The 53,375-nt window shown below is 41.7% G+C and overlaps 3 protein-coding genes across 5 annotated transcripts; 2 read left to right on the top strand and 1 right to left on the bottom strand.

Moving 5' to 3' along the window:
* Nucleotides 1-11,038: 11,038 nt before the first annotated feature.
* xpo7 (exportin 7) lies at nucleotides 11,039-31,296 on the top strand (the record flags this gene model as incomplete). 3 transcript variants are annotated; one of them, XM_083898065.1, is made up of 27 exons in its annotated part: nucleotides 11,039-11,071; nucleotides 15,153-15,299; nucleotides 17,292-17,385; nucleotides 17,484-17,716; nucleotides 17,814-17,918; nucleotides 18,277-18,442; nucleotides 18,567-18,640; nucleotides 18,804-18,923; nucleotides 19,876-20,022; nucleotides 20,126-20,298; nucleotides 21,270-21,463; nucleotides 21,566-21,671; nucleotides 22,981-23,116; nucleotides 24,800-24,873; nucleotides 25,102-25,197; nucleotides 25,763-25,820; nucleotides 25,943-26,051; nucleotides 26,544-26,650; nucleotides 26,752-26,840; nucleotides 27,413-27,520; nucleotides 27,613-27,695; nucleotides 28,297-28,511; nucleotides 28,590-28,728; nucleotides 28,822-28,979; nucleotides 29,755-29,853; nucleotides 29,943-30,070; nucleotides 31,083-31,296. In XM_083898065.1, 27 exons carry the CDS (start codon nucleotides 11,039-11,041, stop codon nucleotides 31,174-31,176), a joined length of 3,285 nt encoding a protein of 1,094 aa, XP_083754191.1. In that variant the 3' UTR covers nucleotides 31,177-31,296. The 3 variants fall into 3 exon arrangements, with proteins under 3 accessions (XP_083754191.1, XP_083754192.1, XP_083754190.1); XM_083898066.1 differs by having other exon boundaries at nucleotides 11,054-11,071; nucleotides 17,484-17,650; XM_083898064.1 differs by having other exon boundaries at nucleotides 11,054-11,071; nucleotides 17,484-17,761.
* A 3,695-nt stretch (nucleotides 31,297-34,991) lies between these two features.
* On the bottom strand, nucleotides 34,992-36,713 carry pbdc1 (polysaccharide biosynthesis domain containing 1). The gene is made up of 6 exons (XM_083890884.1): nucleotides 36,665-36,713; nucleotides 36,263-36,328; nucleotides 35,975-36,034; nucleotides 35,737-35,877; nucleotides 35,451-35,562; nucleotides 34,992-35,343 (listed from the first exon to the last, which is right to left on the bottom strand). The coding sequence occupies exons 1-6, from the start codon at nucleotides 36,692-36,694 to the stop codon at nucleotides 35,252-35,254; spliced, it is 501 nt and encodes a 166-aa protein (XP_083747010.1). The 5' UTR covers nucleotides 36,695-36,713; the 3' UTR covers nucleotides 34,992-35,251.
* A 7,361-nt stretch (nucleotides 36,714-44,074) lies between these two features.
* dmtn (dematin actin binding protein) lies at nucleotides 44,075-52,295 on the top strand. The gene is made up of 15 exons (XM_083901573.1): nucleotides 44,075-44,124; nucleotides 45,104-45,184; nucleotides 45,329-45,472; nucleotides 46,341-46,385; nucleotides 47,218-47,326; nucleotides 48,336-48,380; nucleotides 48,484-48,618; nucleotides 48,715-48,809; nucleotides 50,020-50,134; nucleotides 50,230-50,285; nucleotides 50,371-50,416; nucleotides 50,591-50,598; nucleotides 50,696-50,761; nucleotides 50,867-50,947; nucleotides 52,025-52,295. Exons 1-15 carry the CDS (start codon nucleotides 44,116-44,118, stop codon nucleotides 52,136-52,138), a joined length of 1,149 nt encoding a protein of 382 aa, XP_083757699.1. The 5' UTR covers nucleotides 44,075-44,115; the 3' UTR covers nucleotides 52,139-52,295.
* The last annotated feature ends 1,080 nt before the right edge of the window (nucleotides 52,296-53,375 follow it).

Genomic DNA, 53,375 nt, shown 5'->3' with positions numbered 1-53,375 from the left:
TTGATACTGATATTTGATACTGATGCTTGGTACTGATACTTGACTGATTTGATACTGATATTTGATACTGATACTTTACTGATACTTTTTCTGATACTTGATACTTGATACTGATACTGATACTGATACTGATACTTTACTGATACTTGATACTGATACTGATACTGATACTGATACTGATACTGATGCTTGATACTGATGCTTGATACTGATACTCATACTGATACCAATACTGATGCTGATGCTGATACTTGATGCCGATACTGGTACTGATATTGATACTTTATACCAATACTTGATACTTGATACTTTACTGATACTTTACTGATACTTGATACTGATAGTTGATACCCATCCCCAGTGTGTATCGGTCACATTTTCAGGCTTTACAAAATGTGTTTTTTAGCCTTTTTATGTGTTTTTCAGTCAAAGTTACGATTAATTTTTGCATATTTAAAAAAAGAAGTACTAGTGTATAAAAGCAGCCTAAATGCTCTGTGTTCTACAAGTTAAAAGTATTAATAGTATTATAGTTTAATAGTTGTGTCTTTGACTTTGTTTGGTCCGTACTCTGATGTGAGTCCAGAAAACTCTCGTCTCGAACCTAGAGAGTTTTTTCCTTAACGACTTTGAGAAAGCTCCACACACTCGAGAATCCATGAAATCTGAATGTAGAAAGTGAAGAAAAACAGCGTTCCTTGATGTGCAGGACGAGACCGAGAGAAGAGAAGGAGTCTGAGCTGTTTCTGGTTGTTTTTAATGAGATGCTTTTCTCTCACATTTCCCTGTGTCACTTCCACACTTCCACACACGTCTGTCACTCAATAATGAGTGGATAAACTCCACTTTAACGCGGTTATAACTCAACCACAAACCGTCTCGTTGTAACCGGGGGAAAACGCACTCCTCAAAAAACCACCACGTTCTGGTTATGGCGTGGAAAACGGTGTCCTTCCTCCTCCTCCTCCTCCTCCTCCTCCTCCTCCTCCTCCTCCTCCTCTACAACAATCACAGCATCACTTCTTTCACTGACACATTTCCGCGCCTCGGCTCAGCGGTGATTAAAAGAGAAAGATGCTGATTTATCCAGAAAAGTTGGACGCGGCCTCCCACCGTACAGCGACGGTGATAATTATCTCGGCGACAAACAAAGCTCTTCCTGTGTGACACACGTCTGCGATGACCTGCGCTGGCAGAGAGAGAAAAAAAGGACGTTTTCACACGTTCACAAACTTTAAAAGACAGACTGAGTTACTGACAGAGAGTCCTGCGAGTGGGAAAAACCACTCTAACGATCGTGTGATGCACTTTTTAACAACGGGAAAGTACAAGTAATATTCTGACAGTGAGACGCATGAATAATGTGTGACGTGATATTTAACAAACAGGACGCGGCGCGTGGAAAGACATTAAAACGCTCATTTTATGTTATAGGGTTAACTCATACAGTGGCTTTTATTTTGAAAAGCCAGGTTATAAGGAAGTTAAAAGTCATGCTTTCATGTTTCATATAATAATGTTTTTTGCGCTTCCAGGCCACCGTAGATAGTTGTGATGGATGCAGTAACACACACACACACACACACACACACACTTACTTAAGACTGGGTGTGTCCAACCCGAGGCTCGTGGACCACATCTGGCCCGCGATACAATCACATCCGACCCGTAAGATAATTTTATTTATCTATTATTAATGGTTAGGGAATTAGATTTGTGTCAATATTCTAAAAAACAACACTGTTCACAAAGTAAATAACACTTTGTGATTACCAGCTAGAACCTTTTTATAAAGGTTCCACCTGGAACCCTTTTTTTAGGGTTCTCTAGATCAAAATGGCTCTTACTGGAACCATTGGTGTTACCAAGAACCCTAGGAAAAAAAGGTTTTTCAGAAACAAATGGTTCCAGATAGAACTTCAGCCCTTGTAGAAGAACCCTTTTGGAACCCTTGTTTCTAAGAGTGAACAAGGGCTGAGGTTCTACCTGGAACCATTTGCTTCTGAAAAACCCTTTCCCGAAGAAAGGGTTTTTCCTAGGGTTCTTGGTAACACTAATGGTTCTTGTAAGAACCATTTTGATCCAGAGAACCCTTTAAAAACCCCTTTCCTGAATAAAGGGTTTCTTGGTGGAACCTCCAAAAGGGTTCCCGGTGGAATCTTTATAAAAAAAAGGTTCTACCTGGAGCCAAAAAGGGTTCTCCTATGAGGACAAGCGGAAGAACCTTAAAAGGTAACCCTTATTTCTAATAGTGTATTCTGTATGTTGTGAGGACCTAAATCTGTTTACACACTCACATTATGGGGACTTGTCTTCGTTTTTGGGACAAAATGAAAAGTCCCTGTCATGTATATGACTACATTTTAAGGTGAAGACATGTTTTAAAGTTCGGATTAGGATTAGGATTAGGTCAGTGGAAATTAAGGTTAAGGTCAGAATAAATCTCCAGAAAATGAATGTAAGTCAATGGCAATGTCCTCTGAAGTCATGGGAACCAGTGTGTGTGTGTGTGTGTGTTGTGTGATTGACAGGCGTTTGGAGATGAGCAGTAAACACTTTATGGATTTTTTCATATATTTCTCACAGTGCGGTCGATGCTGAGGCAGTTAGTGAAAAAAAATAAGATAACGATCATATAACGTACAGGAAACCTCTGAGAAATGTGATTTTTAATAAAGTTGCATATTATAAAATATGTACGAATGTCATGGAATAATTTTGGAACGTAAACTGGTTTCATTGAAACAGATTCTGCAGGTGAGGAACAAACAAACAAACAAACAAATAAACAACAATAATAATAAAATAGCTGTAAATACAGAATCAGAACTGATCCTAGAGTCAAACACACTTGGAAATAATGTGACACATGAGTGAATATTGACATTTCACTCTGATCTATAGACTCTTACTGTACTGAGTAATTATGTCAAAGTGGTTCTTATTGTGCGTGTGTGTGTGTGTGTGTGTGTGTGTGTGTGTGTGTGTGTGTGTGTGTGTGTGTGTGTGTGTGTGTGTGTTCCATCAATAACTGATTGATCTCCTGTTGCTGCAGGCTCCTCTCTGATGGTTGTGCGTCTCTTTATGACTGAGTGCAGAGCGGTTCATGAACTCCATGAATGTTTTTTTTTTTTTTTTTGCTTTGTCCCTGCAGCTGAAGTCAGGGGTCAAAGGTCACCGGTCATCAACATCATTAATGTCACAGAGACAGACCGATGGAGCGCAGAGTGTTTTTTTTTGATGCACAGAGGAATTAAAATGACCACTATTTGACTATTAAAACATATATGAAGATATATGTTTTATGTGTTATAAATAACACGCTTATATTAAGTAACATTATCTCATTATCGTCTATTTCTTTTGTGCAGAAAGCTGCTGTTAAATAAAAAACACTGTGTGTTTAACACATGTCGCAAAAGTAACTGCATTTAGGACTAAAAACTAAGCGATGTAACCATTATGAACCTCATGCCTGTGATCAGCGCCACCATCAGGACGCATAAGGTAGGAGCCGTATTTTTAAATTTAACTTTTATATTTATAGATATTTAAAGGTGCATTATGTAATAAAGACTCAGGAATAATGTTCATATAACAAACTGAACTCAACAGTACAGCCAAAATATTCGCATAAAAAAAAAATATTTTGCAGACTGCAAATCATGTTTATGTTTTGAAATCATGTTTTTTGCATGTGGCGCCACCTACCGCCGTCTACCAATCATTGCGGTCAGTAGAGCCTCAGCTGCCGAGCAACCACGGGTTGCCAGTTATGTCAAAAAAAAAATACGAAACCCAAAAGACCTCGGTATTTTGAATTTGAATGTAGTAACCGTTTTTGGCCACATTCTTACATATGGCACCTTTAAATTATCTATATATATACTCAGTATATATATATATACTGTAGTATGTTGGGGGGTTTGTGGGTTCTGGGGTTTCCCAGAATGCTTTGCATGATGCTGCAGTTTAGTTATAGGTGTTTAACTTAAAGTGACACAAAATCACCAATAGCGGCAGCAAAGGACCAGCGCCCCCTGTGTCCCCTTGAAGTAAAAACGCAGATTTTTTTCAACGGACTTTGGTGTGGGAGAGTGAGTGGATGACAAAGTCTTAATAATGTTCTTCAGATACAGTAGATTATATTGGTGTTTTCCTGGTGTCCGTCAAGGGTCATCAGAGGTCAGATTGTATGGTCAAATATAATTCCTCTTCCTCTTCCTCTTCCTCACATGACCTCACGTGTGTTCACGTATCATTTTTTTAACCGTCAAGCTTTAAGCTGATTTACGTGCAGGTCTGAACTAGGTCACATCGGCGCGTGATGTTTCTCTCGCCACGAGCTGAAGGAGCTCCGTTTGTGTCTATTTTAAAGTGGAGTTTATTTATTTATTTATTTTTAAGCGCACATTTGATGTGGAACTGGAAAAAAACAAAACAAAAACATGCGAGGCCACCCCTGCAGAGTTCAGAGACATCACGTCAGCTGACAGCGAGGTAAAGGGTTTTTGCGATGCAGCAGGAGCAGCCAGGAGCCAGGAGCCAGGAGCCAGGAGCCAGGAGCCAGGAGCCAGGCCCCGGCCGGACCTCGACTGTGACAAATGCAATTTTAAACTGCTGCCGAAAATAACCCGGAGGAGCAGCGGCGCAAACACATCGGCGCGCGCACGTCGCCCCCGATTCAGCTCGTTAATGTGAATATGAATAATGTGTCCTCTTGTTCTGGTTCAGGGTTTTAATTAGCCCGCGTTAGGACGAGTCACTAGCTCCTCTAATGAAGTGAGGACGCTGCCGTGTCCTCCTGGTTCGACTCACGCGGACCTTCAGGCTGTTCACCGCCGGGAAAAACAACAGCTCATCAACCCCATGATGTACAGCAGAGGATAAATAAAAAAAAAAGGAGCATTCTGAGAAATATTGAAGGTTTGTATTCTGTTTAACCGGACGGCAAGGCAAGCAACTGCTTGGGGCCCCGAACGGATAGGGGGCCCCCCGACACTCGGAGCCTGAGGGCTCTTTTTACTGAAATGCATCAGTGACCAGCCGCCTCCCCGTCCCCCTTAAACAACAATGGGCGATTTGCAATGACATCTCAGTCGTATACCTCCCTAAAGGGGCCCCACGTCACTTTAACCTGTGTGAAGTTATCGTTCTGCAAGTTGGCTAAAAGGAAAATGAAGAGGAGTTTTCAATCAGGAAGTGAGAAGAGGAAGAAAAAAGAAAGAGGATGAAGTAAAAAGAAAGAAAGACAGTTGTCGCTGCTGGTGAAGATAATGATATAATGATAACATTAACAGTAAATGACTGCTGTGGAGACACAGACTTGAACAGCAGCTAACATTAGCATCAGAACACTAGCTGACGCTAATGCTAACTAGTAGAAGCAGTGCTTAAAAGGTTTGTTTATACGTTTATAATGTTAGTTATTTGCAGTGTAATGTATATATTTTTTTTACAAAATTTATATAAATTAAATTAAAAAATTAATTAGAAAAAATTAAAAAAATCAATTTTTTTACTAAGTTTATTTAGTTTTTTAAAAGCTTTTTACAGTATGTTGTTGTTCTTAACATATATATTCTCACATACTTTATTTATTTTCAAAATTACAAGGTTTTTCCATGTTATTATTATTATTATTATTTATAACATAATGATGATGAACACTGGTCAGAAAGGGCCCCCTGGGAATTTTTGCTTAGGGCCCCAACTGACTCCAGAACCGCCTCTGTGTTTAACGTCCATCAGAGGGCGCTAATTCATTCATATCGTCGAGGACGTGCGCGAGCGACGGGATTCACGTCTCAGAGACCTCAGCGTTACTCTTATCAAACACTTAATTGGCCATTAAAACGGCCTTTGTGTCACGCTCACTCTCCCCGCACCAAACCCCATAGAGAAAATCAACGATTTTAACGTCTCAGCACACAGCAGTTATTGATCCACCGCCGTCTCCGTCACTCACTTCAAACATGTCAGTTTTGTGACTTCGGGGTTCGAAAGCCTTTGCTCAGGTTTACCTCAGCGACGCGATCGAAGAAAACGAAGCAGAAACAGACCGACGGTTATTTGTCCCTGCGAGCTAAAAAAAACGATGATTTTCTCTATGGGGTTTGGTGAAGGAGAGCGAAAAAAAGGTTTTTACACGGAGACGCGAGGGTGAATTACTCGTTTAAAACGGCTGAACGGCTGAGATAAAGCAGGGGACGTAATCTGGAGACATGGACGTGGACAAGTGGCTCCAATTGTTTTTTGTGTGTCCAAAAAAAAAAAAAAAAAAATCAGATAACAGACATTTCTGTGTGTGTGTGTGTGTGTGTGTGTAAGGTCACCTATTGTTGTGCACTTGTCAGACTTGATCAAATTGTGACAGTGGTGGAGGGAAAAGGCAGAGAATGTTTTCAGGGCTGTAAACAGCATCAGCATCAGCAGCAGCAGCAGCATCAGCAGCAGCATCAGCATCAGCATCAGCATCAGCAGCAGCAGCAGCAGCAGCAGCAGCAGCAGCATCAGCATCAGCATCAGCATCAGCAGCTCTGAGTAATTTGTTTTGGCGAAAGCAGAGCAGCGGCGTCCGTTCGTCGTTGTGCTGCACACAGCCCACAGCACAGCACGCCGCTCTGACGCGGTTCCCCGCGCCTCGTCGCTTCCAGCGGAGAGCGGCGAGACGAGAGCAAGGGCCTGAGGAAGGAAGGAGGAGGCGAGGAGACGAGGAGACGAGGAGTAAAAATAAGGGCTGAGGTCAGAGGAAACGGGACCTCGTCGGGACGGTAGGTCTCAGTTAGGAGACAAGCTCATGAGGAGATGAGACAAGATGTCATTGAGACACCAGGTCTGAGTTAGGAAGCAAGGAGATGAGGGAATGAGGACTGAGGACAGAGGTCGGAGGAAACAGGACCTCATAAGGATGTCAGGTCTGAGTTAGGTAGCAAGGAGACAAGGAAATGAAGACAGAGGTCAGAGGACCTCATCAGATCCTCTGAGTAAGGAGACAAGTTCATGAGGAGATGAGACAATACTTCATCAGGACACCAGGTCTGAGTTAGGAAGCAAGGAGATGAGGGAATGAGGACTAAGGTCAGAGGAAACAGGACCTCATCAGGATGTCAGGTCTGAGTTAGGTAGCAAGGAGACAAGGAAAGGAAGACTGAGGTCAGAGGACCTCATCAGAACCTCTGAGTTAAGAGACAAGTTCATGAGGAGATGAGACAAGATGTCATCAGGACACCAGGTCTGAGTTAGGACACAAGGATAAAAGGAGACAAGGATATGAGGACTGAGGTCAGAGGAAACAATACCTCATAAGGATGTCAGGTCTGAGTTAGGTAGCAAGGAGACAAGGAAATCAAGACAGAGGTCAGAGGACCTCATCAGAACCTCTGAGTTAGGAGACAAGTTCATGAGGAGATGAGACAAGATGTCATCGGGACACCAGGTCTCAGTTAGGAGGCAAGGAGATGAGGGAATGAGGACTGAGGTCAGAGAAAACAGGATGTCAGGTCTGAGTTAGGAGGCAAGGAGACGAGGACAGGAAGACTGAGTTCAGAGGACTTCATCACGACGACACGTCTGAGTTAGGAGACAAGTTCATGAGGAGAAAAGACATCATCACAAGACTTGTTCTGAGTGAGGATGCAAGGAGACAAGGAGATAAAGAAATGAGGACTGAGGTCAGAGGACAAGTATGAGACAAGTTCATGAGGAGATAAGATGAGACGTCATCAGGACACGATGGGTCTGAGTGAGGAGTGAGGAGACTTAGAGAAACTATGGACGTCTGAGGAGGAAACGAGGTGTCATCAGTTAGGAGTTAGGAGACAAGACATCATCAGGACACCAGGTCTGAGAAAAAGAGATGAAGATGCAGTGATTGTCCACTGTTGGTGGACATCTCGTCCTCTGACGTCCTGCAGGTCGAACTCAACAAGAGCAGCAGTGCATTGTGGGAAGAATCCTGCTGAGTCATGTTCTGATGGACACGCGCCGCAATTTTGGGACCTTTTTATGTGTTTGACTCTCACAGGTTAAAACCATTTCACAGTGACTGATGCTGCTGCTGCTGTGGAGACAGAGACAGAGACGGAGACGCTGAGGCCTGAGGACGTGACGCTCAGGGCACGTTTGTTGTGGACTGTCAGGTTTTATATTCCAGATTATACACAGATTAGTTCTGCTTCTGTTCTTTGCCTAAAAATATAATTAATTACAGGCAGAAACGTCCTGACGTGAGCTCTTTACCCTGTACCTGACTGTACACACACACAGGGGGACAGACGGAGACATGTGGACACACAGGGGGACAGACGGAGACATGTGGACACACAGGGGGACAGACAGAGACACAGGGGACACACAGGGGGATAGACATGTGGACACACAGGGGGACAGACGGAGACATGTGGACACACAGGGGGACAGACAGGGGGAGAGGGGACAGACAGAGACACAGGGGAACAGATGGAGACATGTGGACACACAGGGGGACAGACAGAGACACATGTGGACACAAGGAGACTGACAGAGACATGTGGACACAGACACAGGTGGACACAAGGAGACTGACAGAGACACAGGGGGACAGGGAGAGACAGACATGTGGACACACACAGGGGGACAGACAGAGACACAGGGCAACAGGCAGACGGAGTCACAGGGACAAAGAGAGACAGACAGAGACACAGGGAGACAGAGAGAGACATGTGGACACAGGGAGACAGACAGACGGAGACACACGGACAGAGAGAAAGACACATGGAAACAGTGAGAGACAGAGACACATGTCCACACACAGCGAGACAGAGACACATGTCCACAGAGAAAGAGACAGACATGGACACACAGACAGAGAGAGAGACACATGGACACAGGGAGACAGACAGACATGGAGACAGAGAGAGACAAATGGTCTCCCTTGTCCACCTCTCCTGAAGGTAACATCTCTGTGGTAGCACTCACACCAGTGTGGACATGAATGTGTCTCTGACGTCTCTGACGTCCTCAATGTCATGGCGACCTGACGCAGGTGTTTCCCCAGAGACAGTTGTGAAGAATCTGAAGCCGCGTCACTCGTGATTTGTCCAGCGTCTCCTGTGACCGGTCTCCTGTTTGGACAGAAGCAGCTGTCAATCACACAGGTGTCCACTCACATGTCCCACACTTAGATCATCTACTTTGATGGAATAAAAAAAAAAAAAAACATTGTTCTAAATTGAAGATCTAGTGATTGAGACATGATGTCCTCAGAGACTGTGAGAAGAAGAAGACGCCCCCTGGTGGCTGTCCAACACATCCTAACTTCCCGATTAGCTTCACCAAGCAAACCGTAAGATTGCGTCCCCTTTTATATAGGACCTGTTGACAGACGAGGACGCAGGAGGACGTTAAAGTCGGAGGACCTGTTTGGAGCATTTCCTCTCGTTAGCGTCGTCCTCATCGATCGTCCTCGTCCCCCTGTGGACGACAATCTCCTGCTCCTGATGGAGTCCACGGGGACCAGCTGTGTCCTCCTCCCCTCCACAGAGTCATCACTCTGTCTCATGTGTCCCTCCGCACTTGTCCCTTGTGTCTCAAAGTCAAACACGATACTATCTGATTATTCGAATAAGAATCTTCCTGGTTCTTCATGTGACTCCGTGTCCTCTGTCCTCTGTCCTCTGTCCTCTGTCCTCTGTCCTCTGTCCTCTCTCTGTGTGTCTCAGTCGTCTCCTGCTGTGAGACTTCACTGTTGTCCTCTCCGTCGTCCTGAACCGGTCTGGTCGTTGTCCTCTGAACTCTGGCATTAACGAGACATTTTCACTGATAATGTAATACTGAAATACTCAGTCCAAACAACAACAACAACAACAACAACAACAACAACAACAACAACAACAACACCTCACTCAAAGTCACCTTTCCTCCTCACTCAGTTAACTGCCATGTGTTTGGTTGATGATAAAACAGAACAGGTGTACCTAATAAAGTGGCAGTTTAATAGCGTATATTTATTTATATGAATGTGATGTTTGCCTTGTGCTCTACTTACTCACTGATGCACCCGGTCATTTACTGCCCCCTTGAGGGCGGCGTGCGTCACCACACGTGTATTGTAGACACATACATGTGTGCAAAGACACTGCGCTGAAATGAAGGTAAATAAACGAATCTCTTTCATCCTCAGGGGTTTGCTGCCACCCAGTGGCCGTCACCTATTACTGTTATTTATAGAATACAACACAATAGAATGGACTAGACGAGACTCGAATAGAATAGAGTAGAATAGATGTACTTTATTAATCTCAAACTGGGAAATTAGAGTGTAGCAGCAGCTACATAGAATAAAAAATAAATATAATAGAGTTAAAATATAAAATATCACTGATGTGTTTGTATGTGTGCATTATTTCATAATTTCACTACTTAATTCCTGGATTATAATAGTGAATTTACTTCAGTAATGTACTGTTTTATTCCTGATTACTGTACTGGATTATATCAGTCATGATCATGGATTATTCTAGTTCTACCCCACAATAATACATTACTTCAGTATTGGTTGATTCCGTACTGTAATACTTTTTGTTTTGGATTATTTCAGTCATGATCATGGTGGATTATTGTAGTTCTACCCTATAAGAATACATTACTTCAGTAGTATTGGATGATTCATTACTGTAATACTTTTTGTTTTGGATTATTTCAGTCATGACGACAGGATTATACCAGTCCTGGATTACTACAATTCTAGATAACTGCTGCTCTGCATTATTTCAGTCCTGGATTACAATTCTAAAAACTTCAGTACTGTATTATTTTAAGTCCTGGATTTTAGTCACTTCACTCGTGTCCGGCAGAATTACTTCATTATGAGATTATTCAGGTCTAGATTACAGTTTTGGCTCGCTTTAATCACTACAGAACTGGATTACTTCAATAATCCCAGTCCCCTCCATGTAAACTCGCTCTGGTGTGGAATGAATGGGCCGCTGTTCGCGTGGCCTCCGCGGGGGGCGCTGTTGTCGCTGTCCATACCCATAAGCGGGGGAGTGAGAGGTGCATGAAATGGAGAAAAATGGCGGATCATGTGCAGGTAAGTGGAGGATTCATGTTTTTGTGACCGACAGTTTCTCCGGGAACGGGAGGAGGAGTGTGAGCGCGGATTCTGGCGCTGTGCAGCCGCCGCGGGGGCCGTGTGCGGCGGTTGCGTGCGGGAGGCGGCCGCGTTGCCGCTGCTGTGCGGCGTTAAAAGAAAGGATGTGGCCGCCTGTGTGTGTTGACTTGTGGCCTGCTGTCATTGCTGAGGCTGCCTGTGGATGCTGGGGGGGTTAGCTCGTGCTAGCTGCGAGCACAGGGGATGATTTGAGGCTGGGAAACGGGACGAGGAGCGGCAGACGCGGTGCCCCAGAGTCCGCGGGGTCCCCGGTGTTTGTGCCGGGTGGAGGCACGTAACCGGCGGGCTAACCGTGCGAGGGAGCGGCGTGTTTTATTGAAGTAAACAATAAAAGAGCATCGGTTGTCCGCGGACGGCTAGCTGTTGTCAGGCTAACTCTGCCTGGTTACTGGGGGGTTTGGCGCCAGTGAGCAGCGAAATGTAAACATTAATCAAATAAACCCACTTTGACTCGTCCCGTTGAAGCTTTTAAACCACAACCGTGTTTGTGCACTTGTTGTCCCGCTGGGCTAAAGCTAGCTGACCACATAGCATGCTAGGCTAACGTTAGCGTCAAGCCTCCAGACGTCAACTTCTCCCGCCCGAGCCCGTTTGAAAAACACGGTTCGGTTTATCGGGAGTGTTCGTCTCCGGATCTGGCCTCGTGTGTCCGCCGCTGCCGGGGTTATGGAGGGACGCGGGGCTGGGTTTGACACCTGGGGGCTTTTGTTTATGTGTGTAACAGTGCAGTGCAGCTGTGTTGAGTTAGCCTGGCTGGAGCTAGCCGCTCCACACCGACACATGTCTGGGGAGGAGGAGCAGGAGGAGGAGCAGGAGAAGCAGGGCAAACCTCTGGATCTGCCCGTCACTTCTCCTCCATGATGATGGAGAGGAGGATGCTCGGCTGCCGCCTCAGCCCCAGACGCCAGCAGCGTGGATGCTGGTGCTGGGGCTGAGAGGCTGTGACAGCGGTTAGTCGTGGACGTGCAGCTCCAAGAGGAGCCGCTTCCCTGGAAACAAGGGCTCAGGGGTTGCCAGATCTGCGAGACTGAAAACCACCTTTAAATATATAACCGCTCAATACGAGAAGTCAAAATATACTCACTGCCACACTATTTATAAAGACTTACAGCGAGGCTGTCACTTCCCAATTTGTAGAAAAAGTTAAAATATCATATTCTCCAGCAGAGGCTGTCACACTCTGGCTGCTGGAGACTATGGAAATATGTGTCACATGTCATAACATTGTTGAATATTGTCGTGCGATATGATTTGAATAAATAAACAAATACTTCCTGATGCAGAGTCACCGCCTTCTGCTCTGGCTTTGCATATCAGTGAAAGTTATTATTTACTCTCCAAAAACGTTGTTTTATATAAAAATAATTCATTTAATTTAAATAAATGAGATGGGGCTGCAAAGATTAATTGATTTAATCAGTTTCACTGGTTTTTTCCAGTAATCAAAACAAGTTATTAATGATTTTTTGGCCGCTTTAATGTGAATATTGTCTGCTTTCTTTGCTCCGTGTAACAAAGAAATCATTAAAAGTGAATCGTTTTGGTTTGTGGACAAAGGGAAATATTCGAGAACGTCGTCATCGACCTTTTTCAACATTTTCTGACATTTTACGGCGCTCGTTTAAGCGAGATAATATGTAAAATAATATGCATATGCGGCGCTGAAATGTAAACAATAGTTCAAAAGCAAGTGCATCTTCCTTGGCAGATACATTGTGCATGTTGATATCACTGTTGACGGCGTTACATTTACATATGTTGTGCAGCCCTTGATAACGCCATGGTAACAAGACCAACAGTAAGACAGTGATTGTGGTATTGTGATGGTAATATAACTGTTTATCTTGTGTCTCTTACGTTTACACTCCAGCGTGTAGAGTTTTTTGGGAATTTTTTGCCTTCTTTATTCACGGACACATCCTGTGAGCTCTGGCTTTGTTGTAGTTCAAGTGTGTAAACACTTTTTCCTTTTAGCTGGATTTTGTTTTTTCCGTAGCGTCTTCTCACACTTTTTTACGGGGTGAAGAAGTTGTTTCTCGTGTAGGTCACTGAGGACTGGCAGCGTCTGCATATTCATTTTTTGTTTCCTGACACAAGGGCATCATCGTGCTTCCACATCCTCTGAAGCCTTTGCCTCTCTCTCTCTCTCCAACGATGTGATGTTCAGCGTCTTTGCGTTACCAGAGACGACGATCAGGGTGTAAAGGTTGACGCAGGGGCACGTGTGGGATAATGATCCTTTAAGTTCTCATTTTACCAACGCTCTGCAGAGCTCGTCACAGGTTAACGATTGTGTAGAAACACTTTTGGTTTCACAATATCATGGAACTGCTTAAACACGCGAGGTCTACAGAGGCGCCGTTTTAAGTTCGTGTCACTTTGGGTCAAACTTAACAATGTTTTTTCAAACTCAGAAATCTAAATAAAACACGTTTGAACTGATTTTCTCTGTGGAGTTTGGCTTATGAAAGTGACGCAAACTTTAGTTTCCTGTTTTGAAATGACCGTCTAATAAAGCAGTGGACACTTTAGTCTGGCTATAATCAATCAAAGTTCTTGCTCGGTCCACAAAATGCTTAATAATGAACATTGAAATGTTGTTAACAAATGTCTTATGTCGTCCATGAACCAAAAATGATCAATTTTTAAAGATTTATTTGTCATATGGAGCAAAGAAACTGGAAAATATTCACTTTTAAGGAGCTGAAAACTCAGGAAACTTGTTTTAATTAGTAAATAAACACTGAAACCTATTGAATATTTCATCAAAAATAGTTGTCGGTTAATCAAGTCAACTGTTATTGATCGATTAATTGTTGTAGACCTGTTCTAAGTAACTTTTTTCTTCTCCTCTGTGTTTCTCAGTACATCGTACAACATCAGAAAACTTTATAAATCGTTGAATAGTTTGATTATTTTCCTTATAATTGAATCTGTAGCAGCTGCTTAAGTGTCTAACACTGTATTTACAGTATGTGGACTGTTTTTAATTTGAGTTCACTTCCCAGTGATAGTTTAATTTAAGAAATCACATAATAAAATGTGCAGTCGTCACATGACTGTCACATGACCACCTGGCTGTGTGTGTGTGTGTGTGTGCTGTGACGTCGTCTGGAGTGAAAAGTCATATCAGTGTTAATGATGAAGTGAAGTATTCACAGTCTGAGCTCTTATCTGACGCTGACACACACACACAATGAAACACGACCCCCTGTCCCCCCCCCTTCAAACCCAGACCTCCATCACCACTAACTTTGTTTTCTAACCTGGTCGCTCCACCATTTTAAATTTATTTATGAGTAACTGGCGTCTTGCTGTCACTGTGTGTGTGCGCATGACTCGGCAGTTTTTCGCCAATGGAACGAAACGTCAGGAAAATCAAGAACGTGAGCTAATTTTGTGTATTTTTTATGATTTAATTTGGGATGAAACGGATGATTATTTTCACTCCAGGTTCCTCTGGCAATTATTTCCTCGATTAATGAACATAAGAAATGAAGAGAAAATGATTGGTTCTGTGTTTCGTTTAAAAAAAAAAACTTCAAAAATGATGACAGACGAGCAGCTGCGACAACAATAGACAGTCAATCGATTGATTATTGACCAGAAAAACAAGCCATTGCCAAATTTGATGTTTGGGAAAAATCAATAACGAAACTAATCGTTTTTGCAAACTATAAAATTACACATTGAACATGCAAGTTATTTGGAGGATATTAATATTGTATGGTAAGTTTAATATTGTTAAAGCAGACATAGAAAACAAAGATATTGAATCGTCAAAATTTAAACACTTTTGTGACACTTTTACTGTCAGTTATTCTAACGATTGTTCGTTTCTCTCTCCGCTGTGGTTTGTTGAAATGAAGAGGAACACGCTGTCCTCTCTCTCTTTTACCGATGATGAAGATTCAGAGGACGGTGTGTGTCTGTGTGTGTGTGTCTGTCTGTCGCTCACTGATAAGTCCGTTGTCTTCCTCTTGTCTCTCTCTGTTATCAGGGCCTTGCCCAGCTGGAGATCCTGTGTAAGCAGCTGTACGAGACCACCGAGACCGCCGTCCGACTCCAGGCAGAGAAAGCTCTGGTGGAGTTCACCAACAGCCCCGACTGTCTCAGCAAGTGTCAGCTGCTGCTGGAGAGAGGGAGTGTGAGTGTCCAACCGTGTCCTCTGTGTCCACCTCACTGTCTCTCTGTGACCTAATAAGACTAAAACTTACCTCATTTCAATGTTTTGCTGAAGAATAGAGCTGCTCAGTGCATCGTTAAGCATCATCATCAAGCGAGGTTGGACGGATAAGTCAATGCTATTTTTTATCACTCATTCTGCCTTTTTTTCAGTCACTAAAGTCACTAAAACTTTACTTTTCCTGCCAAAAATATATTTTATTTAGTCTTTTAGGTTGCTTCTGTCATGTAGTTAAAGGCACCATATGTAAGAATGTGGCCAAAAACTGTTACTACACTCAAATTCAAAAATACTGAGGCCTTTTAGGTTTCGTTTTCTCCGCCATTGTAGCTCAGACGTAACTGGCAACCCGTGGTTGCTCAGCAGCTGAGACTCTACTGACTGCAATGATTGGTAGACGGCGGTAGGTGGCGCCACATGCCAAAACATGATTTCAAAACATAAACATGATTTGCAGTCTGCAAAATATTTTTTTCGTGCAAATATTGTGTCTGTACTGTTGTTGTTGGTGAGTTCAGTTTGTTATATGAACATTATTCCTGAGTCTATGTGACATATTAGGAGGATTTTATGCTTTAGATTTATTACATAATGCACCTTTAATGATTTTAATATTTTAAAATACAAATACTGTATATAAATGCACTGCGATGCAGATTTAACATTTATATTTTATTTGATAGAGGGAAAAAAAGAAAAATAGCTAAATGTATAGGCCAAAATTTTTTTTGCATCTATTACTGACCATTGGCTGCCCTCTTTCTACAAAAATTGGCATCAGCTGTGGTCATAGAAAAAAAACCACATCAATCGACCTTTAGATCAAACACTTTTGTTTCCTCGTTCCAAACAGAGCTGGCACGGGTTTTTCTCTTCTGTAACTAATCTACAGAATAAGTCTCTCTGATTTATTTAAAAACAAAAACGGGTCCACTGTTTCGCTCACACACTCATTCATCGCAGTTGCTCTTGATTAGTCTCACTTCGTCGCGAGAGCGGGGCGGCGTCCGACTCGACCGAACAGTTGACGTGTTTATAAGTCGCTGTTGTTGATTCCATTGGTTTCGCGCTCTGCTGCCGTTAAGTTACCAAAAACATGTCACTAATGTTGCAAAACAACAAATATCTGAACTTCTTGTTCCTAAAATGGCAACTGGTGGTGGGGTTTTTTTTGGGGGGGTGGAGCTTTGGCCTGAGGGGCTGACGGCCGGGCGGGCGGGGATGAATGAAGCTGTTAATGTTCTCAACTAAACGTCAGTGCTCTTTTTATGCTCAACATTTAAATTATCCGTACTCTTGCTTTGTTTGTTTTTTTTGTGTGTAACCTTGAAAATGTTCTGAAACTCTTTAAAGTTAGCAAAGAAATTTCACAAAATGTTGCTAAAGTATGTGACTTTCAATGTTTTGGTTGGACGTTTAATTAAAGGGATGTATTGGTTAGATTTTGTCTAGCGCTGGGCGCATTTAGCGTTAACGCACGATGCGTTTCCATGACGACTGACCGCAAAAAGACGCGCGTGACGTCGTGTTTACGTGACTCCGGATTGTTAAACGATTCTCTAAAGTAACGCTAAACTTTAAAAATAGACGCACACATACGCAGTACACGGGAAAGCTAGTTATTTGTAGCGCAGCTCGTTTCGTTAAATAAACGGACCGCTCCTGTTCGACTGTAGGCCCGCTAAATTTTTCTAATTTTGGATGACATAGTATAGTATGATGATTTTGGACCAAAAATCCTTTTTTCAAAAAGCTAAAAGGCGCTAATGCAGCTAATGGAGCTAACTGGTAAACGGTGCCTGGACTCCGGTGTCGTGGCACGTAAACATGACGTCACGCACGTCTTTTTCTGGTCAGTCGTCATGGAAACGCATCATGCATTAACATGCGTACATACAACATACAACCTATTTTGTCACTTAATATTTTTTATTTTGGTGTTTTGGTCGACAGTCGTCGTATTCTCAGCTGCTTGCGGCCACGTGTCTTTCTAAACTGGTGTCTCGAACCAGCAACCCTCTGCCTCTGGAGCAACGCATCGACATCCGTGAGTAAACGCAAACGAGTTGGCGCGTTAGCTGTCGCCGATCCCGTCCTGCCCCGTCGCTCACCAATCGTTAATGTTCTTGTAACCGTCACGTTCAGGGAACTATGTACTGAATTATCTGGCGACGCGGCCGAAGTTGGCGGCGTTCGTCACGCAGGCGTTGATCCAGCTGTACGCGCGGATCACCAAACTGGGCTGGTTCGACTGTCAGAAGGACGACTACGTCTTCAGGAACGTCATCGCCGACGTGACGCGCTTTCTACAGGATAGCGTCGAGCACTGCATCATCGGTGTGACCATTTTGTCCCAGCTGACCAATGAGATCAACCAGGTACGCTCTCGTTTCTTTATGTTCCATTTAAGTCCGAAGTTGGAAGTCGGCACAAAGAAACTGTTGACGCCGTAAACATTGTGTCTTTTCTCCGCAGGCCGACACAACACATCCGCTCACTAAACACAGGAAGATCGCGTCGTCGTTCAGAGACTCGTCCCTCTTTGATATCTTCACGCTTTCCTGTAACCTCCTCAAACAGGTACGTGAAATATTTATTTGTATTGTACGAATGTACGTACGTGCATTTCTATGAAGACTTCAGAAGGTCACGTTGGTTGTTTGGCCAATTGAAGGGTTAAATTTACCCAGACAGAGCTTAAGGCCACGAGATGCATTCAAGGAACACCGTAACTCTCATCACTCTCTTTGGCTACCTGCATAAAACTAATCGGGATTCATCTGATATTGAGGCTCTTTTCCCTGGAATATTTATGTTTAGTTTTATCCTTTGATTGTTCACCTCTAAAATTGCATATTATGAGTCTAGAGCTGGGAAAAATGTTGGTTAGAGGAGGCAAAACGTCCACCTATCGTAGTCTCTGTGTTTCTGTTTTCAGGCTTCGGGGAAGAACTTAAATCTAAACGATGAGTCGCAGCACGGTCTCCTGATGCAGCTGCTCAAACTCAGCTACAACTGCCTCAACTACGACTTCATAGGAACTTCCACAGACGAGTCGTCGGACGACCTCTGCACTGTACAGATCCCCACGTCATGGAGATCAGGTGGGTGCAGCGGTGTCGGTGTCATATTTGTAGAATACGGTCACGGTTTAGTTTGTACCCACGTACACATGTTTATAAATGTAAACGTACGCGCTGATGATTTCCTCCCTTTCCTCTCCTGCAGCGTTTCTCGATTCCTCCACTCTGCAGCTCTTCTTCAATTTATATCATTCCATCCCTCCTTCACTTTCTCCACTGGTGAGTGACGGGGGGGAAAAACAAACAGGACGAACACATGCTGCCCTGTTTTTGGTGTGAACACAACTCTCTTACTTTTGACAGATCAACAATCATCATCAGTCTACAATGTGGTTTTTGCGTCACGCTAACGCCTGTGTTTTCGTTTGTCCGTTTGACGCAGGTTTTGTCGTGTCTAGTTCAGATCGCCTCCGTCAGAAGGTCCCTCTTCAACAATGCGGAGCGAGCGAAGTTTCTGTCGCACCTGGTGGACGGAGTCAAGAGGATACTGGCCAACCCACAGGTGAGAGGAAAACTGTGTCAGAGTTTTTGCCTCAAGTATTCGTTAAATTCCTATCTCGCGCGGCCTGTTCGGCGTGGGGATCATTGTTCCACACGGACCGTTTTAGCAGACGCACACCACACATCTGGATTTCAGCTGCCCGTAAAAGATAGAAAATGTCCAAAGTGTGGGACCATTTCACGCTTAAACAAGAAGCCAACGAGGTGCAGTGTAAACGAAAACTGGCGTAACCACAAGAGCACGTCCTCAATGAGTAAGCATCTGAGCCGATAGCATCCAGTTGCTAACGCTTCCGGCGCACGCTAACGTAAACATTGATGTTAGCTGATTTAATGTAGCTTACTAGGGCTGCACTCGTAGAATATTTTTGTAATCGAGTATTCGACCAATTATTAATCGAGTAGGAGTATTGGATTGGAAAAAAAAAAAAACATTATATAATAAATAATAATTTTGCGTCCTTGATTAATCGAAAAATAATTGGCCGAATACGTGATTATAAAAATATTAGTGCGGGGCACTTGTTTAACGCACGACGCGTTTCCATGACGACTGACCGGGAAAAAGACCCGCGTGACGTCATGTTTTACCTGCCGCGACACCGGAGTCCAGGCACCGTTTACCAGTTAGCTCCGTTAGCTGCATTAGCTCGTTTAGCGCCGTTAGCGCGCCTACAGTCGAACTGGAGCGGTCTGTTTGTTAAAGGAAAAGAGCAGCGCTACAAATAACCAGCGTACCTGTGTACTGCGTATGTGTGCCTCTGTTTTTAAAGTTTAGCGTTACTTTAGAGACTCAGAAGTCACGTAAACATGACGTCGCGCGCGTCTTTTCCCGGTCAGTCGTCATGGAAATGCCCAGCACTAAAAAATATTTGTTAGCCGTTTTTAAAAGTGACGAATGTCTACGTCTATAATAAATAAATAAATAAATAAAATAAACTGTTGTGTTCCAGTGTTTGCCCGATCCCAACAACTACCACGAGTTCTGCCGCCTGCTGGCGAGGCTGAAGAGCAACTACCAGCTGGGTGAACTTGTCAAAGTAGAAAACTACCCCGAGGTGATTCGGCTCATAGCCAACTTCACCGTCACCAGTCTGCAGGTATGTGTGTGTGTGTATGTGTGTGTTGCTGTTTTTCTCTCATGAAACAGTTAAGTATTAAAAGACTCAATGGCTCACTCCTGTGTGTGTGTGTTCGTCACAGCACTGGGAGTTTGCTCCCAACAGCGTCCACTACCTGCTGAGTCTGTGGCAGCGTCTAGCTGCGTCTGTTCCTTACGTCAAAGCCACAGAGCCTCACCTGCTGGAGACGTACACGCCGGAGGTCACCAAGGCCTACATCACGTCACGGCTGGAGTCGGTCCACGTCATCCTCAGGTAACAACAAAATAACGTCAACGACAATTTTCTCAATTGATGGATTAGTTGTTTGGTCCATAAAATGTCCAAAAATGTTGTTTGGTGTTTCCCAAACCTTTAAATGAAGACATTCACAAATGTCTTGTTTTGTCCAAAAGCCAAAAATGATTGAGATTTAATGATTTCTTTGTTATATAGAGCAAAGAAAAACAGAAAAAGTGCTGTTTTTATTTATTGAAAAGCTCAAACTGATTCATTGATGATCAAAATTGTGATTTATAATGGATTTCTAGTCACAGCCTTATATTTCTGCTCATTTTCAACTGAATCCAAACCCAGAAAAATGCCAGAAAGATTTAAAAGTTTTTTTTTAAAGTTGCCTAAATCGATCAAAGACAGATGGGAATCGAGGAAAAAGTTTCGGGGAATAAAAGAAAGAATCATGTGCTTTTGCTTCACTTAGAAAATAACAAAAAACAGCGAATTTACTGATGATGAAACCCTGACGTTCTTTAACGTTTTTTGCACAATAAACCGTGAACTCAAAACGCACATATCAACAGCTAATGGTGCTTTAAACTTAAATTTACATCAAGTTGCACCGTCACTTACAGCTTATTTACAGTGAGCTAATGCTAAAAGCTTTACAGCAGTTTGTGAACATGAATAAATATGTATTTTCTTAGTGAATCTCTAAAAATGTGGTTAAAATCTGTGATGCATGAAGTCTAGATACAGGCAGGAGATTTTAATATGATTTTAATGTTGTTTACATTTGAACTTAACTCTTAAATCAGAGCCAGAAATCATTAGAAATGGAATTTGGGCTTCACAACTTTGACATTTTTGTGTATTTTTCTCACTGAACCGAATGTTTAAAGCTCACAGTTCTTCTCGTAGCGACTTCTAAAAGTGGGCGGAGTCACTTCTTCGCTGACCCTGGCCTGTATGTGTGTGCGCGCGTGTGCGTGTGTGTTTTCTCTCCACAGAGACGGCTTAGAAGACCCCCTGGACGACGCAGGCCTCGTCCAGCAGCAGTTGGACCAGCTGTCCACCATCGGCAGATGCGAGTACGAGAAGACGTGCGCTCTGCTGGTGCAGCTCTTCGACCAGGCCGCTCAGTCGTACCAGGAGCTGCTGCAGTCCACCAACTCCAGCGCCGCCGACATCACCGTGCAGGAGGGTACGTGCTGCAGGGGGGGGGGGGGGGGGGATAAAAAACAAAAGAAACGGCTGTTTGTTTTTATTTGAATCTCTGATCTGGTCTTATCGTGAATGTCTTCAGGTCGGTTAACATGGTTGGTTTACATCATCGGAGCGGTGATCGGCGGGCGAGTGTCATTCGCGAGCACGGACGAGCAGGACGCCATGGACGGAGAGTTAGTCTGTCGGTGAGTAAACGGCTACCGGCAATAACGGAACAGCTTAAATCTCAATATGAACGACCTGATGTGGAGTCATAAATCTGGACCGTCTTCAAGAGTAACGTCGTCAGTCTGGTTATTCTGGTCTCGTGAGTTTACTGTGAATGTGAAAAAGCAGCAGGAACTCTTTTATTAAACATTAACTAAAGGCACAGTCTGCTTTTATTCTGATTTAAAACTATGAAGAGAAAAGAGTTAAATCAGTGTTTTTCCACTGGTCAAAAATCGTTAAAATGCAAGACAGATTCCTTAATTAGAGATTCTTCTTGTAGTTGAATAACTTAATGTTTATGTCACAAAGCCGTATTTGTGTAAGGTCCATCCATTTCATTAAATATTAGCTTCTTAAAAATGCAGCTAAGTCAGTTTTAAACTATCAGAACCTGAAGTTACACATTAGATTTAATTTGTTTATTTTCTGACCATTTTGTGTTGTCACTGACCAGTAGAGGGCAACACGGAGCTGACTTCCTGTGTAGCTTTGATCTGCTTTTTACGCCCATATTTTATACACATTTAATAAAAACATTGCTTTAATTTAAATGGACCATTTCCATCTCACAGAAATAGATCTGAAGATATATCTCTTTAAGAAACATAAGTTTAGTGGGCCAAATGAAACCCGTATGTGGGTGGGGCCCCGTTTTGAGCAGCTGTGAGTTCCAATTCAATCCAACTTTATTGATAAAGCACTTTAGAAACAACAACGGCTGAAGCAATGTGCTGTACATCAGAGATAGATAAATAAATAAAACAAATAAAACATACACGTGTGACCTAATAGACTTAATAACAAACAATAAAACGTACAATAAAATACTGTAGAACATTTAAAAACAACACAAACAGGTCATACAATAAAATTATACAAAAACGATAAAAACCAACGTCTCATAGTGGGTCGAAAGCCAAAGAGTGAGTTAGACGAAAGCTTTAAGACTGAATTATAGCTGAAATATTCTGACTTTATACAGAATCAATTAATTCTAATTTTTAACTCCTTAGTGTTCAATTAAAGGCCGTTTTTTTCAAATTTGGTACAAAGTTCACTTGGATTTTCTTGGTTTTGTGATCAAAAGTCAGTGACTTTATAAAACATGTTTTACATCTCGAGGTCGTAATTGAAAGATTATGATATTAACCTTCACTTGGTGTGAAATGACCTGATTTAGCATGTGTTTGTCAAAGGTCACTCTGTTTTAGGTCAGTGAGGTCAAAGGTCAAACACGTACAAACAGCTCTGTAACACGTTATTTTCTTCTTCTGAACGCGTCAGAGTTCTGCAGCTGATGAATCTGACCGACTCGCGGCTCGCTCAGGCCGGGAACGAGCGCCTGGAGCTGGCCATGCTCAGCTTCTTCGAACAGTTCAGAAAAATCTACATCGGTGACCAAGTGCAGAAATCGTCCAAGGTGAGCGACGCGTAACCACGAGGACGACCCTGACTTTACACTCACATTAACCCTGTGTGTGTGCTGTCAGCAGAGGGGGCGGGGCTTAAGTCTTTTATCCTCTGTGCGTGCGTGTGTGTGTTCGTGCTGACGAAAGCAGTTCGCCTCTGTTGTTTTTTTGTTTTTTTTTAAATCACCGACTCTTTGTTCGGGGCCAAAGAAAGATGTCGGTTGGTTAGCTCCGCCCCCCTGAACTGTCATCACAGAGTTAAACCCTGAGAAAACAGACTTCAAACAAACTGTGGACGTCATGGAGACCAGATGTCCCGCTTAGTTCCGGATTGTCCCGCTCTGTCCCAGTGTGTCCGGGATTATCCTGGATGGTTTTCAGCCGACTGTAAAAACCCTGAAACGTCCCAGTTTACAACTTTTACTCAAATCTGTCGCAATCATGACATTTAACGCTATTCTGACAGTTAACAGGATTATTTGTAACTCCACTGATGGATTAGCAGCAATTTACCACTTATTAAGCTATTACTCCTTTTATTATTAATATTCTTTGCTTTTTTTTTTTTTTTTTTTTTTTTTTTTTTTTAAATCAGAAAACACAAAAATAAAGCAGATGAAACAATTCTGTAAAGCAAAACACCACACTTTAGCATTGATGCACGTTAACGTGAGTTAGCGTTGATGCACGTTGGCGTGAGTTAGCGTTGATGCACGTTAGCGTGAGTTAGCGTTGACGGGAGTTAGCGTCGATATAGCGTTGATGCGAGTTAGGGTTGACGTGTTTCCGTTGACGCCGTTACCGTGCGTTAACGTTGACGCAAGTTAGCGTTGATGCCTTTTCGTTGACGGCTGACCGGAAAAAGACGTGCGCAACATCATGTTTAGATGACTCCCGAGTCCCGACTGTTAAAATGAGTCTCTAAAGTATCGCTAAACTTTAAAAACAGAGGCACACATACGCAGTACACAGGTACGCTGGTTATTTGTAGCGCTGCTCTTTTCCTTTAATAAACAGACCGCTCCAGTTCCACTGGAGGCGCGCTAACGGGCGCTAAAGGAGCTAGCGCAGCTAACAGTGCTAACGGAGCTAACTGGTAAATTGTGTCTTTTTCCGGTCAGTCACGCATCGTGCGTTAAATGTGCGATAACATGCGTTAACCTAGTGCCCAGCACTAAAATAAAAACCATGCATTCGAGAAGGAGCAGGCAGAAGCGTAATGCTTTGCTCATATTAGCTGTTTTGTTTATTTTCTGGTTTCTTTGCTTCATATAACAAAGACTTATTGATTTTGGGAAACGCTGATCGATATTTTCTGACATTTTGTTGAACAAACAAGTCATCGATTCATCAAGAAATCGATTTCCAGATAAATCGATTATGAAAGTGATTGTTAGTTTCAGCCCTGAATGATACGATAAGCTAGATTTATTATATTAATACACCACCTTATGAAGAGGAGAAACTATTTAGAAAATCTGGACGTTTACTCGTTCATTTTAAAGGTGGAGAAGAATGTAAAGATGATATAGAACAAACAATATTAATGTTATATTGGAGAAAAACACCCTGAAATAATTAATGATAAAACACTCTTGGTGCATGTGAATGGATGAATGTTACTCTGTGTCTGATATTCATTTATTTACTGTTTGTTTGTTTGTTTGTTTGTTTGTTTGTTTGTTCACCTGCAGCTTTATCGACGACTATCAGAAGTCCTGGGTTTGAACGACGAGACGATGGTTCTCAGCGTTTTTATAGGGAAAATGTGAGAAACTATTTTTAATCTATACAATGAACAATAACAATAACCTCCCAATTCAATGTATCTGTGATTTATTATTCATTTATCTGTAACATTTTTACGATTTTAGGGTTGTTTTTGTTGTGTTGTGTAGATTTTAGTTTGTGAGAATTTTAGGTTAAAGGCAGACATCTTGGATTTGGGTTTTATTCTGGGCAGGAAATAAAGATGTGTTTTTTTTTTGTCTTTCAGCATCACTAACTTGAAGTATTGGGGCCAGTGTGAACCAATCACCTCCAAGACACTGCAGCTACTCAACGACCTCTCATTAGGATATCCTTCACTACTGTGTGTGTGTCTGTGTGTGTGTGTGTGTGTGTGTGTGTGTGTGTGTGTGTGTGTGTGTGTGTGTGTGTGTGTGTGTGTGTGTGTGTGTGTGTGTGTGTGTGTGTGTGTGTGTGTGTGTGTGTGTGTGTGTGTGTGTGTGTGTGTGTGTGTGTGTGTGTGTGTGTGTGTGTGTGTGTGTGTGTGTGTGTGTGTGTGTGTGTGTGTGTGTGTGTGTGTGTGTGTGTGTGTGTGTGTGTGTGTGTGTGTGTGTGTGTGTGTGTGTGTGTGTCATCTTTAGGACATTTTCATAGTCGTAAAAACACTGACCTTTGACCTCATGGAGACCAAAACCTGGTCTGACTGAGGCAGAATCTAAGGTCAATGTCACTAAACACTTATTTTTTTGTAATCATGAGAAAATCTTGAGAGAATCCTTTAAAAATACATTTACCCTCCTTTTAAATCAAGGAGCACAGGTTGTATTTTCATAAATGTTATGTAAATAATCAACGTACATACGTGTTTAGACGCTCGGTCTCGTCCTGGTTTCCGTTTCCTCCTTGACTTCCTGCTCGTTCACGTACAGCAGCGTGAGAAAGTTGGTCAAGCTCAGCGCGGTCCAGTTTATGTTAAATAACCACACGGTGAGCGCACGGTTTACTACATCGACCGCCTGTTTATCACAATAAACACGATTGTGTTTTATTTATTTATTGTTATTGATAATTTTAATTAAATTAAATCTGTTTGTGTGTCGCTGCATCAGAGTGAGCACTTCTCTTTCCTCGGAGTGAATAACCAGTCGAATCTGAGCGACATGAGGTGTCGGACCACTTTTTACACTGCGCTGGGACGCCTCCTAATGGTCGATCTGGGTAAGTGCACACAATCTACCTCAGCTGTAGTTGTAGATTTTCTTAATAATACTGAACATTTGCTGCTTGAGCTCCGTTTAGAAGTCATTTTCCAACAAGAAACTGAACTTTGTAAAGATGTTCACTCTCGACACCAAAGTCCATAGAGAAAATGAGCGATTTTAGCTCACAGCGATGCAAAGAGCTGCCGTCTACTGCTGCCTCGTTTGATAAGTTTGTGCCACTGAGGTTAATATTAATGAATTATTCTGAAGATTAAAGTCAAATAATTACACTTTTGTAATCACTGATGGAGGACACAGTGGATCAATAACTCCTGTGAGCTGCGATGTAAAATCGCTGATTTTCTCTATGGGGTTTGGTGTGGGAATTGTATGTATTAGTGTGGGATGTATTATCCACAATTAATTGTTAATTGTGGATAATACATCTGAGAGAATGTTAGCATTATGAATAAATTAAATAAATGTTTGTTTGTTTGTTTGTTTGCAGGTGAGGACGAGGACCAGTTTGAACAGTTCATGTTGCCTTTGACGGCTGCGTTTGAAACCGTCGCTCAGATGTTGAGTACGAACACTTTCAACGAGCAGGAAGCGAAGGTAACACACACACAAACGCACAAAAACACACACATATCCGATCGTCCAAATAGAAACCACTAACTGTCATCGTCGTCGTCGTCCTCTGTTGTCTCCTGTAGAGGACGCTAGTGGGTTTGGTGCGAGACCTGCGAGGCATCGCGTACGCCTTCAACGCAAAGACGAGCTTCATGATGTTGTTCGACTGGATGTATCCTCTCATGTCTCACACACACACACACACACACACATGCAGAGGGTTCCCACAGGTCCTTGAAATCCTTGAAAGTTTTTGAAAATTGCCCCTAAATCATTGAAGGTGGTTGAATTTTGTGCAAGAAAGAAGTGAGGGCGCTATTGAGGCAAACGTTGTCTCCCTTGTTGTTATGACATAATTACTAGCGGTGTTGTAACGTGTAACGTGTGACGTGAGATTCCACGCAGAACAATGCGCGAGTAAAGTTAAGCAAGAGAAAGAAAATGACGACGTGATGTCTGGGAAATGAAAATTCAAAGATCTGTCTCACCAAAGACCAAGATCCCAAGGACAATCCCTTGTCCAGATGCTGAATAAAAGTGGACACCGTGGACAAAGACGGCTCTTAAAGTTGTCCTCCCGTCTTAAACTGTGTCAGAACATTCTGTCCTTGAATTTTAAGGGAACTGTTCCTGGAAAAGTCCTTGAATTTGCTGTTAATCGAGGTGTGGGGAACCCTGCGCGCACTGCGTTACTGTGTGTATCCCGTCGTATCCGAGCAGTTTCCTGACCACGCCCACCTGCAGATACCCCGCCTACATGCCCATCCTACAGCGCGCCATCGAGCTGTGGTACCACGACCCAGCATGCACCACGCCCGTCCTCAAACTCATGGCCGAGCTCGTCCACAACAGGTGAAAGACACTGTCGGATCACACGATCAGACTCTCTGCTCGTGAACTGGACATAACTCTGTCGTCTTCTTCTTCTTCTTCTTCTTCTCCAGGTCTCAGAGGCTTCAGTTCGACGTGTCGTCGCCAAACGGTATCTTATTGTTCAGAGAAACCAGCAAGATGATCACCACCTACGGTCAGTTCACCAAAATAAAAGCCCTCCATCTCTGACAGGAAAAATAATTCAGCATTTGTTAATAATCTACTTGTTCATACTGGATTATTTAAATTTTAATACGAATAACTTTGTATTCATGAAATCATATTATTATATGGGCCGAGTTTCCATGGAAACCAAGACATTACCCAGATCATGATGTTGCTAAAAGAATATTCACTCTTAAATCATTTTCATGGCTGATTTGAAGGCTGAAACTAATGATTTTTTTTATAATTGATGAGTCTATCATTCTTTATTTTGTTATTTGGTCCATAAAATCTAAAAAAAAAACCTTGTTATGATCTTCTCAAATGTCCAAAATTAATCAGTTTTAATGATTTCTTTGTTAAAAGGAGCAAAGAAACCAGAAAATATTAAAATTTAAGGAGCTGGGAAATCACAAAACTTGTTTTAATTATTTAAAAAACAATAAAACTGATTGAATATCAAATTACCTTTAAAGAATGTTCATAATCACTCAGTTGTTGACCGTTTTTGTCGTAATAAAGTGTTGTAATCGGTTTCTAATCAGACTTCAGTAAAGGAATAATCTCACGTTCTTCTTCTTCGTCCTCAGGGAATCGCATCTTGACGTTGGGCGAGGTCCCGAAGGACCAGGTGTACGGCGTGAAGCTGAAGGGCGTCAGCGTGTGCTTCACGATGCTGAAGGCCGTGCTCAGCGGCAACTACGTCAACTTCGGCGTCTTCCGTCTCTACGGAGACGACGCGCTGGACAACGCCCTGCAGACCTTCATCAAGCTGCTGCTGTCCATCCCTCACAGCGACCTGCTCGTACGTCACTGCACCACACACACACACACACACGCCGTTAAAACACAACAGCTGCTGACTCTGTGTCGCCCCCTGCAGGATTACCCTAAGCTCAGCCAGTCGTTCTACTCGCTGCTGGAGGTGTTGACGCAGGACCACATGAACTTCATCGCCAGTCTGGAGCCGCACGTCGTCATGTACATCCTGTCCTCCATATCAGAGGGGCTCACGGCGCTCGGTGAGACGCCTGCTGGTCAAACGTGATATTACAGCTTGTGTGTGTGTGTGTGTTACATGTGTATTTACGTGTTTATGTGTGTGTTTGTCTCAGATACGATGGTGTGCACGGGCTGCTGCTCCAGTCTGGACCACATCGTCACGTACCTGTTCAAGCAGCTGTCGCGCTCCACCAAGAAGCGCCCGGCGCCCATGGCAACGGACGACCGCTTCCTGCACATCATGCAGCAGCATCCGGAGATGATCCAACAGGTGAGAGGGAATTATTATCATTACATTTTAGTTTATTATTTTAATGGTATTATATATTTTTATATATATTATTTATTATATATTTATATATTATTATTTATATTGATGTTATTTTTTTATATTTGAATTATTTTTTAATGGTATTATATATTTATATATTATATTGTTATTTATATATATATATATTGTTATTTATATATATATATATATATATATATATATATATATATAATTTTTTTATCGTATTATATTACATTTAAATGGTATAATAATCTAATTATTATGGAAACAGGATAGTTTTTATCAATATATTCTGTGAGAATAAGAACAAAATGTTTTTGCATATAAACATTTATATTATTATATTAGAGCTGCAACTTACGATTATTTTCCCGATGAATGGAATTATTAAAAAAAAAAAAAAAAGTTGATCAGTGTCTGTCGAACCTGGAATTGACGATGTTCTTGAATGTTTTGTTTTGTCCACAAACCAAAATGATTCAGTTTTAATAATTTATTTGTTACGTGGAGCAAATAAACGACATTTAAGAAGCTTAAACAATCGGAAATCTTGTTTTGATAATGAAAAAATCTTCAAACCAATTATTCACATTTTTTCGTGTGTTTAAATGACGGAACTACTGATTTAGACTGATCCAGTATCTGTTATAGAAGTGTCAGCCTTCACAATAAAAGCCTTCAACTTTTAATGCTTTTATTGTGAAGCATGTGATTGATGGTTGTCTCGGTAACTGATCATGTGACTGTGGTGCAGATGTTGTCCACCGTCCTCAACATCATCATCTTCGAGGACTGTAGAAACCAGTGGTCCATGTCACGGCCGTTGTTAGGCCTCATCCTGCTCAACGAGAAGGTGAAACACAAACGCACAAACACACACTCATCATCATCTACATGTTACACACGTGTGTGTAATAACTTGTGTGTGTTGTTGTCCTGCAGTACTTTGCTGACCTGAGGAACAGCATCGTCAACAGTCAGCCTCCAGAGAAGCAGCAGGCCATGCACTTATGTTTCGAGAACCTGATGGAAGGAATCGAGAGGAACCTTCTGACCAAGAATCGAGACAGGTAACAAAATAACTAAATAAATAACAACTGATCCATGACATTATGGATAATACAAACATGAAATGGTTTGGAGGAGCTCTATCACTGCGCTCGCATGTTCACGTCACTTTAAGTCTGGTCACTTTTTCTCTACGGAGCTCCCCCTACAGTTTGGGAGTACATGTTTTTACGACACCATCTTAAACGTCCATCCATCAGCTCCCTCTTTATCCTCTCTTGGCCACGTTTCTCTACAGAATCAGACATTTTGGACCAACATGTTTACTGGACAAACACTTGGGGTTAGGGCTGAACAATTAATCGAAATCTTAGACCTACTGCAATGTTCATATCCATGAATCATGACGTCAAAATAACCATTCCCTCTGATATCGCGATTCCTGTCAGAATAAGACATTTATTCAAAATCGTTCAGCCCGACTCGGGGTGTGGGGGAAATTGAAACGGTGAAATATCGCAATATTTTTGTGCGCCCGCTTTTGAGACACCAAGGCGTTTTTAGTCCACTAGGTGGAGCCACTCTCACTAGAGCTGTTGTGCGAGTATATGATTCACAAATACTCGGTATGTCACAATATCGTGAGGGCTGCAAATAGCGATTATTTTTGTTGTCGGCTGAAATGAAGTACGTCAAAGCAGCGTCGCCTGTAATTCACCGATTACTGCCGTAAAGTACGCATTTTTACGTAAGCGAACTAGCGTTCGCTAAGCTAGCTTCTTCCGTGATTTTCCGACCGATAGACGTACGACACAGACGTATTATGTATCATGTGCTGATGGTTAATTAATAAATGAGCATGTGATTTAAGGGTTAGGGTTAGCCTAACGCTAACATTTTAGCGTCAGCAGATATCGTGATATCGTATTTTAGTGTCTGTGATTCCCACTCCTTGGACAAACTAAACCAGTTTTGATGCTTAAAATGTATGTTGTAAACGTATTTTACTGATAAGTGTGTGTTTGTGTTTGTGTTTGTGTGTGTGTGTGTGTGTGTTTGTGTGTGTGTTCGCAGGTTCACTCAGAACTTGTCGGTGTTCCGACGGGAAGTCAACGACAGCATGAAGAACTCGACGTACGGCGTCAACAGCAACGACATGATGAGCTGACATTCCACACCGCAGAGTCTCCCCGCCGCGCGCCGCAGACAGAGCCCCGCCCCCTTCCTCACCCCACCGCCTCTGCATCAGCCTGGCCCCGCCTCCATCCTCCCTTCCCTCCCCCCCTCGGGCCCGGATGCCCAGGGTTCACCTCCTCTTCCTCCTCTTCCTCACCTGGATACACGACGTACGGGAGCGTTGGTCGGCGAGTTGCCCCGCCCCCCCCTGCCCTGGCCCCGCCCTCTCACTCCCGCTCTCCTCAACCTTTTTGATATAAGCATATATAAATATATACAGATCTATTTTAAAGCCAGTCTGACTGTCTGACAGAAGGGGGCGCATGTGTGAGGGGGAGAGGGGAGGGGAGGGGGGCGTGGTCAGGCGAGGTCATGGCGGGGGGGAAACGCCGGTAACCGTAGTAATCTGCTTCTGCCCGCCTTGTATAGACGAACACAGAAGAAGAAGAAGAAGAAAAACAAACAAAACAAGAAACACACGTGTACATTTTTTTTCGTAACATTTTGAACAATGTTTATAAAAATGATCGAGTTTAAAAACAAAAGCCGAGTCGAGGAAAATAGAAAAAAAAAAAAAACAACAACAACAAAAAAAACGACAAAAAACCGTGTGATTGAGCTTTTTACAGTGTAGTGCGTTAGTGCAGCGGTCTGTCTGCGAGGGCGGGGCGTGGTGGGCGAGGGGGCGTGGCCACAGGTACACACACACTAACACAAAGGGAGAGTCAGAGCAGCCATGTTGTACATTTTTTCTCAGTCTCTGGTTTATAGTGATGTAAATAGTCACGTGACTCCGCCCACATCAGCAGGTGGGCGGGGACCATTTAAAGGGACAGTTCTGTTATTTATCACCCGACGTCCGCTCCTCATCGCGTCCGTGTTTCTGACTCGGGGAGTCTCCGTTATCAACTTACGACATTTACAATTTGGTTTATTTAAATTCGAAGACGGAACGTTTAACTCATTTCAATACGTTGTTTTTTTTGGTTTGTTTGATTTGGGACCATAACAATTTATTGATCGGATCAGACAGGAGGGAAAAAAACAAGAATAAATTTGTCACATTTTTTTAAAAAGCAATAGTTTTACGTTTTTGTAGTTTTTTTTTTTAAGTGTAGCTGTATGAGGTATTGACGCGTCGTCGACACAGGGGGGCGCTCACAGTATCTTATACAACCACACTTCAACTTCAAAACACAAACTATCTCTTTTTAATACGTTGTTACCTACAGTTATTTATTGAGTAATGTGAGAATGACACGTTTTTTTTGTTGTTTTTTTACATCACATCACAGTTTCGTCCGTATCACAATCACGGTTTCTTCTATTCCTGGTGCAGAGTGCATCTACTTCCTGTATACACTGGAAGCAGCTTCCGGTAGCTTCTGGTATCTACTTCCTGTGGATACAGGATACAGGAAGTAGCTACCGGAAGCTTCTTCTTGTATCCACAGGAAGTAGCTACTGGAAGCTTCTTCTTGTATCCACAGGAAGAAGCTACCGGAAGCTTCTTCTTGTATCCACAGGAAGTAGCTACTGGAAGCTTCTTCTTGTATCCACAGGAAGTAGCTACTGGAAGCTTCTTCTTGTATCCACAGGAAGTAGCTACCGGAAGCTTCTTCCTGTATCTACAGGAAGCAGATACCGGAAGCTACCAGAAGCTTCTTCCTGTATCCACAGGAAATAAATACCGGACGCTACCGGAAGCTTCTTCCTGTGTTCACAGGAAGTAGATACCGGAAGCTACCGGAAGCTTCTTCCTGTATCCACAGGAAGTAGATACCGGAAGCTACCGGAAGCTTCTTCCTGTATTCACAGGAAGTAGATACCGGAAGCTACCGGAAGCTACCGGAAGCTTCTTCCTGTATCCACAGGAAGTAGATACCGGAAGCTACCGGAAGCTTCTTCCTGTATCCACAGGAAGTAGATGCCGGAAGCCACTGGAAGCTCTTCCTGTGAATTAGAACAGGTCAGGTTTCTGGTACAAACCGGTTTGCCTCACTCTGTATTCAGCATAGACACAATGACATAATTTTCCTTTTTTTGACCTCCCGTCCGTCCATCCGTCCGTCTGTCTCGTCTCTTTCAATCAAAAGCAAGAGGACGTGTGGACGCGCGCCGTGTCCTAGCTTCCTAGCGTCCACACGCGCTTGCTTTGTCTCCCCCTGCGGCGATTGACGTGTAAACAACATGGTCACGGCTACATCTTCCCCTCTGGTAGGCTGGCGTGCAGTTTCCACCATTTTGTTTACACTCTGGATTCCTCGGACCAGGTTTTGGGACGGCCCCGCCCCCTTTTTAGGTCCTGCGGTGGAGTCCTTTTGGTGTGTGTGTGCGTGAGCGTGTGTGTGTGTGTGTGTGTGTGTGTTTGTGTGATGTGGCGTCTCATGGTGCTTGTGATGAAGCTCAAACAGTCCAAGTCTGTGAACTCTGATGATGATGATGACGATGGCGGTGGCGTCGTCCTACTTCCTGGTCGTCTGAGCTCCTCTGAAGGAAATCGCCTGGAGATTATCGATCGATCGGATTGTCAGAAGCAGGAGACGAGTGTATTAGCAACACGTGTTACTCTCTCGCATCGACGGTGTCGCTGCTGCTAACTGTTCGTGACGACTAGCTCATCTCTGACGTGTCGGCGCTCGCGGACGCCGCGTCCCAGAGTCCCTGATGTTTGTGTTCTGATGTGAATGTGTCGGGTCCATAGAGTGAGTAGCTGTTTGAGTTGTTTGGATGTCTGCTACATTATAGTGTCAGCATTGTGACTGCAAATAAACCTCATTGATTTTTAAAGCTGCCGCGTCGCTCACGCTTCCTTCCTATCACATGACACACACACACACAGTTACTTATTCATCCTTTATTTATTTTTTTCAGTTTTTGTTTAGTTTTGACTTTTTGTCTTTAAATTGGTTATGATTTAATTAGTTTACCCACAAAAAGTTTTTAAAAAATATATATTTTGCAGCTCATTCCATGTCCATATCCAACGGTTTATTATGTGTACGACTGACAAATAAGACAGAAATGCAGTTAACGCTATAAAAGTTGCAGTGTTTGTACGAGTGGCAGCCATCTTGAAATCCCAGTTTAGAGGAGTCTATTCCAACTCGACGGCTCCGACTTCCGACTACAACTGGAACGCACCAGTGCGCTGCCACATGGACATCGCTACGTTATCGCCACGACATCGTAAGTATAAAGCTGCGACTTTTTTGCAGATAAAGTAAAAGTGAACAAAAAAAAGTGCTTTAGTAAAGGTTTCTTTTTGGTATGTGAGGCGTTTAAAACTGTTTTCATTTGTATCATTATTTTCCAAATGGGCATATTCATTTTGATGGGTTTGTTTTTTTTCTACCTGAGCACTACCATGCGGCACTGTTGCCTAGCAACTGTTCTCCCGTGTCCTGTTATATGAAACTCTTATATTAAGTTTTTTTTTAATCACAACAGCATACGACAACATTGCATATTGTTCTTTAAATACGGAGTAGCAGATGTCAACAATATGGATGTCTGTTTTTGCCAAATGCTAACTATTTATTTCTTCTTTTGGAAATGTTAAAAAAGTTTATTTTCATAAATGTAAAATTATTTAGTATCTACATTGGAAAATTATAATCTCATGATATAATGATTCTTTTCTTTTTTTTGCTTTACCATTAGTAATCTTATCAAGCAAGAAACGACCAGAGGCTCCGACAGAGTGAGGTCTCCATCTAGTGGACGTTAGGAGTAGTACATCCTTAGTACCTTTGCAATCTGACACAACTCATCGTACTGTAATAAGACGTGAGGTGAACACGGAGGATCAGGTAAAACGTATCTTACTCTTTATTCGTTTTCAAAAATGTAAAATTCGGTTTGGACATGAAAATAAGAAAAAAAAACACATTTGGCACAAAAACATTTTCCGGTGAAAAACAAAATGCAGAGATGACGCTGTTTAAGAAAGAGAAATAAAACTAACTTTTGAAATTTAAATAATAATGTTCATCAGTTCATATTTCTGTTGTTCCAGCAGGGGGCGCTCCTGTGTGTGTACTGATCATCGCTGGTTCACTCGGACGTTAACTCTTCCCACTTTTGGACTTGAACACGGCGTCGTTGTGACCTTCTCGGTTTCGGGCGATCTCCACGGCGAAAAACTGGATCCTGGTGGCTGTGATAGGAAATATACAAAAAAAAATGTTGAGTACGACAAATAAAAGTCATGAAAATATCTTGAGTTGAAAAACATCGTAAAAAAAAAACTACATCGTAGCTTACCAAACATGGCATTTTCCTCCGTGTAATCTTTCTCGCAATCCAGACGCAGTAACGTGCCGTAGTTAAAATCCTGGACCACGCCTTCAAACTGGTTACAGAACGGACGCCACCTCTGTACGCAATGAAATAAAAAAACAACGTTAATGTTAGCACTAAGCTACGGGACACGGTACAATTTTATCCCGTGTTGCTATAAGATAAAGTGAATTATTCTGTTTTTGTTTGTTTTAAATGAATTTTGTTGACTACACAGACACAAACACACCACAAGGGGGCGCACCCTCACCTCTTTAGCGCCGTCGGACTTCAGATCGTCCACGTTCAGCATTTTAATGTCGAGCTCTTTGAAGGTCTCTCTGAAGGACGAGTAGATGTCGTCGTCGACCTTCGTCAGTTTCAGGAACTTTGGGTCCACGGAGGAAATGAGCTGCAGACACAAGACCAGAGTTTTTAATCACGACTGCAGATCCATTCGATAATGTGTAAATGGTAAACGAACGATAAAGAAAAAGTGAGTTTCTTACGTTGAAGTAAACCTCGGCGTGATTGTACGCCTTCATCGCCCACATGGCTTCCACTCGAGACTGAAGATAAAACGTAGAAAAAAACTCAATATACGCTAAAAAATGTTGCGTTTGATGATAATCCAGTTCCAACTTTTTCATAAAAACAATCGTTGATGTTGCGAATTAGAGTGAGTTATACCAAGAACCACCAGAGGACGCTAGCGTACCACTGCTGGTACTCGTACCACAGCTTGAGAACCATTGCTGATTACGACAGTGATGAAAACATGAACGTTTGTCACTTACGTCATTTCCGTAGGCTTCTGCAGGCAGGGAGAGCGCATGCGCAGCTGATGTGGCGCCCTCCACCCCCTGAAAACATAAACACAGTTATAACAACAGCGTGTGTGTGTGTGTGTGTCACAATTGACACGTGAAGTGACGCTACGTTCGTGTCCTGACTGTTTTAACGTGTGTGTTTTCGCGACAACAGTGACGTCACAGCTGCTCTGACAGTCTCGTCCACACGTGTTTCCTTCTCGGCTAACGAGAGTTAACAGTTAGCTTAAATGTCGTGTTTCCATGTTAGTTTCACTCGGTTGTTTTCGGTATTAATCGCTGTTGTGTGTTTGTTTTAAAAGCAAACGTGTTGAATTAGTGTGAAAACTCGTCACAATCACAGTCACGGCTCGTGTTTTCGGTTCTCACCAGAGACGCCAGCAAGTCCTCGGTCGCCATTTTCTCAAGCGAAGATCGTCTCAGTCAAGATGACTCACTCCTCCTCTGCTTTAGCTGTTAGCGCATGCGCTCTGACGTCCTGCTTCGACGACGGTGATTAAATATCAAACTATATGTGTATGGAGAATTATTTCACGTATATGTTCCACAATGTCAAATTAACAGTGTCGATATAAACTTATAATTACGAAAATACTTCAAAAACAGTTTAACTCGTGGACGCGCCCCCTAGCGGTTCTTTACACTGACAAACAAACATCTTCAAACCGGAATGAACGATCTTTTCGCCTTTGAGGAAAAACTCTTTGTGCTCGAAAGTGACGTCACGATTTAAAGGGCCAGTGGAAGTTTTATTTTTATGTCATTTGTTGCGTTATTTGAAACGTAAATGTACAAAAAGAGACTAATTTTAAACAAGTATTTTTTTTACGTAAATAAATGACTTGATTTTACTTCAAATTTAACCATGCTATGATTTTTTTAACGTTTTATTTTTCTCCGTTTAAAACAGTTTTGAGATACTATTTTCTTTAAATTAAAATGTTTTCATAATGAAATATGAAAACAATATGAATATGTATGAAATATATTTTTTTTCTTATGGTCAAATTCACCAAAAGTCACCAAAATAATAATGATAAATTATATGCAGACATTAACCTAATATTGAGATACATTTCATATTATTTTATTTATTTTTGTTTGTTTCACAGCTCAATTTTAGACAAACAAATTCTGCAACAGGTCTGACGTGTATAGAATCAGCCATAGCAGAGGTTTTGAAAGGGTTTTAATAATAATAATGAAAAACACAACCTTTATTTTGTTATGACAATACAACAGAATTCAAATTTATTTCAATAATAACCTCTGATAAATAATAATAAATGTGTGATTTCAATGATTTTTCAGGGTGAGAGAGATTATGCAATGTCATAATTCATAGACACATCACAGCCGGTGGTTCCTCCTCCTCCTCTTCGTGGGTTGGTCACAGCAGCACCAGTCACATCACCTCCTCCTCCTCCTCCTCCTCCTCCTCCTCCTCCAGGCGTCACCGTCTCTCTCGTGGATGTTGATCCGTGCAGCGGGAGCTCTCCTCGGCCGCTGCCCGTCATCCATCCTTCGCTGTGTGGGAGGTAAGAGGACATTTTTCCATCTCTTTCTCTCTCTTCCGTCAACGACGACGACGACGAGACATAAAATAACGTCATTTCACGGCGAGATTTCACGTGCAGCGTTTTGTGTTTTTATGAGGTTGTTTTTTTTATTTAAATAAATAATAACATCGTGCGGCCGAAGACGCACTTCACCTTCGTCTGTGATCGTGGAGGCCACACGAAGATGATGATGATGATGATGATGCTGCTTCATCATCATCATCATCATCATGTGCAGACTGAAAACATGATCAACACTGTTTTTTATTTGTAATCTCGTCTCTTTTCGTCACAGAAAACAGCTTCAAATCTGTGTTTTTGTGCCAAAATATAAACATAGAAAAGCAATAATCACATTTAGGACCATTAATATAATTATTCTCCTTCAATTAAGTCTATAAAATGTCAGAAAATATACTGAATAACTACATTTTGTGAAGTAGTCATGATTAAAGATTTAAAAACAAACAAATTATGGATTATGTGCAGATTAATCATCCACTAATCTGCTTGTTAATCAGTTTATTGAGATTAGATGTTGACAGATGAATTGGGCACATTTTTGCACAAATTAAACAATATATTTATGTACGTTTACACACTTTGACCGTCCTAAAACTTCATAAATATTGCTAAAAATGTCAAAAGTTGAGTTTCATTTTAATGTATTTAATTAAAGGGCCAGTATTTAAATTTTTTTATTTACTCACAGAAACTGAAGTATGTTTGTATACATTTGTAATCACTTTGAAATATAAGATTTGTTTGTTTTTTAGCTTTAAAATTAGCCTGTTTGTGTGTACCGCAGTCAAGGGCCTTGCTTTACGGAGGCGGCCATCTTAGATGGACAAAAAAAAAACGTCTGTGAAGGCCACCGTAGTTCTGTGATGCGCTTGGGGAAAAGCAAAGGAGTCTTTTCTCACACACTGGACCTTTAGTGTTTCATTTGTACGTTATATTTAATTAATTTAAGTTCAGATTGGACAAACTAATCCATGTTTATTGACGTCACGACATTCTGTGAATCACGTGTAGATTAAAGTGTCGTGTTTTATCAAACGGAGGAAAAAGAACTTTAGCAAATTAAAACTCTGCAGCTTTTATTGTTTTATTCTGGACTAAAACACTAAAGAAATCAACACAAAAAGAGCATTAATATAAGATGAGCTGTTTCCTGCTGGTTTAGAAGTAAAGTTTGTTCCAGCTTTAGCACTGACATCATTCTTCATACTGAACTGAAATGATGACTCAGTTTGTTTTGATCACTGATTAATTATTTATTATTGAAAGTTTAGCTTCCATTCCGTCTGAGATGTGATCTTTTAGATTTAGTCGTTTATGTTTCGATCGAAACATTTAAAAAAAATATAACAATCCACCATTATTTTTAAAACAAATAATCAGTATGTTGTAGAGAAATTGATCAGGAAGTAAAAACGAATGTTTACAACAGGCTTTAAATACAAAGATACGAGAATATAACGAAAATACAAACAAAAACACACACTCAATATGAATCGATACGTCACACGACAATTTCATTAGCCTGAAAACAGATAAAGAAAATGTCCTGTATGATGGTGCACATGTGCTCCATCACTGTCAACTGTATTTAAAGCCTGTGTGTGTGTGTGTGGTGGTGCTAATGGACCACACACACACACACACACACACACACACACACACTGAGCTCAGCTCGTTGTCGTTAAAAGCTCTAAAGTGATGAGACAGTAGGAGCAGAGCACTCAGACGACTGCTGCCGGTCACGTGACCAGTCGGTCGCTCCTCAGACGCTCAAACAGCCGCTGGGCAAAAGTAACCGAGTACTTTTACTCGGCTACGCGACACTCGTCTACGTCTACGTCTACGTCTATATCTACGTCCTCCTATTTCTACATCGCAGTGTTTCACTACGTTTATCCGACATTATCGCGTCGCTGTTACTTTGCCCTAAGACGAAAAGCTGATCAAGGATCGATGAAGTGTCTTTAAGAACACGTCTGATGGCCTGAGAGGCCTCGTGGATCAATACTCCGATCAATACTTGACTGATACTTGGTGGCGCCAAGTCGTGTCGGACGAGTTACTTTGAAGGTCGGACACTTTGAAGGTTGTGGTTTTGCCATTAACTCGTCTTAATGGAAACCCTAATATCTAAAAAAAACATTATTTACTCACTAAATTCTGTGTTCTGAGACATAGACTTTTATATAAGTGAAGCTAATGTTGAAACCTCTGAAAACTGTATTCTCTTGAGTGTCCATCAGGGGGCGTCTCCTCTAGTTTTGTATACACGTGTCGATGAACATCCTATCGCGAAACAAAAAAGAAATATTGACATTTTAATAATTAAAGTACGATATACAGTACATGTCAGTTTTGCTATTGCTACATAGCTACTGTTAGCATTAGCAGCACGTGATTTGAGCAAGTTGTGTTAAAACACTAAGTGACAACATAGCTACTGTTAGCATTAGCAGCTATTTGTGTGCAATGATTTGAGTTCAGCATCAAACTTTGTTTACTTAATTTGGTTAAAGTTCTGTGTAAGTGAGGCTAATATTGAAACCTCTGAAAACTGTATTCTCTTGAGTGTCCATCAGGGGGCCTCTCCCCTAGTTTGTATACACTTGTCGATGAACATCCTATCGCGAAACAAAAAAGAAATATTGTCATTTTAATAATTAAAGTACGATATACAGTACATGTCAGTTTTACTATTGCTACATAGCTACTGTTAGCATTAGCAGCACGTGATTGAGCAAGTTGTGTTAAAACACTAAGTGACAACATAGCTACTGCTAGCATTAGCAGCTATTTGTGTGCAATGATATGAGTTTAGCATCAAACTTTGTTTACTTAATTTGGTTAAAGTTCTGTGTAAGTGAAGCCCATGAAGAAATCTGTGAAAACTGTATTCTCTTGAGTGTCCATCAGGGGGCGTCTCCTCTAGTTTGTATACACGTGTCGATAAACACCCTAATGTCGAAACAAAAAAATAAATATTGTCATTTTAATAATTAAAGTGCGATATACAGTAAGTGTCATTTTTGCTATTGCTACATAGCTACTGTTAGCATTAGCAGCAAGTGATTGAGCAAGTTGTGTTCAAAAACACTGATTCTGTAAGTGACTATATAGCTACTGTTAGCATGATGTGAGTTTTGCATGAAACTTTGTTTACTTCATTTTGTTAAAGTTCTGTCTGTGAAGTGAAGCCAATAGAAGTAGAAGTCTCTATTCTCTTGAGTGTCCATCAGGGGGCGACTCCACTGTTTTTTTATGTAATACTAAAACAGTTTAGGGTAATATAAAATTAGCATTATACATTATTTGATTAAGTTAACATTTTCCAGAGGGGTTCATGGTCTGAATCACTAGCTAGCGACGTGCTAGCGAATTTGTTATTAGTCGCGTAGCTGAGTTTTGTGTAATTGTGTGAGCATGCCTTTGCTTAAGACATTACACAAAACTCTTCAAGAAAAAATATGAGAATGTTTTGATGGCTTAATTCGGAGGCAAAGACAAAAGCTAAAGTTTCTGTCATGGGCCCAGATCAGAACCTTGAGGTTCTCCACTGGTTAAATCACACTGAAACAGATCTGAGTGGAAACCAGGACAGAGAAGATGGTTATAAGCAGCTATCGTAGCTTATCAGCACCATTCAGGTTTATCCGCGATGACTAGCTTTGTTTTCTAAAGAAAACACTTAGCGGCGCTAATAGGATTAGAGGGTTTTCTCCTCAGAGAATCCTGAATCGGACGCATTAATCTGTCGGCTTCAGAGGTGCAGGTGGATGTTTATGTTGTTGCCTTTGGACGAAGCTAAGCTAAGCTAAGCTAATTTTCCCGTTTCCAGTATGTGAGCTAATCTAGGCTAACTGGACGATTTGAGGAGTTTGTTTCCAGTGTTTTTTTATTAAAGTGAGATTTTGGAGGTGACGTCGAGGACGCTTTTAGGGGAGTTAGACGCGATGAGAGAGGGAGGGTAAGGTGAGGAGCTGCTGTCTGTGTTTTGTTGATTCTCTGGAGGGAGGAGTGTAACCACAGCAGTAACCGTCGGCGACTGTGCTGGGCGTCGGCCCGGCTGGGCGAGCTGATAAACAGGAGAGAGAGAGAGAGAGGGAGGGGAGAGGAAGACGATGGGTGGGATTGGAGGAGGAAGAGGAGGGAGGGTGAAGCAGATGAAAGATGTTGGAGGAGGTTCAGAGGAAGTGGAGTTCTTTTTGGTGGAGGATATCCTCGAACTGAGCCTCTAATGTTGTTTAGGTACCTTTCCTGTGACCCCCCCATACACACACACACACACACACACACACACACACACACACACACACACACCTCCACCATCCACTCCCAGAGGAGACTCTGGTAACAGCTCAGTCTGAATCTGATTCTCAGGCTTGTTTTACACTCGGTCTCCTTGTCCCTTTCGTCTCCTCGAGGGACGAACGTCTCTGTGTCTGAAAAACAATCATATTTTCAGACCAGAGTTTGTTGGGTTTATTTGGTTCTAAAAAAAGAAAAAGAAAAAACGTCTCTGATTTCGTTTTTACTGCAGAAACATCACGGAAAGTCATTTTAGGTATACTTCATTTTCTGCTGTGTCATGCTTTCACAGAGAAATACTGTCGCCTATATTTCACTGAAAGTGTCTGACAGCTTAATATTTGTCAACATAAAAACCCACTTGTCATATTTCGTAGGGGGTGAGTGGGGGTGAGTGGGGCTATGGTGCGCTACAGAGATGATACTAATCAGAATCGAGGGAAAAATACAGATACAGTGAAATATTGCAGTTATATATATGTTTTTTTATGATGTTACAAATAAACAAACGTATTGTGGATTACCATAATGAAGTCAATTGACAGAATATATTGTGTTATTATCGGATTGTGACTTAAATATTGTGATAATATCGGATTGTGACTTAAATATCGTGATAATGTCCAACTGTGAATTAAATATCTTGATAATATTGTATCATGACTTAAATATCATGATAATATTGTGTCATGACTTACATATATTGTGATTTATCGTATCGTGACTTAAATATCGTGATATCGTATCATGACTTAAATATCGTTATAATATTGTATCATGACTTACATATATTGTGATAATATCGTATCGTGACTTAAATATCGTGATTATATCAGATTGTGACTTAAATATCGTGATAATATTGTATCATGACTTACAGATATTGTGATAATATCCGATTGTGAAATAAATGTTGTGATAATATTGTATCATGACTTAAATATTGTGATAATATTGTATCATGACTTAAATGCTGTAAATGCTGTGATAATATCGTATGTGACTTAAATACTGTGATAGTATTGTGACTTAAATATCGTGATATTGTATCATGATAATATCGGATTGTGACTTAAATATCGTGATAATGTTGGATTGTGAATTAAATATTGTGATAATAATGTATCATGACTTAAATATTGTGATATTATCGTATCGTGACTTAAATACTGTGATAGTGTTGTGACTTAAATATCGTGATATTGTATCTTGACTTACATATATTGTGATAATATCGTATTGTGACTTAAATATCTTGATAATATCGTACTGTGACTTAAATATCGTGATAATATCGTATTGCGGTGTATCTGGTGATTCCCCCTCATGAAGCAACTCTCAATACTTAAAAGCCTGTTTTACAGAAACAACATGGTTCTGTATGTTAGACAGTTACAGGTCTATTGTGTTTTCAACATCCACTCTCTTGTCGAAGCATTATTTTATTTTGGCGCCTTTAATGGAATATACATTAACCTGTCAATATTGTGATATATATATATATATATATATATATATATATATATATATATATATATATATATATATATATATATATATATATATATATATAATAAAGCTGAAAACACACTGGAGTAGGCCGGCTGCTAACTTTGGACAGTGTTTGTTTGGCGTTGTTAGCTTAGCCTGTCTGTTGGTGTCACAGCTGTGTTTACAGTGTTTAAGACGTCAAAGTGCAGGAAACCGCTGAAACTCAGCTTGTTGTCCGCTGTTGTCTCTTTTTCACTTGGATTTTTGAGGTCAAACGTCTGCGGAGGAAGAGTTTAGATTGTTGTTGTCGAGATAAAACCGATGTTTATGTTATTGTCCTGTGATGAAATCTAATGTCTAATGCATTACTCCTGCTCTCTCTGCCTCTTTGTTTCCCTCCAGCTGGTTAAAAACTGAAAAGAGAGAAGTTTCTCTCCAGCCATGCAGAAGGTAATCAATACTCCTATCATGCAGACGTTATTAATGACTGTTGGGGGAAGGGACGAGTGTATATAAAAACACTAACAGGTGCAGGAACAGTGTGTTTTTATCACAAGAAACATGAGTCATCAGATTCAACACAATCAGAACAAGCTGACACAGTAAAACAGCATGTTAGCTAACGCTAAACACATCCAAGTTATTTTAGTTTGGCTCTAAACCAACTGATTATACAGTGGAAATAGTATTTTCAACAACATCCCATTCAAAATTAGGTTATTATTCTTTAAATGTTGTATTTTAGCTAATACCTATGTTAGCTTACTAAAAAAAAAGACATTAAAAACAAACAAATCAAACCAATTATGCTATGTAGCGAGCTTTAATTTTGAACAGCACACTAGCTAAGCTAGCTTTACTCTAAAAGACAAATACAAATATTTCCAATACTTTCTACTAGTGTATGCAGCAAGTACTGTGTAAGTATACACAACTTAAAGCTAGCTGTGCTTAAAATTGGAAATAAAAAATACTTTTCTTTACTGTAGGGTAACTTAATAAACTGCGTTCAGCAAGCTAACGTGTTTAAAGTGCAAGCTTAAGGATCTCATTGTGTTTAAAATGAAAAAGAAATGTGTGTTTTATTTAATCTGCTTATAACACTTTCTTGGCCTACGAACACAATATCGCAAGCTAATCTTACTTTAGCTCAGTTAGCGCTAATCGAGTTAATCAGGTCGAGCCGCAGGGTTTTCTTTTCACAACTTAATGAGGGTTCATTTATTTAAGGATTACCAATTTGGCTGCTTAGCATAGTAGTAGCAGTAGCATATTTTACAGCTTACATTGAGGTTTAGGTGCAATTATTTTTTGGTATAATGGTTTGAAAATAAACATGTTTGTGTGACATTTATCATACACAGTTATCTGTTGTTGTTGCTGTAATAAAACCTTCTAGTTGTAATTATTTGTGTTGACTCTCCCGCAGGTGGAGGGACGGTTAACCCCGGTTAACCTGCCGTCCTCCAGGGGCCCGAGTGCCCCAGGGTCACCTGCTACTAGCATCGTGGTAAACTTACAGCTACACTGACAAAAACCTTATATTATAAGTCTGTGCACACACTAACCTGTCAGTGTGTGTGTGTGTGTGTGTGTGTGTGTGTGTGTTTGTATGTGTGTGTGTGTGTGTTTGTATGTGTGTGTGTGTGTTTAGGCCCGGGTTAATGACGAGGTAGTGGGCTACAGAGACCTGGCAGCTCTCCCCAGAGATAAAGCCATCCTGCAGGTGGAGCGACCCGACCTGATGACCTACCAACCACACCTGACCTTCTCACCGCTCGACCCTCCGCGCAGAGAGGTGATCTATGTCAACTTAAGTCTATAATGCTAAGAAAATACTTTAACTTTAAAAGGTGCATTATGTAATAAATCTAAAGTAACTGGCCATAAAAATCCTCCTAATATGTCACAGAGACTCAGGAATAATGTTGATATAACAAACTGAACTCACCAACAACAACAACAGTACAGACAAAATATTTGCATTAAAAAAAATATTTTGCAGACTGCAAATCATGTTTATGTTTTGAAATCATGTTTTTGCATGTGGCGCCACTTGCCGCCATCTACCAATCATTGCAGTCAGTAGAGTCTCAGCTGCAGAGCAACCACGGGTTGCCAGTTACGTCAGAAAACGAATTTTGAATTTGTAGTAACCGTTTTTGGCCACATTCTTACATATGGCACCTTTAAAGTTGTTGTTTTTTTTGTCCCTGTGTAAACTACTTGCTCCCCTGCACCAAATCCCATAGAAAAAAAAGTAGTGATTTTACATCAGCACACACAGTGGTGGTGATTTTACATCACCACCGCTGCCTCCGTCACTAAGTTGAAAAGTGTTATTATGTGACTTTGGTGTTTCTCGTTCATCAGTGACACAAACCTGTCAAACGAGACTACAGTAGACCAGCAGCTCCTGTGTCTCTGTGAAATAAAATCGCTGATTTTCTCTGTGGACTTTGGCGTGGGAGAATTTACATAAACAAACTGTCAGAAAAAAACGTCGTCTAAGAGCGAGATAAAGACCCGATCTATCACTTTAAGACTACCGATTATCCTGAAAACTTTATATAGCTGTTTTTGTTGATGCGGTTAGCGATTACAGTGATTCTAATGCCTTTTCTTTTTCTTTTAACGCGTTGTGATTGTGTTTATGTGTCGTGCAGCGATCCCTCTCTCCTCCCACCATGTCTCCGACCATGTCTCCCGAGGTAAGAGTCTCTCCGTCTGCCTCACATTTCTGATCGTAGATGAATCTTTGTTGCTGTTCGTTGCATCACTCCGACTCTGACTCACATCCTAAGATTCAAAACAACAACAACAATTTGACCGACGCCTCCATGGCCGTCGTCTCAGGCCGCCGGGGCTTTCAGTCGCGGCTTTGTCTCGCGAAGACATTTGACATTTCCGGCCGCAGCTCTGGGAGAACAGAACGCGTCTCTGTCGTGATGCTGCGGTCGCGTCAGTATCCAGTCGATGATTCAGGGACAGATTCAGATTCACCCAAATGTCCTTCAAGGGACGTTCATTCCCTCTGTAGATTTAATTTACTTGATTTACGACGACTTCTTTTCTCTGCAAAACATGGAAATTCACTGTCTGGCGCTCGGTTTTCATGTCTGATTTATACCAGTCTTGTATAAAGTGTCTTATTAAAGGGATTAAAAGTACGAATGTGTACCAGAATATTACTTTGGTAGAAGTTGAAGTCACTTTTTGGTAATATTATTTAAGTTAAAGTCTTAAAGTATAAGACATAAGTATCAAAAGTCATTTTCTGATATGGTATCATGGTTGATCAGCGGTAGGGCGAGTTGTCTTTCAACAGTAAGGTTGTGGGTTCAATTCCCAGCTCCTTGAACAAGACACTTAACCCCATGTTGCAGCGCGTGAATATTTCATGGTCTGTAATTAGTATACAGACCATAATACTAACTCTTTTTCTCTTGTGTGTGTGTGTGTGTGTGTGTGTGTGTGTGTGTGTGTGTGTGTGTGTGTGTGTGTGTGTGTGTGTGTGTGTGTGTGTGTGTGTGTGTGTTTCAGGTGAAAGGTCGCAGGGCAGAGAGTGACAGCGGTTCACCTGGAGGATCTTCACTGCAGCTTAACACAGGACGCAAGATCAGCACCAGCCTGCAGCATTTTCACCGACCAGGTAATCCACACACACACACACACACACACATTCTTGTACTTGCTGCATACTGAGGACCGGGTTGCTGACAAAGTGAGGACCAGCATTTCCACTTTATAAATCAACACAATTACAAATATCTACTTCACGAATGACATCTATATAGAACTACTGGTTGCAGTACCATAAAATGTCTGCAGGTGGAGCCCCAGAGCAAAAAGGGCTGGAAAACTTTTTCATTTTTTATTTTATTTTTGGTCCAAAATTTTACAAAAACATCATACTATACCACGTCATCCAAAATTTGAAAAAAAAAATTGACCCAAAATTAAAAAAAAAAAATTACCCAAAAATGTTGGCCCAAAATTTGACAAAAACGTCAAACTATACTGGCGTCCAAAATTTTGAAAAAAAAATTTGACCCAAAATGTTTGGTCCAAAATTTGACCCAAAGTTGTTGGTCCAAAATTTGACAAAAAACCTCGTACTATACTACGTCATCCAAAATTAGAAAAAAAAATTTGACCCAAAATTTTGGGTCCAAAACCTCATACCATACTAGGTCATGTAAAATTTTGGGTTTTGGGTAAAAAAATGTACCCAAAATTAAAAAAAAAAAAAAAAATACCCAAAAATTGTGGCCCAAAATTTGACAAAAACGTCAAACTATTCTGACGTCCAAAATTCGAAAAAAAATTTTTTACCCAAAATGTTTGGTCCAAAATTCTACCCAAAGTTTTTGGTCCAGGTTTTGGACAAATTGACTATAGCATGTTATATCAGCCTAAGGAAGTGATTTCAATGAAAACAAAGTGAGGACCAGCCAAAATGTCCTCACTCTGTAAAAATGACCTCACTTTGTTGGTTAAAAACCCTCACTGGTCCTCAGTATGCTGCAAGTACAAGAACACACACACACACACACACACACACACACACACACACACACACACACACACACACATATGGGATTAAATTATTATAATCAAGTGTTCACACTGAATGTAACACAGATGATTTTTCCCCCCAGAAAATGGTGCCAACATCTACAGGAAACCTCCCATCTACAAACACGGTGAGTTCTCCACCTGCCGTTTATATATATATCACTGTTTTTTTGCTGTGTCATCGATGAAGTTTCATCGCTGAGGTCACTTCCTGTTTGTGCGTCTCTGCAGATGCGGGCAAACTGCCGGAAGGGGGCGGAGTCATCAGCTCGGCAAAGTTCCCCGCAGCGCAGCCGCCCGATCCCAATCAGCCGTCCAAGATTGAGACAGAGTACTGGCCCTGCCCGCCCTCACTGGCTGCCATGGGTAACACGCACACACACGCGCACACACACACACACACACACACACACACACACACACAATCACAGTACTGTAGTGACTTCACGTCTGATCTCACAGAGATCGAGTGGAGGAAGAAGAAGCTGCAGGAGGAAGATGAGTTTGAGGATCTGACAGAAGAAGCCAAGACTCTGCAGGAGCAAGAGCTGGAGAAGGTGAGTGTGAAAACAAACATCTGTATCACCTGTAACAACAACAAACCAAACATCTGTATCACCCGTAACAACAACAAAACAAACATCTGTATCACCCGTAACAACAACAAAACAAACATCTGTATCACCTGTAACAACAACAAAACAAACATCTGTATCACCTGTAAAAAACAAACATCTGTATCACCTGTAACAACAACAAAACAAACATCTGTATCACCTGTAAAACCAAACCAAACATCTGTATCACCTTTAACAACAAAACAAACATCTGTATCGCCTTTAACAACAAAACAAACATCTGTATCACCCGTAACAACAAAACTAACATCTGCATCACCTGTAAAAACAAACATCTGGATCACCTGTAAAACCAGACCAAACATCTGTAAAAACGAAAACAAACATCTGTATCACCTGTAAAAACAAACATCTGTATCACCTGTAACAACAACAAAACAAACATCTGTATCACCTGTAAAAACAAACATCTGTATCACCTGTAACAACAACAAAACAAACATCTGTATCACCTGTAAAACCAAACCAAACATCTGTATCGCCTTTAACAACAAAACAAACATCTGTATCACCTGTAAAAACAAACATCTGGATCACCTGTAAAACCAGACCAAACATCTGTAAAAACGAAAACAAACATCTGTATCACCTGTAAAACCAAAACAAACATCTGTATCACCTGTAAAAACAAACATCTGTATCACCTGTAAAAACAAACATCTGTATTACCTGTAAAACCAAACATCTGTATCATATGTAAACCAAACCAAACATCTGTATCACCTATAAAACAAACATCTGTATCACCTATAAAACAAACATCTGTATCATATGTAAACCAAACCAAACATCTGTATCACCTATAAAACCAACATCTGTATCACCTGTAAAACAAACATCTGTATTACCTGTAAAACCAAACATCTGTATCATATGTAAACCAAACCAAACATCTGTATCACCTATAAAACAAACATCTGTATCACCTATAAAACAAACATCTGTCTTACCTGTAAAACAAACATCTGTATCACCTGTAAAACAAACATCTGTATCACCTGTAAAACAAACATCTGTATCACCTGTAAAACAAACATCTGTATCACCTGTGCTAACAAACATCTGTATCACCTGTGCTAACAAACATCTGTATCACCTGTGCTAACAAACATCTGTATCTTGGCTCCAGATCAAGTCAAACCTGGGTCGTCTGATCCTGAAGGAGGAGAAGGAGGAGAAGGAGAAAGGCGTTCACTTCAGGAGAAAGACACAGTCACTGCCTGACAGAACACACATGCACACGAGTGAGAAAAACGCCGCGTCACTAACATCACGTCTCAGGTGATGACTTCAACAGAACGATCATGACTCGGCAGGTTTTTCTTCTTCTCACCCACAGGTTTGTCGGCGAGTGTGTCCAAGTCTCCGACTCACTCGAGCCCGGGTTTGACCAGAGTAAGTGATGACTCAGCTCAGCTCAGGGATTCATGATCATGACTCAGCAGAAATGATTGAAAATGATGATGTCATGTTTTTGCAGATGCAGTCTGCGGAGTTTTCTACAGAAGCGGAGAAAGTTCGCGCAGGTAACACATTTCCCATCATCCTCTAGTTTTAATCAGTTACTGGCTATATATTTCGGTAGTTACTAGTTAAGGCTAGTAACTTTTCAAAGTCAAAGCCTCCATCTTGTTTTCTTTCTTCTTCCTGTTCCTGTTGCGACATCATCGCCTCACCTTCCCGTCGTCATGGTTTCACAGCTGCCCAGGTAAGCACACATGTTTCTGCTGAGTCAGCGTGTGCGTGTCTCCGCCTACTTCCTGTGTCTTCATGTGTTGTTTGTGTTGTTTGTGTTGTTTGTGTAGAACGGAGACACTCGCAGAGAGAGGATGGACAGAGGAAACTCTCTGCCCAGTATCCTGGAGCAGAAGGTATCTGCATCTGATCAATAATATTAATGATTAATGATTAATGATTAGGACGACGAGGAGGAGGATGATTAGTTAATGGCTTCTTCTTGTTTCTTTCTCTCTCAGATTTATCCCTATGAAGCACTGATTGTGACCCACAGGGGGCGCTGTAAGCTGCCGCCAGGAGTCGACCGCACTCGACTGGAGGTGAGTAACAGAGGGAGGTCAGAGAGTGTAGTAAAACAGTGATGTCTCACTCTGACACTGATTCGCACACTCACTTTAAATCAGAGCTCATAGAGGAAAAACTCACCCACCTCCTTCTCCTCTTTCTATTTGTCTTTCTCTTTCTTCTCCTCCTCTCCTCCTGCTCTTCTTCCTCCTCCTCCTTCTTATTGTCGTCCTCCCTCTTCTCCTCTCATTCTTCCTTCTCCTCTTCTCCTCTTCCTCCTGCTTCCACTCCTCTCATTCTTCCTTCTCCTCCTCTTCTTTATTATTGTCTTTTTCCGTCTTCTCCTCCTCTCCTTCTTCCGTTTCCTCCTCCCCATCCTCAACCTATTCACTTCCTCCTCTTTCTGGTCCTTTTTCCTCTCCTCCTGTCATTCTTCCTTCCCACTCTCCTCCTCCTACTCTTTCTTATTGTCTTCCTCCCTCTTCTCCTCTTCCTCCTGCTCCCACTCCTCCTGTCATTCTTCCTTCTCCTCCTCTTTATTATTGTCTTCTTCCATCTTCTCCTCCCACTCCTCCTCTCATTCTTCTTTCTCCTATTCTCCTCCTCCTCTTTATTATTGTCTTCTTCTGTCTTCTCCTCCTCTCCTTCCTCTTTTTTCTCCTCTTCCTCCTGCTCCCACTCCTCCCGTCATTCTGTCTTCTCCTCTCCTCCTCCTTATTATTGTCCTCTTCCCTCTTCTCCTCCTCTCCTTCTTCCTTTTCCTCCTCCCCATCTTCTCCATCTTCTTTTCCTCCTCTTTTTGTCTTCCTCTTGTTTGTTATTGCATCTTCCTTCTTCTCCTCCTCCTCTCCTTCCTCCTCCTCTCTCTCCTCTTCTTCCTGCTCCCTCTCTCTCCTCTTCTTCCTCCTCATCCTCTCTCTCCTCTTCTTCCTCCTCCCTCTCCTCCTCTCATTCGTCCTTCCCACTCTCCTCTTGTTCCTCCACCTCCTCTTTCTTATTGTCTTCCTCCTGTTTATTATTGCCTCTTCCTTCTTCTTCTCCTCCTCCTTGACTTCCTCCTCCCTCTCTTCCTCCTGCTCCTCCTCTTCCTCCTCCCTCTCTCCTCCTCCCAGAGACACCTGACTCCTGAGGACTTTGAGCATCTCTTCGGGATGCAGATGGCTGAGTTCGACCGTCTCTCTCTGTGGAAACGAATGGAACTGAAGAAGAAAGTCTCACTTTTCTAACAGGAAGTGACGTCATCGACCGCCGATACTTGACCAACGTCAGAGGAAGAAGAAGAAGAAGAAGACGAAGAAGAATGAGGCCATAACAGCAGAAATCAACAATACTAACCAATCACATCCGTGGATGTGAGCTGGCTCCTCCCCCCCCGGAGGATGAGAGCGATTCCTTTTGTTAGCGAAGAAAGAAGGTGTAGCGCTAACTAACACACACACACACACACACATGCTGTGCTGCACTTATAATCACCACCGCTTCAGTCACTTGCGTCACATCATCATCATCATCATCATCATCATCATCATCATCATCTGTGTTCCTCATTCAAACCTGCGACGTGATGATGCGAGTAGCTGTTCAGTTGTCATGGAGATGGTTCACAAGCGACCAATCAGATCACAAGGCGAACGCGCCGAGAATGGAGCGCTCTCATTGGTTCACGCCACAAATTAAACCGTGATGTCATCACAGGACGAAGCAGCGCGCCGAGATTTTCTTCATTATTATTTTTTAACCATTATTAACATTATCACTAAACTGATCTTCGTCAGCGTCGCTGCCCCAGAGGTCACTTGGTGAACTGCACGCCGGTGTTCTCAAAACCAAACTTATTAACTAAGTTTAGGTAATTATTCGAAGGTTCGTCGTGACTATAAAAAAAAAAAATGTAATTTTACAATAAAAGTCTAACTGTACGATGACTTTTTAAAGTTTAAATGAAGAAAAAACAACTTTTAATTTCAACCTTTAATGTGAAATTTAACACATTCCTATTTATGACATCAGTAAACCAGCTCCATGACACCAGATGTGATGATGTCATCTATTAATCGAACGTATTGATCACGTGAAGCCATTTTATTTATTCCATTGTCATTTTTTTGCTGACTCATGTTTGTCCGCTGCTCTGAGCTGTGCTCTTGTTCTGAAAATAATGTTTCGGCTGTACAGTTGTTGTTGTTGTTGTTGTTTTTTTCATTTAATGACCTCACCGATGACATCGTCCCTCTCGTTAACTCACCACCACTAACATCATGCAGACATTAAAGGAGTAGTTTGTACTAATCGACATGGTAACGTCTGTATCTGCTTCGTTCTGGTGACGGCGCCTTCACGCCATCGCTCCACTTTCTGTTTCTGTCACACAATGGAAGGAAATAAACCAGAAAATATCAAGTCCTTTGTTTTCTCTTCATCGTTTCTTGGGAGACGTTCACTGCGGTCCACGGTCACTCACAC

Source organism: Microchirus variegatus (genome assembly GCF_963457635.1).
Source record: "Microchirus variegatus genome assembly, chromosome: 1".
Taxonomy (NCBI): Eukaryota; Metazoa; Chordata; class Actinopteri; order Pleuronectiformes; family Soleidae; genus Microchirus; species Microchirus variegatus.
This window is presented reverse-complemented; position numbering and strand designations above follow the sequence as displayed.

Bases quoted from the DNA above. Each gene is read 5' to 3' on its own strand.
- pbdc1 (XM_083890884.1), bottom strand. From the start codon at position 36,694: ATGGCGACCGAGGACTTGCTGGCGTCTCTG. The intron at 35,563-35,736 runs GTGAGGGTGCGC...CATTGCGTACAG, and splicing joins AGTCCGACGGCGCTAAAGAG to AGGTGGCGTCCGTTCTGTAA. The intron at 35,344-35,450 runs GTAAGCTACGAT...TTCCTATCACAG, and splicing joins GGAGGAAAATGCCATGTTTG to CCACCAGGATCCAGTTTTTC.
- dmtn (XM_083901573.1), top strand. The intron at 48,381-48,483 runs GTGAGTTCTCCA...GCGTCTCTGCAG, and splicing joins ACCTCCCATCTACAAACACG to ATGCGGGCAAACTGCCGGAA. The intron at 50,135-50,229 runs GTGAGAAAAACG...TCTCACCCACAG, and splicing joins CAGAACACACATGCACACGA to GTTTGTCGGCGAGTGTGTCC.